The sequence below is a fragment of the Anastrepha ludens genome, chromosome 5 (genome assembly GCF_028408465.1).
Source record: "Anastrepha ludens isolate Willacy chromosome 5, idAnaLude1.1, whole genome shotgun sequence".
Lineage (NCBI taxonomy): Eukaryota > Metazoa > Arthropoda > Insecta > Diptera > Tephritidae > Anastrepha > Anastrepha ludens.
Window position 1 is genome coordinate 60373894 of NC_071501.1, and position 72089 is coordinate 60445982.

Sequence of the window (72089 nt, forward strand, 5' to 3'; positions counted from 1 at the left end):
GCTCCTGGGTCAGTTGGATCTTGTACGGGTGTAGGCCCAAGTCCCGACGCAAAATTCGCCAAGTTGAAATCTGCGAAAGGCCAAGTTCTTGTGTACGGCGAGGAATAGACTGTCACGGGTTCTGCTGTACACTTTCACGGACCGCGGATGATCTTGCGTTCCTTGAACGTACGGGTGTTGGCTGATTGTTTACTGACCCGGTCGTCTCAAATTTGGCCACCAAACGTTGAAGAGTCGACTTTGAAGGGCTACCACGTCTACCGAAAAATGGGCGCAACGCGCGCAACGTTTACGTTAATGAACACTCATTTTGGTAATAAAGTTTTATCATTTGAACGTGCTGTTCAATCGTGTAACTTGCCATGATGATTTGGCATAAACAACTGAATAATAAGCAAAAGATTTGACAGATGTCACCAAAACAAAATGGCTGCCACAGGGCGCCAAAATCGACCCGCGCCAATTGAAAAACCCTTTATGATACTTCTTAGTTCGATCACTGGATTGCTAAATAAAACTCATGAACTAATGGCAACACAACTTGCTTGCTTTATTTAATTTCAATGCTTAATCACTTTATATCACAAATTTTCGAAAAAGTTATCCCCTTAACAACGTCATTAGGTGTCAAAATATCATTCATCACGCCTTTGTTAAATAGGACTCATACCCACGATAATTTGGGACACTATACTTTTAGCATACCGCTGTGAAAATTTTAAACAGGAGAAAGTTTAGTGCAGAAATTGTATTTTATTTTTTATGAAATAAATATAAAATGTTTAAAAAGCTTTTGTTTATGGCAATGCTATCGCGAAATATATGCTCATACTAATGTACTTATCGACTTCCATTGACTGTTTGACCTGTTAGTGTTTATGATTATTTAGATTATTTTTAATGCCGAATTTTTTTTAGCATAATGTTTGTTTTTTTATATAATACATATACTTACAATTAAATGTTAATTCTGCTTAGAATGAGATATTATTACTTTTATATAATCCGATTTACGCATTTCTGATTTTTTTTTTTTAACAGTACTTTTCAAATATAAAAAATATCTACATACATATAATATTATTATTTCATTTTCATTTCGTTTTTCGTGAACGTATATTTAAAAATAAACTTGCAAGTATAATTCGATTGTCTTGTTTCTTGAAATGAAATAATTCTTTTGTTTTGTTTACAGATGCATGTAAGCAACTAAAAATTTGTACAAAATAAAAGTCTTCAAGCCAAGCGTTACATAAATTTCCTTCTCCTTGCGAATTTTTGAGTATACAAACGTAATATCGCTATATTTGTGATAATAAATAAAAACTGTCAGGTTTATGAGCACATCTAATATGTTGTATATATTCATGAACTAAAAAAGAAAACTAAAAAAAAAAATTTATTTACAAAAGTATTTGTCCTCAAAACGTTGGCAATAATCGCAAATAAGTTGGCAACATCGTCCGTTATTAAAGCGGCAGCGACACTTTTCAACCTGCTTAAAAACATGCGTCGTGTATCCCCGTCCACAGCACAGATTTGCACAGTTGTCCGGATGTAAGCACTGACGGTCTCTTGTGACCGAGCAATAAGTTGGCGAGGTTTCCAAATAATATAACGTGGTGTATTGTGATTGCTGAGGAAGAAATTTCTATTACACAAGCTATATCACGTTTAATTCTTGAAGTTAATTCTCACTTTTTTTTTTTTCTGCCTCAACCGTTTTAACCGATTCATGGGTACGTCCCGTCGTATTGTGCGCGAGTTAGGAGCCTTTCTGATGGCTTCATTGTACTTTTGTCGTAGTAGTGTTGATGTTGCATTGAATTCAGATAATTTTTTCCAACAGGTTTTCATCGAGCAAGAACCGGAAACTCCATGGCATTTGCATTTATCTTTCATTAGCATAGATACTGCTTCTATACCGACCTTTATTTAATAGAAACATGTTTATTTAAAAATAAGTGTTTAAAACTCCGACTTACCTCGGAGTCGTGCCGCAAAATTTCAGACACTTCATCTTCATCACTGTCACGCAAATTGAGAAAGCTTCTCGTCACCCTTTTACCGTGTTTCAAATTATCATTACATCCTCCCCATTGAAAGTCTTGATCTATCCTATTCTGCTTTCGTGGGCCACAAATACATTTGGTCATGCGTCCTTCAGCACAAGCTCGTGCGATAGTGTGTGTTAGAGCTGCGGCAGTTAGAGCATGCACGAATGCTGTTTCTTTGTAAAGCTTTTTAAAAATGTTACGCTTGCCTCGGGTTTCAATGGAACAATTCCATCGGTCGTATCGAAATTGACTCTCACAGTGGGAGGTGGCTAGTCGGCGAGCTTCAAATAACGCATTTGGAAGACCAAATTCTTTTCGACATTGGTGGTTTTGACGCCGTGTAGCAGGCATGTAAAGACATGGACCGCCCACTTGACCTTGTGACGTAAATACTGCCATTACAGTGTGTTCCGATATAAAATGTTCCCTGAAAATAGAAATAAAATATCATATTTATAATGTGTTTACAACGTAGCGAATGCTAAATGGCTAACAGTTTGACTAGATGCTCAAAAAAGTGTTAAACTTACTTAAGCAATTTCGGAACAGGTGAGACGTTATGAAAAATAAGCTAAATAAAAGTCAGCAGTTTTTTGTACGAAATTCAACTTATACATTTTGTTTTATTTAAATCGATTTGTGCTTGAAAATTAAATTAAAAAAGAAACTAAAAAAACAAATATTTGTGTCATATAATGTACCATATACAATATTATTGCCAGGACAAAGTCATTACTTAAGTATGTATTAAATACGGGAGAGGTACTAAATTCTGCTTTTCAAAATTCTTTTGGATGGAAATTCTGTAAAAATCAAAAAAAAAAAATTCTGTCCAGTCTAAATTCTTTTGGTTCAATATTCTGTATTTAAAATGATGAAAATGGAGAACTGAATTTCTGTATATTAATGTTCTGGAATCAAAATTATTTTCGATCAAAACGCTATAAAAATATAACCAAATAAGCAGATAACCTTATAAGCACGCTTACCTGAATAGCACATTTATTTTATGAATAATGAAATTCTGATTTTATAGAAACAATGGTATATATACATACGTCAATTAAAGAAAAATTCAAAAATTCATTCAAAACAAAAGATATTACATTATAATGGCGAAACAATTATTATATTATTAAATTTTTAGCAATTCGCTTTAGAAAAGAAACATGCCTTAATATAAGCCTTTTTTTTTTTGTTATTCTTTTAATTCTGTTGTTTGCGTTTACAGCCTTCTTCGTTTGACTAATTTTGTGACCATTTTGAATTTTAGCTAGTTGTGCTTTCGCACAAACCAGCTCGCCTTTTAGATCATTAATTAGTTTGTACAACCCTGAATTTCGTTTCCCAACAATAACTTTTAGCCGACGATGCCAAGCCTCAATACTGTTTTGCGTTCTGGGGAAATCGATATTGGACTCATCGTGCACTGACCAAAATTTTGGTGGGTATTTTGGGTGGGAGTTGTCCCGAGCTATGTAATTTCTTTCAAACCACGAGCAAAACTGTTTTGTATCTTCGTCTTCAAGAGTACTATAAAATTGATTATAGTACTCGGAGACTTCGTCGTGAGGCAAAAAAGCCCGAGCTTTTAACATTCTAATATGTAAGGAAAAATATGAATCATTTCCATATTTCTGAACCAATCTGCAAACAAAAAAAATACCAGTCTAACGGTTAGACCCGATAGAAGTGAAACCTTCCGTAAAACAAACTGAGAGAGAATGAGACGAAAGCAGCATTAGGAGCGGGATAATTATAGGTTCATTATAATATTGCTATAAAGTTCATATTTTATTTTCTTCATTTTATTGTTATTCATCCTCCATGTTTTCAATTTCAACAAATGATACGAGTGGCTTATGATAGCTAAAATATGATACAAATGCTTTGGTTTCGATGTTGTCAACATATCTTTGAAATACCACGTCAATTGTTGTTTTCGATCGTGTTGTCGATTCAGTTCGATTGTTACACATTTTTAAATTGAATGTTGTATTGAGAAAATCAATTAAAGGAACCGCTGTGCTCAATGCAAAATTTACGTTAAAATCGCCACTTAAAATCATTGGAACTTTATCGTAATCTTTTCTAAGTATCCGCGATACTTCTGGTGTATACTTTATTAAATTTTCGTGAATGAATTCCGTGATGCTATTTATTGATTGATTCGGTGAAATATAAATTGCCACAATTAAAACTGTTTTTCCATTGCTCAATCTGGTTTCGCATGCACATATGTATTTCTCCCACTTTAGGGAGCTGAACAGACAGTGATTCTAGTTGCTGTGCATTCAGATCTATCTGTGGAGTTACAATACGAGCACCGTCATTTTGATTGTGGTATATTGCAACACCGCCTGCTCTCGCTTGTAGTCTTTTAAATTGAACTACAATATCAAAATTGGGAATGTCGAAAATATTTTCATTATCCAACCAAGTCTCGGAAAGAATTAGAAAATTAGTTTTATTTTCTTTTTGTTTTTTTTTCTGTCGAAATTCACGACACTTTTCTGCATTATTTTTCGGCATAATTGCGGTAAATATTTAAAAATGAAATTATTTACGAATATAAAAATACGGACGCAATACAGCACATGCGGTTGCTATTATGAGCATCGTGAACCTGTAACAAAAACAATGACTTTTGAAACTGTGAGCACTCCGGCAATTATGCGCGCGAAGTAAATGCAAAAGAAAGCAAATGAAATAGAGACAGCCCTCTGTATTAACTCTACAGGACTACCGCAAAGCGTAGAGAGCGTCAACCTTTATGCTAAGCCGTTTAAGGGCTTGCGTGAGCACAAACAGAATGCCAACAACAACAACCACAACGAAGTCATCATCAACAACGACATCAATTCTGTACACTAGTACTGCAACAACAACCGTATCAAACAAACCTTTGCTTGCCATCTCCCCACCTTCTAGTGTACAACCTGACGCTTTAAATGAGCAAATGAACACATCGCAGCCTCTCATAAAGAGATCACGAAACTCGCCCATAAAGTCCTCAACTTTGTCAACCACCAATAAAAAACAATAAACAACAATGAACTTGAGCCAAAGCAAATAACCCAACTATTGGCTAAGCGGCGATACAAAGTCCGCAAATAAATTTGCATCTCTTGCTATTGATGACGAAAATGAAAACAACGAAACAAATACACAAGCGAACAGTGGACAGAACACCGCTACTAATGCTCAAAATTTAAATAGCGAAAAAAATAAAAATACTATAGGACTATGAATAAGTTCGTGCACCACCAATATATGTGCAAGGTGTGGAATGCATCAAGACACTAAAAAATGCTTTAAGTGCAATAGCAAATAGCAATTCTGTCCTAAAAATCCTAAGAAATAATGAAGTTCGAGTTCAAGCAAATGACTTAGAAACGTACACTCAAATACATCAAATGCTAAAACAAAAGCGAACGAAACTGCATACTTTCAAACCAAAAAATGAGAGGGGGCTTAAAGTAGTATTACGCAACATGCATCCTTCTGTGGACCAAGAAGAAATAAAGAGTGAATTAAGAGAAAAAGGTCATAAAGTCATAAATATATTTAATATAACACAAAGAACAACAAAAAAAACATTACCATTATTTTTTATTGAACTGGAAACCAATACTAATAACAAAGATATTTACAACATAGACAAACTAATGCACTGCATCGTATCGTTTGAGGCGCCACATCATAAAAGGATAATAGCACAATTCACGAAATGTCAGAAGGATGGACATACAAAAAATTATTGCTCAAGAGACTCAGTATGTGTAAAATGTGCAGGAAAACATTTAACAAGCGAATGCAACAATCCGACCATTCAAGTGAAATGCGCACTATGTGGAGGTAATCATACCGCCAATTACATAGTATATAATAAATTGTCTTTTGTCCGATCCTCGAATAATCATTCCTACTTACAAAAAAAAAAAATCCCAAAAATCTCCTGTTTTTTGACCCACCACAGTGGCGTTCCCCCTTGAGGTCGGACTGAGCAACACACGAAATTTTGGATCTTTTGGTAGAGGGAAAGAAAAATTTATGTTAGTGTTCATGACTTGAGGTGCCGAAATATTTACAAGTTTTTCATTTATAGAGTCAAGATCTACGAAACTTTGACAATTTTTCACTTTACTTTTAACAAAGTTTGTTTTTGCAAAGTTTGTTAACTGCTGAAGCTGGTAACTTTTGCAACGGTTTTCAAATATTTGGATTTGGCATTTCTAACAATTTTAATAACTTCTTTCCACATAACTAAAAACTGTTTGTGAAAATCGGATGTTTTGTATGTTTTCGAATGGTAAAATGGTAAAAATGGTAAAAAAAATAAATTTTATTCCACCCTCTAGCTTTTTTAATTTCTGAGTTGAACCAAACTTTTTCATAATCGCTCTTAACCATTGTCTTGATTGGAACGGGAGTGTTAAATAGATTTACTAAATATCATGATTTACAGTAGATATCATGTTCTTTACAGAGTGCCAGTCAATTTTATTTACGTCATTGTTAAGCTTAACATAGTCTATATTTTTAAAATCTCTAAGCTAAAGTGATGTAATTCATCAGTTATAGTAACACAGAAGTCAAACGTCAAGAAAATTAAGCCATGTTTAGAAAAAGAAGGCATAGATAATTGGTCATATAATAAAACTCGTTTAAGTTATTCGCGATATAGACGCTTTAACACTGCAACACAATACATCTTTTGTTTTGTAAATATAAATACAAACAATATAAAAAATTTAAATTTAAAAATAATAAACACAACACAAAAACAACTAGTGAAAAAATTTAATATTTAAAATGCCTAAGGGCGCTCTCCTCCCAAAGAGAAGCTCCGCTCACCAGCACCAAAGCAACTAACAAGTGCTAACTCCAGCTACAATGTTCCGTTCTCGGCAAGTAAAATAAAGAGTAATGATGAAAACAGTGACCGACGTAAACGCAGTCCCCTGTCAGCTGTTCTGATCAAACTAATGAGAACCCCATGTAAATCAATAATTCCTTCCTTCCGTATCGTAGTATCGTAGATTTTATTTGAGGATTTTTAAAAATTCCCGTAAAACCCTGTCAGATGATGGCTCTCTCACCACACAGTGTTGCCAAGCACATTTCGAATCATTTACAAAATAAACTTAGAAAAATTATAATGTTTATTAAAATAACTTAAAAACACTGTTGAATAATGTTAATTATAGATAAATGAACTATTTGCATTTGTTGGTTTTTGGCTTTGGTTTATTAAACAATGAAAAGTTGTAACTGATAACGCGGATGTGTGGAAATGTGTTTGCAAAAATATCAATGGCAACATTGTGTAGATACAACCAAACACATACACATACAAACCGATATATTGTGTAAATATGTAACTAAGAAAACGCAGTTGTTTTCTACGGGATGAGTATTGCTCAGTTTTGTGCTCGTTAGGGGCTGCAGTAAGGGACTGCGTACGTCGGTCACTGTTTTCAGCATAAGTAATCAGCTATACAACCTCACCTCGCAACCGCCGTTAAGTCTATACTCATAACTCCTCTCTCAAGGAATGAGCAATGCCAAACTCCAATTGATCTAATCAGCATTTCTCATCCCACCACTTGCCTGGTAGCTCTCACAAGCGCAACAACAATCACAACAGTTACAACATCATCATCAACAAGCAGAACCGCTACTAGATAAGAATACAGAAACAACAAAAACCACCAAAAAACATAAAACATTAGCAAACCAAAAAACAATCACAACCTACTGGTTAAGTAAACTAACAAATAACAAATCAATCCCGCATACTCTGACATCAAACAGATTTGATATACTCTCTCTTGATGATGAAAAAGAAAAAGTAACTCAAAACAGTGGGACAAACAACACTAATGAGCAGCAAAAATCTAAAACTCCAAACACCAACATGGTTTAATGCTTGGGGTATACAAGTCAATAGTGGCAAAACAATTCATGTGTCATAGTTTATTCTAACAAGAAAGTAGGACACAAGAATCTGACAATAAACAATTCACAAATCCCGATAGACACTAAAGCAAGATACCTTGGAATGACTATTGACTCCAAACTTCTTTAAAGAACATATCACGTTAAAAAGAAATGAGATAAAAAACAGATTCCGACAACTAAATGGCTAATTCACAGGCGCTCGAAACTGTCATTGCTGAATAAAACCCTATATACAAAACTGTGATTGTGCCAATCTGGGCATACGGCATAGAAATCTGGGGAACTGCAAGTAAAAGTAACATTGACATTATTAAACGACTACAATCAAAAATACTCAGAACTGTAACCAATGCACCTTGGTACGTCCCAAGCATAGATATTCATCGCGACAGTAGTAGAAATCATCCGCAAAGGCAGCACAAATCATATTGACCGTTTAATGAACCATACAAATACTGACATGCGACAACTTCCATCAGCAGAAAGGGCAAACTCCAGGCGGCTCAAACGACCAACCCCAACTCAGCTGATAACTATGTAGAATAATTTAAAGCTATGTACATACACTTGTAAACTCACACAAAAACTTAACCAAAATGTAATATTGATAACGATTAATGTTATGAAGTCCAAGCTGTAGAAAGAATTACTTAGTGTAATGCGGCAGATGTAATTAATAAAGAAGGCAAAACAAAAAAAATTACATTGAGTTAGGTTCAAACTTCACAAACGTGGATGCAGACATTGCAGAACACCATAAGTTTCAACTTAATTTCTTCCATTGCAAGAAGCACCTTTTTATAACAGGCCGTATCTTGTAAAGCATGTTCGATTGATGTAATTATATTTGTAACATCAGCTAATATATTCCATGGCATTTTCACTTTTGAAAAGGCCCATCTTCTCGGTGGCTTTGGTTTTACGTGTCCTGGCAGCTTTTCGATTCTTCTTTTTGCCCGGTAAGCCCAACTCAACGCATTCGATGATTTGTCTGCCATCTAGAGGAACAAATTCAACTGGCAACTGAACACCTTACAAAACATCTACCGGCCTTATTTGTTTCTTAAACTGCATAAAGTTCGCAACAGTCTAAAATAAGTTAGCCAGTATTCATGAAATAATTCCTAATACCTCCCATCATATGTCCCATTGCCCTCGTCTTATTTTCGAAAGCTTATTCTAAACTTTAAATTTGAAACCTCGCCACATCTGCAATTTAATTTTCTATTTAAAACAATATGTACCTATATGCGTTAGAGGTGTTATTATACTTAATTTCTCCCAACCATCGCCATCAAAATTTGAGCAATTTTGCTTTATTTTTAACAGAGATACCACATGTTTTCTTTTTTAAAATTTACGTTATATGTATAGAAGGTAGACATAGTTATTGAAGGATTTCTCCCATTTTCAATGACTACTTTGGACAAAGAGAAATTAAGGTACCAAGCTTCGCTGGAATATGTATATACATTTTTACATGAGTTAAAGTGCGCACGGACAGACGTGCAGACATAGATAAATCGACTCCTCACATCAATCTGAGCATTTTGGTATACATACATACATATATACATACATATATAATTGGCGCATACACCCTTTTTGGGTGTATGGCCGAGCTCCTCCTCCTTTTTGTGGTGTGCGTCTTGATCTTGTTCCACAAATGGAGGGACCTACAGTTTAAAGTGATTCCGAACGGCAGATATTTTTTTATGAGGGGTTTTTCTTGGCAGAAATACACTCGGGGTTTGCCATTCCTGCCGAGGGGCGACCGCTATTTTGGTGTTTCAACGAGATTCGAACCTACGTTCTCCCTGAATTCTGAATGGTAGTCACGCACCAGCTCATTCGGCTATGGCGGCTGCCGAACAAGTGTAATACTTCAAATTAAAAAGTTGTATAAGTAAATTACGAAAAAAATGTGTTGATGCTTCACGATTCATACTTTTAGGCAAAATTCTGTGCCTATGAATGTGCGCTGGAAGCCTTTTTAGCGAATCGTAATATTTATGCTGTGACAAGTGCACTCAGCCGAATGCTATATGTACACAAGTTCACATATCTGTATTTACATATGTATGTATGTATGTCATCTTGCTGCGTGCCTGTGCATATATAAAAATGTACTCATCTATGCGCGTTGGCTTTTTGTGCGCTTATATGGATAATTTTCATTTGAAGATATTAAAGTGATTTGGTTGAAGGAATTTAATAATATTGCAACAACAGTTTTAACAAATTACGCTGTTGGTATATTTTTGAATGATTCGCTCTTTCTAATAATGGCACTAATAGCCACTATTGAATATTGAATACTATTACTTTTTAATGATATTGAATTAGTTCCAAAGAAAGACTTGTAAATGAACTGAAAAATAGATAGAAAAAAATTAAATATGTATGTAAATATGTAATGGTCACATTAAGGGGTTATATACAATTAGAATTTTCAAAAAATTGATTTTTTTTAATTTTATTATTTTAATGTAAATATATTTACGTTACACGCATATTTGAAAAGGCGTTTCAGAGTGCTTGAAAGTATGATACAAGGCCGGAGCGGCAGCGCTACCTGGAACGCTGTACCTTTTATGCACCAGCCTATTGTAAATGTTCCCTTCTAATGTATTTAGATGCGTAAAGCAACAGTGTGTTATTTTTTTTACCTGAAAGATAAATTTTTATTTTTTATTTCCAAATCACCAAATTGGGGGACATCAGAATTCGTTTTAGAGGTATGGTTCCTTCGGCAAAGTTTCTTATTTTGATCCCTAGAATACGATTTTCACATAGCAATGAGCGATTTTTATCGACCCGCCCTAATGTAGGTGTATACGAGTGATATAAGGCTATTGGGCAACCGCACACTAAATACTAACCCCAATGTTGGTGTGGAAACTTAAAATTCCCAATTTTGGTTCAAAAATACCCAACTCATGTTTCTACCGGTGTGGCAATAATGGCGAATGTTATAAAAAAATGCACATTTTTCAGCGCTCTCATGAGAAAAAGAGTTTCCCCATCTAGTCATCTATGGTCTGAACAACAACTGATTGAACAAGTGTGTGAATATAGGCGGTGACATGGCAACCGAATTGTGTGTTTCACCACAGCAGTTTGATCAAAGCTGACAATAAGTAATCCTTGAAAAGTGGTAAGTGGAGTTGGTAATCTACATGGTGAAAAAATTCAGAAGGTGCGGCCAAGATCAGACCGTTAACTGGCTCTCAGCTGGAATATATACGGAATATATTCTCGTAGACTTAGAATTGGAAAATCTGTGTGCCTTCCCAATACTGTACTGTCAATAGGGGAATCTTGTCCGCTACTAATTACAGAATTTTCTTTTAATATCCATCGCTATTCTTTCGAGCGGCCGCCGTAGCCGAATGGGTTGGTGCGTGACTACCATTCGCAATTCACAGAGAGAACATTGGTTCAAATCTCGGTGAAACACAAAAATTAAGAAAAAAAAAACATTTTTCTAATAGCGGTCGCCCCTCGGCAGGCAATGGCAAACCTCCGAGTGTATTTCTGCCATGAAAAAGCTCCTCATAAAAATATCTGCCGTTCGGAGTCGGCTTAAAACTGTAGGTCCCTCCATTTGTGGAACAACATCAAGACGCACGCCACAAATAGGAGGAGGAGCTCGGCCAAACACCCAAAAAGGGTGTACGCGCCAATTATATATATATATATATATATATACAGTCGAACTTCCATATAGTGAATTCGCACGGGACCTGAAAATCACTTCACTATATAGAAACTTCATTATAAAGAAACATTGATTTTTTATGTAATTTTATTTAAAATAATCAGTGAGTTTGGTTTGAATTACAGTCTTCCATTTTTCATTTTCAATAAAAGCTTCCAAATCATGTAGAGAGTTGAAAACATTAATCGGCACGTCACTCCTCATTTCCACAAAGGTTCTAATTACGCTAATGGATGAAGTAGCTTGTATCAACGTAGGTAATGCCTTCTCAGTTTCTGCCAATTCTTCAACGGTCAAATCGTGTTCATCGTTATCTGAAATAATATTTACATATTAAATTTTTGTTTGACTATAAAAAGATAAATGCTTACCAGGTTCAGCTGGAACTCCGCGACTTTCAAAAATGCTGTTGAGAATATCTTCTTCGGGTGGGTTGTCCGAAGTCTGCACACCATTATCAACATTTGCGTAGTCATCAAACGATGCTTCGATATTTGCTACTTTTTTAAATGAAGACTGTAAAGCAGCCAAATCCGATATTGAAAGAAGGTCCTCTTCATCCCAATGCTCAAATGGAATCTACATAGCATCTTTTGAAAATCCAGCCTTTTTAAAACAGTTGGCAATTGTTTCTGGTTTAACATAGACATTCCATACATTGCTAAGATTTCGAACTGTTTGCAGCAAGTCTATGGCCATAACAGAATTTCCCTCATCCACTTGAGTCAATATATTCGTTAAAATTTCTTTTTCTGTAATGTTGTTTCATGTTGTAGTTAATGCCTTGGTCCATTGGTTGCAGTAACGAAGACATGTTGGGAGGAAAATAAGCGAGATGAATGTTTCTCAACTTGTCTCTTACATCTTTAGGGTGGGCAGTGCAGTTATCAACAAAAAACAACACTTTTCTGTTTTGATCACAAAATTTTTTGTCGAGTTTTACAATCCATTTCGTAAAAATCTCACTGGTCATCCATGCTTTTTTGTTAAACTCATAATCGACACCTAAAGATTTTATTCCCTTGAAGCACCTCGGATTTTTGGCCTTTCCGATTACCAGCAATTTTAGCTTTTCTGATCCAGTCATATTGCTTCCCACCAGGACAGTTATTCTCTCCTTGCTTTGCTTCCCACCAAAGCATTTTTCATTTTTGAATGCAGTGTTTTAGTTGGCAAGCATTTGAAAAACAAAGCAGTCTCGTCGGCATTGAAAATGTCGTTAATGTTCTAATTTTCAATTAATTTCGGTAAGACGTTCGTTACTCATTCATCACGGTTTTCTATGTTGGCGTCAGCACTTTCCCCACATAATGTCTTTTGAATAACGCCATGCCGACTTTTGAACTTGTCTAACCAACCTGTACTTGCCTCAAATTCGTGGTGTCCTAGTGCTTCCGCAAAATCTTTGGCCTTTTGCTTCAATAATGGTCCAGATAAAGGGAGATTCTTACCACGTGCAACGAGTAACCATTTCAGCATGCTTCGTCAATATCCTCAAAATGACAAGGTCGAAGTCTTTTGCGTTTGGTATTTACTGCCAAATCTTCCGCATTTTTTAAAATCACTTCCTTATTTTTTAAAATATTTGATAAAGTGCTGGGAAGAACTCCGAATTCATTGGCAATATCTTTTTTTTTTCTTTCCTTCATTAACTTTGTTAATCATCAATAACTTTTTTTCAAGCAAAATGCTGCTTCGATGCGTCATTTTAACTTCAATCACTGAATAAAACTGTAATAGCTCAGCTCTTTCTGTTTTAATTTTGGGATTCCCCTCATTACAGTTTGTCCACATCTAACTGTAATTTTTTGCAACAGAAAACTTTTGAAAAAATTCACTATATGGAGACAAAAACTTAGGACGCTTGAATTTCCAGCTGTAAAATTTGTTCATTATATAGAAAACTTCACTATATAGAAATTCATTATAAGGAGACAAAAATACACCGAAAGTAGAACGAAAAAGCAGTGTCTTCGAAACCAGTTCATTATAAGGAGAGCTTCATTATATGGAAGTTCACTGTAGAGAAGTTCGACTGTATATATATTATATATATATTCTTTCGGATAGCCAAACTGCAATTCAAGCACTGGATTCAGTTACCACAATCCCTAAACTGATGGCACAGCAGAAGTATCTTTACCACATTGAGTGTAAAACATAAAGTTACCTTAATCTGGGTACCGGGACATCGGAACATTGAAAGAATGTAAAAGGGGACGAACTGGAAAGAGGGGGATTTGCCATGAATAACATTCTTGCAGAATCGGTATACACACCCCTGGGTGCAATCAATAATGCAATTTCCTTAAAATATCTACAAATCGAAGAATGCAAATTATAGAACGAAATGGCGCCGAAGCGCTCCCCACTTTGCATGCTGTTCGTTGGCTGTAAAAAGGCTTTCGACAGAATCAGACGAGACGCAATATGGGTGGTGTTGAGTAGAAAACACGATAAAACAAGACATACATACATATGATGGTTAACGGTTGCCCGGTGGAATTTGTCGAAAGCTTCTGCTACCTTGGCTGCACTATCACGGCAGACGGCGGAGCAGATGAAGATGTCAACTGCAGATTAAACAAAGCAAGGGTGGCGTTCGGGCGAACGCATACAGCTTGGGTGAGTTTCCAAATCTCCAGACGCTGTAAACTGCGAATATTCAGCTCATGTGTGAAGTTAGTATTGTTGTACGGAATTCAAATATGGCTGGTCTCTAACACCATCACAAAGAGGCTTCATATGTCTCCGCATCATCTATAGAATATTCTAGCCGAACACCATAAGAAACGACTCGCTGTGGAGATTAACGAATGGCTGAAATTGGCGATGGATAGGTCACACGCTTAGAAAGCCGCCAGAGAGTATAACGGAAATGGCACTGGACTAGAACCCGCATGGAGCAGAGATCGCGGCCGGCCAAAGAACACTTGGAGAAGGTCGATGTTTCGCGAGCTAGCAGATGCCGACATCAACAGCCCAGAGAGCCGTGCAATGGAAGAGTCTTATCGAGGCCTTATGCTGCGGAAATAAATGTTAATGAGGATGGAAACACTATTTCGCCTCTTTTACATTTTTAAATAAACGATGTTTTGATTCGAATATTTTCGCTGCAACGAATTGAAAGCGGTTTTACAAAGTCGGCAGCCCTCGTTGACTAGGAGTAAAGAGTTCTTATGTACTCGTATAACTACATATGAACATACGCATAGTACTGCACATACGATAAACATTTCGGGTTCTTCGCAACGAATATTACCGCTATATTGAGTCAGTGAGTAGGTCAATATCGACACGTATGTATGTACATATGTACAAATTTATATATGTATGTATGTACGTACATATTTATCTACATATTTATATGCATACGAATACATTCGTAAAACGATAGTCTAATATAAGTTAAGATGTATTAGTGTGCCATGAGCGAAATAAGCGCATTTTCGTGCCCAACACCCACACTCAAAGCAAACAAAGGGCATTTGAGGCATTCAAGACTTAAGTCATCAACTCCGGTGCTTGAATTTAATTCTATCATTAAACTAAGGGATGATGGTTGCATTAACCTTCGCCCTTGCGAAATTCGCCGCCGCTTTTGTCGATTTGCCCTCCTTTATTATATAACAACATTTTACGAGGGCTCATAAAACTTTCGTTAGGGGATTTGACTGTTTAAACTTGATATTTTGGGGGATGCGTAGGGCTTTTAATGAAATACTTTATGGCATTTTTTATAATGAACTCATTGCTATATACCACATAAAATGCATTCAGCAGTATAAGAGCAGTGACTTTGAAAATGTTGGGAGGTGGATGGCAATAAACACGCGCCGACACTGTTTTCTGTTGCCCACCCATGCTGCTGATACGAGTACTCGCTTCGCTGGCATTGAGTCATGACAATCTCTTGCACAATTCTAAATGTTCGCTGCTGGAGGCTGCTGCTGCATTTTACAAAATGATGTTGCTGTACATTTCTTATTATTACATATATCCAATTAACTAATTCATAGGGTCCTAATATTTTGTTCGTAAAACAGTTTTTGTAATAGTATAAAAGAAGTGTGAGCAATAAAAAAAGATGTATGAGTTCATATACATATTTATAAACACATAAAAGGAGCATACTAAAACTAATAAAGGGATGATTTCGCAGTAAAAAAAATATTCAACTGAAACAATGAGTAGAGCAAATTGTAATTATTTTCGACAAATTTAAAGCGAGTTCTCCATTGATCCTTAAATGGTAACAGGATCATTTTGGATGCCAAACTTAAGGTAAAACAAAGTTGTGGAATGCTCTCAAATGATTTTAAGTATTGAACGATATTCTGTAATCGACCAAAGTGCTTTGTAGAAATTTATATATAAAAAAATGATCCGGACCGAAATTTATATAACCGCGTATACTTAAGAAAAATTTAATTTGGACTGGCTGTTAGTTACAATGAAACAAACACATACCTGAATACAAAATTTAGCTTTTACTATACATATCAGAAGCGGCCGCCCTAGCCGAATAGCTTGGTGCTTGACTACTATGCGAGAGTGCGTAGGACTATGATGAGTGACTGAGCGTGTGTGAAGCATTACAATGGCTCAGGCAATAATACTAGTATTACCCAAGGTATATTGAACAGAGCAATAGTAGCAGTAGAGCAAAAACAAAAAAAAGCAGGATCTATGTATTATGCAAAGTCAAAATCTATAAACAAAGACTGATCGTTTAAAGTAATTTAAAAAAAAAAGACAATTTAGAGACCAAGTAAATTGAAAAATATGGAATCAATTGCTCTACCTGCTCAATGTGGCTTGGTTACTACCACAGTTTTTCCAATTAAAAATAAATCTGATGTCCAATAAACAAAATTATAAACGAAGCTAGCCCTGAAAATCGTTAGCTACTACCTTATAAACCACTTCTCCTCCAATATTTCAAGATGTTTTGGTCAAATAAAAGAGCAATCAATTTGTAGGTAATATAATAATTTGGGCCAACATACGTCTCTCCGACTAGGTTTGCAGGAAGAGCAGCACAAGAGTATACTGAGGTTGCAGTTTTGAAATTAGCGCCGCTAATAAAAGTAAGTGCCATCTACTGTGCAATACGCTGACTTAATCTCGGTTTGCCCATGCAGAACCTACAGTGGTCACACAATTTATTCATACACCCTGCGTGGTACGTAAAAAACTTTAGCTTTGCGCAAAATATTTGCTGTGACAATATATTACTTTTGGGTCACTGTAAGAATGTTATAGTTAATACATTCCTAATGAATTGCTACAAACAAAATTCCCGTTATTTCAACTTACATTGAGGGATTCCAAGGAAAGCAGGCAAACGTAGCAAAATGCTGCAAGGCATTTATTCGTACACTTTCCGTTCATGATATTGTTGCAACAAAAGCAACAGTAAGAGTCGTTTGTTTTTTTACTAATATTGCTGGAAGTTTTTATCGCCGATTCAGTCTCAGTTGTGCGTAAAATTTCGATTGAAAGTGGCAAAATGTGACGAAGTGCGGATTTAGCATTAGAAATGCGTAAAATTGTTATTAAATTGTAATTGGAAAACAAGTCTCTGTGCGAAATCGACAAAAAAATGGCAAATCGCGTTCTGCGGCAGTAGTGTTATTGCTAATTACTTCAATACTGGTAAATTGGAAGCTAATCACCACCAAGCCGGAAGGCGAAAAATATTGACTTCACATGCGGGACGAAACATATGTAGTAGCATCAATCGCGCAAAATTCAAAAATAACCTCCACGATATTAAGCCGAAATATTCAAGAGTCTTTGCATAAAAAAGTTAGCCATGAACAGTCCGTAATTGTCTGTATAACGTTGGTTATCGTAGGGGGGCGTCCATAAATTACGTGAGGTGTTTTTTTCAATTTTCTGACCCTCCCTCCCCCCCTGGTGAGATGTCGTGAGATTTTATTCAACCCCCTCCCCCATACCCCAATCTCACGTGAGATTTTTCAAAATGTGGGTTTCTTATGTAAACGCGTTGGATTGTTATTGTAAAAAGAAAAAAAAATTGCTTCGTGCTTTTATTTACGACTAGTTAAGACTAGTAATCAATATTGCTGAGAGTTATAAGCGTAATAAAAATTTAACAATAGAAGACTTAAATCGTAACTACTGCGATTAAAAAAAGAATATCTACTCTAATTCAGTCCATGGAGAATCATGCGCGGTTTCAAGAGAGACTATTGGGACCAACATGTCCATATGATTTTCAGTAAAATCATGTGCTCCTTCAACTTCGTTCTAATCTAGCCACTCTAAGCCGTTGACGCTTGCGCACAGTAACTCATTAGCTCGTCTTGTGACAATCCGTGAGGGTCGCACTTTGCGGAACATACGCGCTTGCTTAGCTGGTGCAATGTGAGCTGCTCGCCTGTGCTCTGCAGCTCTTGTGATAGATGCGAAGTAAATACCGCATGTACTGCAGCATATTTTCTCTAAATCATCACGTATACTTGGGCAATAGAGATCAATAGGCGTGCTGATGAAGGCATTCAGCGGTTGAATCGGTACGCGTATTAGAAATGGAGCAAATGATTTTCCGTCATGTTCTTTAAAGTCCGGAATTGTCAAACGTCAACCTGAGTGATAGGGCGTTCGGCTCATAGTGGCGCGAAAACAACCGACGGGCTACACTGTACCGCAAATTCAGATTAAATTGAGCTATTTGGTATAAAACAAATATGGTGGTTTTTTTTTTTTTTTTTTTTATTGAAACGTTATAAATATTTAAATACATTTCATTCTATTACACCTAGTTCACAACTATCAAGTAATATTATTTGATTAAATTATTAAATTCAACAGTATTTACAGGAAATACGTATATAACTGGAAGACAGCTGACAGAAATTTACATATATTTGTCAGTCATCAAAATTTCTGGAACAAGATCATTTGGTTTTTTTCGTTTAAGCCTCCTGCACTGGTCATCTAAATTGGCAAGTCGCTGAGCCTCCGGGTTAGTATGTTTTTCGAGACTTTCGGAATGAGCTACAGCGTAATGTTTGACAACTTCTGATACTAATGACATCTTTAGGTCACGATGTAAATCAGTGTTCCTCACATACCATGGCGCGTTTACTGCGTTCTTTAAGAACTTGTTTTGAAATCGTTGTATTTTTTCGATATGAGTTTGTTTGGCACAGCCCCATAGCTGTATACCATAAGTCCACACAGGTTTAAATACTTGTTTATAAATTAATAGTTTATTTTGTATGGAGAGAGGAGACCTCCTTCCAGTAAGCCAGATTAATTTTTGCATTTTGAGGTTTAATTCTAAGTGTTTTATTTTAACGTGCTCTTTCCAGCATAGTTTGGCATCAAGCGTCATCCCTAAGTACTTCGCCGTATTGGAGTAAGGAATTTTCGTGCCAGAAATATATACAGGATTATATTGAATTTTTTTGTTTGTAAAATCCACATGAAGTGACTTGGCTTCATTAAGTTTTATACGCCACTTTGTAGTCCATTCGGTGATTTTGTTAATATCTTCCTGAAGTTTGCGAGAGGACTGTGTCTCATCATCTCCAATTGCTAAAATGCACGTATCGTCAGCAAAGGTAGCTATAGTGCTAGTCTCAGAGACCGGTAGGTCAGATGTGAAAAGCACGTAAAGTATAGGGCCAAGGATACTGCCTTGTGGAACCCCGGCTTTAATTCGCTTTAGGCTTGAATAAGAGCTATCGCACTTGATCCTGAAATATCTGTTACTTAGATATGAAGTAAATAGATCCGAAAACTCCTTTGGAAGCAAGATTTTAATTTTATGGAGTAGTCCGTCATGCCATACTTTGTCGAAGGCCTGAGCAACATCGAGAAATATGGAAGAGCACACTTTTTTCTTTTCAATTGCTTCTTCTATCACATTTGTGATCCTATGCACTTGTTCGATTGTTGAGTGCTTTGCTCGAAATCCGAACTGGTGCGTAGGAATAAGGCGTTTGTTTTCAATCAAAGGCTTTAACCGCTGCAGAATTATTTTTTCGAGTAGTTTGGACATTATAGGTAGCAAGGAGATTGGACGGTATGATGACACTTCGTGAGGACTTTTGAAGTATGAATGAAATTATTTTCCTTCGAACGAATTAGTGAATGATCTTAATCATACTACGATTACGCTTGAGATTAAATCTTAAGCATGTACAATTTTTTTGTTTCAATCAGAAAAAAAATTGCGTGATATTTGCCGAGACCCCCCCTCTCTCCAACGTAAGATTAGATGAGATTTGACTCGACCCCCTCCCCCCCTTAAACATCTCACGTAATTTATGGACGCCCCCTAGTAGAGTGGCACGCCGCAAGCCCTACATTTCAGATATTAAGAGAAAGAAGAGATTCGGGTTCGCCAAACGCTATAAAATTGAAGCAGATTCTTTTTAGGAAACCGTCATATTCAACGACAAGTCGAAATTTAATACTTTCAGATGAGATGACCCTCCAAAGGTTTGGCGAAAAGAAAATCCGGAATTGAATGAAAAAATCGTATTTCTATCGATAAGCATTGAAGAGGAAATGCAGTAGTTTGGGGGTGCATAGTTGCATCTGGAGTAGGAAAGATGGTTTTTATTGATTGTAAAATGGACGAACATCTATATTTAAACGTTTTGAAGAATAATTTGCATGATAGTACCGTTAAACTTGGACTGGATGCTAAAGGGTTCTTGTTTCAACAAGATAATGACCGAAAGCACTCATCTTATCTCGTGCAAGAATGGCTTATTTACCATTGTAAGCAGCTTCAAACTCCACCTCAATCACCGAATTTGAACCCAGTTGAGGATGTCTGAGAGCTCTTACAAATGAGAATCAGAAAACACAAAATAACGTCAAAAGCGTCATTAAAGACAGATTTAAGTCCTGAGAAAATTGCAGCTAATAAAACCAAGGTATTGGTAAAAAGTATGCAAAGACGTTTGGAAGCAGTTACTAAAGCTAAACGCGGCCCAACAAAGTACTAAATACTCTTTTTTTTCATTATTTTCCTAATAAAATATTCCTTATATGGCTATGTACGAATACAGGGTGAACGAAGTGTTTTCAACTTCACACTGCTTGTATCTGTAAAACAGCTCATGACATCAACGTCAAAATTGTTCTAATGACAGTTCAATATATTGTTTATAAGCCATCAAAAGCATTTCCGTCTTAGTTTTATTGAATTTTTTTTCTGTGATGGAATTCAAACGTAATAGTGTGATTGCCTTAAATCACAAGCAGCCATTGTTCGTGACCTCAGTTACCTCAAAGGGAATAAAATGTTTGTGTATCGCACTATAAAACGTTACAATGATACTGGTGGCATTGCAAAAAGCTATAGAGGTGGACCAAAAAAGACCGCAACAACGCCAGAAACGGTTCGGAAAGTGAAGGCTCGACTTGAACGAAGTCCACGTCGAAGTGGAAGAAAAATGGCCAAAGAACTGAAAATATCGCAAGACAGCATTCGACGCATATTGAAAAATGAGCTCAAGGTCAAGGCTTACAAGTTCCAAAACGCACACGATCTATCACCCCAGCAAAAAAAAGTTCGGTGCGAAAGAGCAAAGGAGTTGTTGCGCTTGCACAAACATTTCGGCCGTAGACCATGGACGTTCCAACACGACCCGGCACCTTTATGAGACGGGCTCGTGTGAACCAAGAATGGTTACAAAATCATGTTCCACACTTCATTTCGTCCACACAATGGCTTTCGAATTCGCCAGACGCAAATCCGATGAGCTAATCCATCTGGTCCATTTTGGAGAGCAAGGTGAGGACTAAAAAATATGACAGTATGGATGCGCTGAAAAAAGCGATTATACGAGAATGGGCCAAAATACCTCAAGATCGCATTCGTGCAGCATGCAACTCATTTTTTGACCATTTGAAGGCTATAGTCAAGGCAAAAGGAGGTCATATCGATATAAAGTGAATATATGTTAAAATTGCAATCATTTTTGAACAATTTTGTCTTTGACATCAATAAAAATTATTTCCACACAAAAAAGTTATGGTGTTTTGAATAGGTAACACTTCATATCGTTCACCCTGTACTATTTTTGCATGAAATTGTGCCTTATTTCGTTATTGCCTTAAGTTCTCTACTTCCAGAAATGAATTTGAAAGTTTTTGTTCATTAAATATTGAATCAATATGTTTTTTTTTACGAATATGTCCAAATTTGGTTTTTTTGTATCTATAAATCGTGCTAAGTATCAGGTACATCTGTTTATAAACTGTGAGTGTACGAATACATTGTGTGATCACTGTGTGTATATTACGATCATTTAAAAAGTAGTAAAAATCAATTTTGCCTCTTGCCCTCTAGCCATATTCCGATGCTGTGGTTCAAATTTTATTTGGAACCGATCCCGCGCACTTACGCCTGCAGACCTACCATACAATTGGAAGGAAGAAGACATGCATCAACTGCTACCCTCAATATTCAACAGAACGTTGGTTCGAATCTCGGTGAAAACACCAAAATTAATAAAAACATTTTTCTAATAGCGGTCGCCCCTCCGCAAGCAATGGCAAACCTCCGAGTGTATTTCTGACATGAAAAAGCTCCTCATAAAAATATCTGCCGTTCGGAGTCGGCTTGAAACTGTAGGTCTCTCCATTTGTGGAACAACATCAAGACGCACACCACAAACAGGAGGAGGAGCTCGGCCAAACACCTTAAAAGGGTGTACGCGCCAATTATATATATATATATAAACGGGAACAATAACATCGCGTTAATGGGCTCACTGCAGTTGAACTGGAAGTCGCGGAGCATCATTAAGCCTACACATTCAATCGGAATCATTTGCTTAAGAACGCAACAGTATCGAAATAGGTAAAGCCATATCAAATAACAGCGTATTAAAACGACTTTACAAGATAGCTATTGCGACGTGTAATGGCAGGATGTAAATATTCTCGAATCAGGAAGACAGAACCTCACGCTCTCGTGATGGGTATCCTACCTGAGGAGCGTTTGAATCCCTATATGCAACCCTTTACCTATAAGGGACTGGACTATTTTGGGCCTATTCCGGTTACGATCTTACCCCACCGTGCTCACGTCTTATAAATCGATTTCTGTATAATCGTCATGGTCTGAGGAACGTTTACGACCCGACAATGGTAAAATCTTCATTGAGATCAACGAAGAAGCCAAACGATTTTCTGAAGTTGTTAACATTGGGCGAGTACACAACGAATTGTCCCCAACGGAGTTGAATGGTCAATCCATCTGAAGGAGGAGTTTGGGAAAGAATGGTGCAGAATGTTAAAAGAGTTTTTCAATATTCATGACATGCCTGGAAAGTACCGAAATGAACCTTGCGCACTCATTCTTCTTCGTATTCCTTTTGATCTCTCTTTTACCTTTATACTTGTAAGAGCGCTGCATAAACGGTTATTTATTCTAGAACGTTCATTCAACGAAGAATGATTGCGAAACTGGTGTAAGGTTTCTCAATTAACAAATTACTATAATGTACAATATTGAAATCGTTTCAGAATAAACATTCATACACGGAAAAAAACATTCATATATTCGGAAATTCTTCTGTAAGAAAGTCGTTTACTCTTACCGTAAATCGTTTTTAAGGGGAAATGACTTCAAGATGCTATGGATGTTTGAAGGTAGTAACTTGCTAGTTTTATGTAAAAGCCCTTCATGCCAAACCTTGCCAAAAGCGTGGGCAACATCGAGAAAGATTACCAAACAAAACCGTTTTTGTTCAAACGGCTTTCTCACTTCATTGGTAAAGCTATTAACCTGTTCAATAGTTTGTTTCTCCAAAAATCCAAATCACTGTGTTGGTATTAGGTTATGATTATTAAGGGAAGACGGCTGCAGTAGCTGAATGGGTTGGTGAACCATTCGATAGTGTCCGGGTTCAAATGACGCTATGGGCACGAAAACGGCAGAATTGCATAAAATATTTACTCTAAAAGTGGTCGTCCCCCGGCAGACAACTATATTTGTTGAACAACATCAAGCCACACAAATTGGAGGAGGCGTTCGGTCAAACAACCAACAAAGGATGTAAGGAGAGGGGTTATTTAAATATCAGTACATTTTCAAAAAGTTTCGAAAGCAAGAACACTAAGCTGATGGGCATATATGATTACGTTGCATCTTTTCGTAATTTGGCTTTTATAACGATTTTCGACCATCATTCCATACTTTTCGAATATATCAAAATTTTAATATAGCATTGATTGTGATTTGTGATTAGAAAGTTAATTAGCAAAGTTGGGTAACTCAATTAGCAACTTTGAAGTAATGCCGTCATATCCAGGTGATATTTTTGGGTATTTTGGTTTGGTTTTGTGGTTTTAATTTCAGAGTTGTTTGATAAAGCGCAATGAACATATCTTCATAATATTTGTGTTAGTAAGAAGTGGGAGATTTGTTTAGCCTTTATTAAGTTGAAGACCCGTTTCGAAATGCTTAACGAATCAATTGATTTTTTCCTCTGGGCTTCAAGCCCAAATTCCATTATGTCATCATAGTGGCTTTTTAGCGTAAACTGGTGACTTTTTTACTCGCTTTTCATTGAGAATAGCTTTGAGAAGATAATTTCTTTACAAACTTATTCTTGTTGTTTGGTTTTCTTTCCGAGCTTCACAAAATAAAAACACTTTATGCAATGATATTTATTTATTACACCATATTTGAAGGTGATTGGCAAAGTGTGAGAAAAACCGTGAGAGATAAGCTATGTTAGTCGAATCTTCTCTTCTTCTTAATTGGCGCGATAACCGCTTACGCGATTTTGGCCGAGCTTAACAAAGTGTGCCAGTCGTTTCTTTCTCGTGCTAACCGGCGCCAGTTGAACACACCAAGTGAAGTCAAGTCCTTCCCCACCTGATCTTTCCAACGTAGAGGAGGCCTTCCTCTTCCTCTGCTACCACCAGTGGTAACGCCTCAAATACTTTCAGAGCCGGACTCGGGCCTTATGCTTTCATCCGACCATATTTTGCATAAAAGCTGATGCATGCACCTTAGCAGCTCCTCGCCGCCATGTTTGAATAGCTCAGCTGGCAGTCCGTCGGCACCCGCGGTTTTGTTGTTCTTTAGCCGCGTTATCGCTGATCTCGTCCTCGTCATAATCGGGTAGCGGAACGACAGTTCCGTCGTCGACGATTGTGATATAGGCATCTTCACATTATCTGTGACATGCGCAGCTGTCGCTACTTAACAGGTTCGAGAGGGGTTTCCTCCATAATTTAAGATTGCTCTGGATGTCAGTCACCAGTTCAGCGTCTTTGTTCTTACAGGTCAAGAAACCTTCTGTAAGCCGCCGAACTTTCTAGTAGAATTTGCGGGCGTTGTTCCTATTGGCCAGCATCTCAAGCTCCTGGCACTCACGCATTTCGGCCTCTGGCACGATTTATGTAGGGGCGGGGGGAGCGCTCTTAGAAGGAATCTTTGGTCGCATCGTACTTCTCTTCCGTCGGGGCGTGGGCGCAAATGAGCGAGACGTTAAAAAACGGGCTTTGATGCAGATTATTGCGAGACGCTCGCCCACCGGAGTGAATGACAGTACTTGGCGACGAATTCTCTCTGCCACAACAAATCCGACACCGAATTTGCGCTCCTTTACATGACAGCTGTAGTAGACGTCGCAAGGTCATTTATTTTTCTTGCCTTGACCCGTCAATCGCATTTCATCCTTTACTCTCACGAGGACATCAACCAGCCGGGCAGAGACACCTTCCCCATTAAGGGGCCGGACATTCCAGGTGCATGCCCTCAAATCGTATTCCTTATTTCGTTTGCATGGGTCGTCATCAGTATAGGAAGTTATCATCCGAGGGATTTTTAAGTGGCGGGTCCCAAACCCAGCGCACAACCAGCAATCCTGGGATGATTCGTCTTCTCACGTTAGCTCACTCCCGAACGGGTGTTCGGAAGCTACCCAGAGAATACGTGGGCTGATCCCGGACGTTGTGAGCTGCTTGAACCATATGCAGAAGGATCGTCCCTACCACTCCCAAGTGAGTGGCGATTAGTAACTTTCCCCACTTGCGTGGACTTCTACATATGGAACAATCCTCCGAATCAGTCGAATCGGCTAACATTAATCCATCCAGCTAGGTAAGTCTATCGATCTGCCATTCTCTCCGACATCCTCTTTTATTCAATGTCAAGAGACTCGACCTGCTCGTGATTTTTTCTTTTGTTTTTCTCTAACAGGTTTTCATTTCTTTATAATTACGTCAATGATTTTTATGCTGAATTATAAATTTGCATATAGTTAATGCTTCGAGAAACGCTAGGCTGACTGGTAATTGCGAATTGGCCTACACAACTTTGTTATGATCCATTGCAGAGGATATAAATACCTACTAAAATAAAATATAGGAAAAATTCTAACGAGATTCCGCGTGTATAAGTACATTTATTATGTGGCTGTGATAATCTCGCAGCATAAATATTTGGGAAACAAGAGATCACTTTCTGAATAGGAAGAAGTGTTCTGAAAATAAGATTTTATTTGACAAAGTCTCTATTTGTGGCTAGATACGATTTAAAACGTTTTAAACGTTAAAAAAAACTAATCATAAACTGACTTCAAAAGAAAAATTTTGTCTTTTATGGCTTTGGCCAGGGGTTACCACCCTGATAAAAGAAGAGGAAGAATCTCCCAGGGAACTGTAATTTAGCAATTAATCAGTTTTCAAGCACTCCACAGCATTTTTTAGCCCTTACAACCGAAAAAGCTTCAAATATTCCATGAGTTTATACAGGGTGGGCCATATAGCGTTTGCTTTTTGAACCCCCTATTTTTTTGAGAATGGTAACACAAATGACATGTCAAATGTGTTCATAATTTACTTAAAGGTTTGACATTTACGAAATGGGACGCTATACGCTTGAACAAAATTGGGAAATATTGAAAACCTATTTCCAAAGTGGTGAGTCTTCTTCTTCTTTTCCGATTTTTCCTACTGTGAAGCCAGTCGTGGCAGTCATTTGAACGATATTATTTTTCATTCATAAATGACAATCAATCTTCAAAATAAAAAAAAAAGTTTGAAAAAATATTGATTAGTTTTTTTTTATAGCCGATTCGAAAAGCAAATTTTACATGGCCCACCCTGTATTATTTATTAGTTATTAAATGAAATATCTAATTCGCTACTTATGCTACCTTCAATATTTTTCATTTAGAAAATTAAAATGTAATAGCTACCCACAAAGTACCAAAATTACAAAATTATGAAAATAACCGCATCTGTGCAAAAACTATCGCAACTTTATATAACGGTTCTTTTAAGTTCACAACGAAAGAGAGATGCCATTTATAAAAAAAAGCAAAATTTCAATAATAATGACCATGACCATTTTGAATGACCACATGTGTCACAGCTATGGTCAGAGAAATATCGCAACTACATATAGTGGCCTTTATACGAATTCTTATTTCTTAGAAGATTATCTGATACATATTTTTACATATTTTTACTATATACCAATGTTTAACTGGGCACTTCACTCTAATATCGGACAATAAATTAACTTTTTAAATGTTTCTTTTTGGCTGCTCACTTAAACAGAAAACCATATTTTGGTACCTTTACGAGAGACGTAAAATGGTATACAATGTCATCAAATGTATTAGTACAGACAAAAATATACTTGAAAGAAATAAAGTTCGGTATATCACTGCGCAAAATACTACAATTGAGCAGGAAAATGTAAGCGTGGCCATTTTAAATGCTCTTAAGCAGACTTCTATGGGCGTGTAAGCTGGAAAATCCCGTTACTGTCGAAAAAAATATTTGTTTTTTGTAAATGCCCATAGAAGCAAATGGAAAATCTGGAAAAGAATACTGTTTACGGATAAAACTAAAAGTAATACAATTGGCCCTGATGAGTAGGCTTTTGTTCATCGTAAAAAAAATCAAGACTTCAATCCCCAGTACACAACAAAGACAGTAAAGTTTGAGGATCATTTTCTTGGGATGAGGTTGGACCAATACTGAGAATAAATGACAATACCTATGAATAAGTTTGCTTATGTTGATATTCTCAAAAACGTGGTGGAGCCATATTCCTTCGAGTCCATGTCACTAAAAAATTGGTTTTCCAAAGAAAAAAATGCAAAATTGTGGAGCTCTATTTCTATTTGAAAAAATTTTTTTTGTTGCATCAGTAAAGGTGCGCTATTTTACTGTTCAGTTCGCGATTCATTCGATTATAGATATTGAATTATTATTTATTTTGTGTTTTTTTATAATACTGAAATAAAAGAATAGACTTATGCAAAAAAAACTAGTTTACTGGGTCATCCGGTAAAAATAATCCTCATTATTTATATACACATAAGTCTACATCGTTGGGCTTTTTATCATGAGCATAGAACACGTTTTCGCTACCTGATCTTTGGATCTCTTTCATTGTGTGTTAAAGTAAGAATTAGAAACAATTCTCTTATTTACTATTTTCTAAAATTAACCATGCCTCACAACATTCGTCTCCGGCACTAACTTTTTTCCACTTTGTTGACTACAGGTGCAGTTAATGCTTAGTTCATATTTGTTTTTTCCTGTTTATTACAGGGAATGTGTGTTGTGGCTCTTTGATCTTCACGATTTGTTGCATCAATTATACCAACAAAAACCCAAACAAAAGAAACTACACCACCTTTTCCCTTCAGTTGAGCTAAATGCATTTTACGATAGTTTACATTCACAAAAATACTTCCTAAAAATACTTCAATGCATAAAATTTACGTTTGTTTTGTATACATGTGGAAAAATCAGATTTGGTAAGAAGTGGGAAATATGCATGAATGTATTCTACATGTAGGTATATTGCAGTTGATATGCTACGCCAATACATATATACCCATATATGCATGCACAGAAGTTAAAAAAAATGTTTGTGCGAAGTTAGTTGTATATAGATATGTAGATCTTATACACCTTAGTACTTATACATACTATATACTGTAGTCATAATGAAGTTCTAATGAAAAATTCTTTTAATATTAATATATGTTATGTACATAAAACATACACAATTAGCGTGTTTTCTTGGATTATGTAGCACACTATTCTGATCAATTCTCATGGGAACGATCGGGATAACTTTTATGGATGTTTGCAGCACTGATATAAATTTCTGTTTTAATAGCAATAATAAATACATAGGTAAAGTGGACGTTTTCTTCACAACATTTCCTGCTTGGAAGATGACAGCATTGAAGATGAAACATGAATAGAAGGTGAAGGTGAAAGACCTGTAAGTAATATACATTTTCAAGAAAACAATATTTCAACTGAAAATTGTCGTAATATAAAGGCTGATCGATTTAGATGTATCGGATTTTAAATTGAAATAGAACAACGAAAATTAAAATTTATTGAAGAATATTTATTTTTTTTATGTAGATGTCCCTGCAGTTCCCTCCGCTCGGGGGGGATAGGCCCACGGTAGAGGAAGCTCCCGTGGAAATGACCGTGGAATCCGTCATTTCGGATGGGGGCAGTGCTGATGACGCCCACTCTCAAGCAGGATCTGTCTTCAGTATCGGGCAACTATTCGACAGGGAGAGGAGGAGAGCCTTCTGGCCTCGGATGCTGAGGATGGAGAAGATTATCGAAGATGAAGATTCTTCAGATAAAGAAGCGACGTCTGGCTTGGGCGATTGACTCTTTCAGGCCCTTCAAGTCACTTAGGCCCGATGGCATTATACCTGCTCAACTGCAGAAATTTGCTGAGGTATCATGTTGTTGACATCTCCCTATGTAAGCGAGCTGTATAGATAGGAGCTACATACTCAGATCTTGGAGGGCAGTGAGAGATACTTTCACACCAAAGGCAGGTAAGATCTCACATGTTCCTACTGGAAATCCTTGAGAGGTGGATGGATCTGAACATAAGGTGTAAAATTCCCCAACATGCCTTCTGGAAAGGCAGATCAGTAGAGCCTGCCTTGCATACTATTTCTAAAGGCATCGAGGTATCCCTCTGTCAGAAGAAATTCACATTGGGCTCCTTCCTCGACATTGAGGGGGCTTTTACAATGTCCTCGCGGAGGCAATCACCAGGTATCTGGACACCAGGTAACTAGGAGTCAGAATCGAACTTATTAGGCATATCCACAAGATGCTTAGCGATAGAACGGTCGCGGCAGAGTAGGGCGGCACCTCTCTCCACTGGCAAGTGAACAGAAGCACTCTCGCCACTACTCTGGATTGTTGTACTTAACGACTAACTGGAGGAGCTGGACAGTAGGGGCTACAATGTGATTGCTTAGGCGTATGACGTGGCACCGATTGTCAGAGGAAAGTTTTTAGATACTCTGAAGGAATTGATGCAGCGTTATCTGAATCTAGTTGTGAAATGGACCACAAAATGCGGCCTCTCCATAAATCCTCTGAAGACGGAGCTCGTCTTATTTACGATGGGGCCTCTCGCCTAAAGTCACGTTTTGGCTTTATAACACGATTATAAAACCAATTTTGCCGTACGGAGTTTTTGTCTGGTGAAACTCGTTAGAAAAAAGTTGGAGAGGGTACAAAGGTCTGCCCTTATTGGAATCAGTGGGGTCCCTCCGTACCACTCCTACTTTAGCGCTTATCGTTATGCTGAATGTGGCACCCGTGGACACTGCAGGAGAAACTACCGCTGCATGCGCCGCAATCATATTGATGTGTTCGGGATATAAGCTAGACGTACAGGTAAGCTACGGACTCTCGAGCATTCTTGTGAAACTGTTTTTGGCCTACTCCGAATGGCAGATATTTTTTATGAAGAGAAATACTCGCGGAGGTTTGCCATTGTCTGCCGTGGAGCGACCGAAGTAGTTTCATGCACGGAAACTCGAAACTACGCACTTCCGAATGGATAATTAATGGTTAATTCAATGAAAAATCTTTAACGCTTGCTAAATACCTCTTACTTAAACGCGGAACACTTTCTTTCGCTTACTTTTCGTTTCTTTTCGCTTGTTTATTTTCTTACGTATCCTATTAAGGAATATTGTACATAAGCATATACAGGAGAAGCGATAGTATAGGGAACATTTTTCTATATATATTTTTTTAATGGTATGCCAATGTCCAAGATAACGGTTCGAGATGGCCCCAGCCTAATCCAAAGAAAATTTGGGCAGTTGTTAACAAACTTTGTACATCCAAGATTTGTACGTTTATAACTTGTTTTTAACTACAGTACTAAAGTAAAGTAATAATAACAAGCTCGTTACTAAAAATCGTTTTATGTCACCAAATACATTAAGAGCACTATAAGGCCAAGAACGGTAGATACTCCTTTCCAAGGGCCGTGACGTCAATACAGAAAACAAACGAACAGAGGGAAGAAAAGGTGTAATAGGTATGTATGTGTAAGTTCATGTATGTGTGGACTATTTATTCTGTCATTATTGGCTTTCCACTTACAGTGGTGGCCTTATAATTAGAAACGATGTGCTAAGAAAAATAAAATCACTGTACATATATTTGGAAGACGTGCACTGTGAATTATGAGCACCGTTATTCTTAGAATAGGCGATGAACATTGTAGTTAGAAAAATATGTTGATATTTGATGGTTGATTCCTGAAAAAATTCACATTGTTTCTCTGATTGTGTTTTTTGGCTGGCCACAAAATTAGAAACTCACAGTTTTTTCTTAAATTTTCTATATTTATCTTGGAGTTAGTGTTAAAGTAAGTATACTGAAAAAATCCATAGATTAGCCTTTCTAATTTTAGTTCATCTCAATTGTTAGAATGGGTAAGAAAAAGTCATGCTCCCCGAAATTGAGGGAGCTAATTGTATAGTGTTACAAAAAGGAAAACATTTCAATGTCGGCTATCGCACAAAGGTTTGGCTGCTCCAAAAAAATGGTATTCGGAGCAATTCATTTGTACTAAAAAACGAGGAACTTTGAAACCCCAGCCAGGAAGCCTAGACCTCGAAAAATAACTCCAGCAGATGATAGGTATATTTGTAGGATCAGCAAGAGCAACCCTTTTATGTCTTCGCATATAAAAGCCGAAGTTACAGAGCAATTTAACGTAGAAGTCTCCGCTCGGACGATAAGAAGGCGCTTACAAGAGGCGGGACTACGTGGGTGCATCTCACAAAAAAAACCGCATGTGTCAAAAAAAAAATATTATGAAGCGGTTACGATTTGCTAAGGAAATGCTCAAAAAAGTTTCAAGATTCCGGAATAGAGTTCTCTGGAGTGACGAATCGAAATTCAATTTATTCCAATCTGATGGAAAAACATATGTGAGGCGTCTTCCAGGCAAAGCTTTGGACCCTAGGTATACTGTGAAAACAGTGAAACACGGTGGCGGATCTATTATGGTCTGGGGAGCATTTTCTTGGATCATTTTCATAGACCAACATCAGTATAAAAGCATTCTGGAAAATGTAATGGAACCATATTCCTTTGAGAACATGCCGGTTCACTACATTTTCCAGCATGACAAGGATCCGAAGCACACTTCACGGTTAGTAAAGCGTTGGCTTTTGGATCAAAATATTGATGTTTTGGACTGGCCACCGCAAAGTCCTGATCTCAACCCAATTGAGAACTTATGAGCAATTGTGAAACGAGATCTCAAGGACAAAAGTCCGAGAAATAATAATGAATTGTTTCAATTGGTGCAGCGAAGCTGGGAGAGCATATTTGTTGAAAGATGCCAACATTTAATACAAAGCTTGCCGAGAAGACTGCAAAATTTTAAAAAAATAAGGGTTATCCCACAAAATATTAAAATTATGCTAATTTTGTTGAACTTTTTGAAGATATTTTTAAGTTTTCCTTGACGTTTCTAATTATTTGACCAAGATGAATTTGTGTTTAGTATTATGTTTATTTTTTTTTTTTTAATTTAAGTTGATTAGGGGAATTTTCGATGGCAACATTACCGAAAAATGGCAGTTAATATCCCTTCTGAATGAAAAATTATGAACCTTTTAAAGAGAAGAACAAGATAGACTGAAAGCAACAATTGCTTCATTAAAATTCTGGAGCAATATGATGAGCACAACTGGAGTAAGTACTTTATTTTTACTTTTCCGTTTTATTTTTAAGTTTAAAAATTCGTTTTTCCAATTACAGGCGGCAAGCAGAAATAAGCGTTCAGCCGGGATGGAGAATGAACGCACAAATGGTTTGCGGAGAGCAAAAAGAAATACCCACAAATACAGCGCGTTGCAGATCCACATACAAAAAACGTGACGAAGAAATACCACTTTTTAACTAACTTTTCCATATTACCCATTGACTTCTTAATTTTTGCAGAGAAAGGAAGAGGAAAATTGGTCTATCAGGCGGAAGCTCAACTTAGAGACACTTTTCTGCTGTGCATCGCATTGTGGGCGGTACTGCGAAGAACACTGCCCCCACTATTCAATCAATTGCAATGGTAAGAATTTACATGCCATATTATTCAGTATATTTTCGAAAATTTACAAGTTTTGATTTTAGAATTCAAGCCAGCTGCAAACGCCTTTACCTTCGTCACTGCCGTCACCGACAGTAATCGGACCGCCAGCGCCAGTTATGCCTCTAAATGAGGTTCCAGGGCCATCAATACCGCTGTCACCATTATCACCTACAGAGACCGGACTGACATCACCGCTAGCTGCAGTTACAGGGCCATCCTCGTCGGCAACTAGAAAGAGGAAAAGAAATGGTCCATTGAAGCCGTTATGGAGCAGCAAAAGAATTTGTTAGAGAGTGTCATTGAGGACAAAAAGTCCTAAGAAATCAAATTGTTTCTGCTGTAGAACAAAACAACTCTGCATCAGCGAGTATAATTTCTATCATGGAGAAATTAATTGACAAGACCTACAAACGTTTTCATCTAACAAATTAATTGATAAGATCTAATTTTGAATTTTTACCTTTTTTAACGAATTCTATGAATTGTTATTTTTGTTTTCAGTCTGTATGTATTTTAAATTCTTGATGATCTCATATAATGAAGTAGTATAAAGCTGTGATATTTGTATATGAATAATGTCTTAATTAAGTAAGACTGCTGTTTATAAGTAGTATTAAGCTTTGTGATACATAGGTATGTATGTACAGTGCCGCTCTACTGAATAGGTTTGACTTCTTTTTTATACTTAGAACATAATATCTTCATAACGAGCACTCGGATTTAAACCAAACAAATTTTGTTATGTAAAACGATCAATTATTTATATAATACAAAAGTTGGTTTTTTGTTTTGGTTTGGTTTTTATATTTTTTTTTATTATATTTTCAAAAACATAGCTGAAAATTTACACTATTTTTGGCTCAAGTAAATAGATTTGACCAACAAAACTATAAAAAAAAAATTATTCACAGCAATATTTCATGGCACTTGGCAACTTAAATAATAAAAGACACTATTCTGCATTATTTAATATTTGGTATGACCATCCTTATTCTTAATTATTTCAAACATTCGAGTTGATAAGGAATTGTAATATTTTTCAATTTCACTCCGTGAAATAGTTGATTTTCAATCGCTTCAACCAGGGTCGCCGAGTCTTGAAATTGTCTTCCCCCATCATACACTCTCCTGCATAAAAGTCCACAAATGTTCTCGATAATATTTATGTCTGGGGAGTATGACAGCCACTCGAGCAAGTTGACATTCTGGTCCTTAATCCACTGTTTTGTAACCCGGGCTGTATGGATTTGGGCGTTGTCTTGTTGGTACGTCCATTGAATAGGTCCAAAAATTTCGGAAAACTGGGGAAAAGCTTTTTGGAGCACAGTCTTGTAGGCATTTGCATTCATCTTTGATGAAACTAACTGAAGCTCGCAAGTTCCATAAAATGATATGACTCCCCAAACCATTACGCCTCCTGTACAGGAGTGATGACGACTCAAAAAACATTCCTCTTATATTCCTTTTACATTCCTCGTGAAAATAACAGTTGTAGCCATCCGATCTGTCGAGATTGAACTTTTATTCGTCGGAGAAGACCACAGCCTTCCACTCCTTGTTCCATGTCATGAGATCCCGCGCAAATCGAAGTCGCGCTTCCTTCCGTGCATCATTGAGGGGAGGTTTTTTTTTATTTTTAATCTCTGTAAGTGTTTAGCACTAGCATTTACTCCGCATTCATCGCTAATTTTACTGACAGAGAGGTAGGAATTCGAAGCAGTTCGAAGGATTAGTCGCCTCTCTGATGCCGTTGTAGTATACTTTTTTCCTGCTTTCACTTTTTCCCGTAATCGGCTTCATTACGAAGAAAATTGCTTACCACGTTTTTCTTCGACCAATCTTCTTTGCTATTTCATTATGTTTTAGGACAGATTCAATCGGTTAAAGATTTTCCCCGACCCATATTAAAAAAAATGGTAGCAATTATTTTAATTTTAAGTAGACCAAAGAAATTATATGTTTTCAATCACGCAGTCAATCAAAAAGTGAAGTCAAAGTTGTCAAACCTAATCAGATGAGCAAAAAATATACCACACATTTAGCGAATTTCATTTACATTTTTTTGTCATATTATGAGTAAAAAATGAATGAATCAAAACAAAAAAGAAAGAAGGAAAAAATGCCATAGGAACAAAGAGAGAAGAAAAAATAGAAGAAATAATTTTCAAACCTATTCAGTTGAGCGGCACTGTACGAATAATATTTGAATTAAAAAAGACTGCTATTATGAGGAACGAAAATGTTTGTATTACTTGTACTAAAATTAAAGTACTTTGCAGAATTTGTACTTACGAAAACTCTGAGCCATTGCTTTCCTAATAGCCGAGCCGATACAGCATACATGTATTATTGTGTTAACATTTTTTGGGGCTACTTGGATGCCTCTGTCGATTTTTCTAAATCGAGCTTTAAGTTCGCCGAATGACTTCTCTACTCCACGGTGCCACCTGGGCAGCCGGTAGTTAAAATACTTTTCCACATCTGCCTGGTTCGGTGAATATGGAATGTCACTTTCATGACATTTTTTTAAATAGCTCATTTCAAAAATGTACCAGTCGTTCTTCCTTCCACTGGGCCCAATGTGAATGCACGTAAATTTCGATCGGCGGAAGAGCGGGAGAATAAGTGTAAATATTTTTAGAAGAATATGTCGAATAAACTTACCTATATTCACAACTCGGAAATAAAACAACCGCATATCAGCCTTTGTCTATACCAGCCTGCATCCTCTTTTCTTGACTCAATCTCTAACAATTCTTCAGAATGTGGAGGATATGAATTAATGCAGCCCGCAGAATTATCGCATACTACGCTGCAAAAATCCACAACTATTTCTCCCACAGTATTTCGCCCTACACCAAACAAACTTGCAGCATTGCGGTATTCAGCCGATGACCCTAGCGCGAACAATGGAGTGGAATACAAGGTCTTATGTTGATATCTGCCTTCTCTATTCACTGATTCTTTTCAGATACTTTTCGGAAAGCATCCTTACTAAGGCGAAAGTTCTCCTTGAATCTGGCATCGTCCATTCTATGTACGACATCCTGCCAAAATATCCCATTGAGGCCCTTCATGAGTATACGAGTATGATATGAATTACAACTCTATAAATTATATAATATAATATTAAACTTACACCATAATTTTAATCAGAATTAAATGCGCCGGTAATCCCGATTAACGTCGACGTCTGTCTAGGCTATTAGAATTCATAGTAGATAGCGCATAGTGGCATAGTTACATTTGTAAACAATAATGTATTGGTATTTCATTTCATTACTGGCTGATGCCATGATGAAACATTGTCTTGCACCATAATAGAGCCTAGGGCCGGAGTAAATATTTACCTTCTTAACAGTTATTACGCAAGTAAGTAGCCACCTCTGCTTGGAACACACTGCAGTGATCCGATAGCCAGAATTTGAGTTGATGGAGAGCTCTTTGCAGAATACTCCTCCTCCAACCCTATCATCCAACTTCGAGCCATACGTAAACAGGTTAACCTGGCCCTGTCCCCAAGTGTAGCCCCCGGTCCACTCCTCCCTTGATGGAATGTGGGTGGAGAAAGTTCCGCTTGGACTAAGCGAGGGCACACACTGATCCGTCGGCGGGGGGATGAACTCAAAGTTTCTGAGAATGCCTATAACCCCTCAGTCTGATTGCGGTACGTGCCTGCGATGTATATACGTACCACATTTTGCATTACATTAAGCGATAGAGCATGAGTAGTGCGAAGCGTCCCACGGATTCCAATGAGTGCAGACCTTTGAACTCTCTCTAGATTTTTAACTGATGACATCCTCTCCAGTGAGTTCCACCAGACAACGACTCCATATAACAAAATTGGCTTTATATGATGGTATTATAGATCCAAAATACTACTCTAGGCGAGAGGCCCCATCTTTTGCCAATTGCGCCGGTCTGCCGGTCTGCCAAGAGATTTAAGAAAAAATTCCATTCCACCTTATTGTCCATATGATTTATATGTACAAATGTAATGTATAAGCCAAGTCACATTAAACAGGTAGTAGTAGCAGGGTTGCAATATAGATATTTTCTATTTATTTGGACTCTAATTGTCAAATTTTTTGTCTACAGTTTCAAACTGTGTTTACAGGATTTTAACTTCTAGGGACCGAAAGCAAAAACAAAATACATTGCTCTTGTTCCAGCAGGATTTTAATTTACATATTTTAGTTCTATCTAAACCAATTATATGAAATTGCCTAAACATATAAAAAATGTACATACATATGCCGCGGTTGAATGTTTTAGTGAAGCCGTGTTCCAGAAAAAAGTTAATAAACTTTGATAATTTAGTAAAAAACAGGAATTTTTGACGTTTTTTACTTTCAACAGCTGTTTTGCGAAAACTACGACTTCCATTGACACGAATTATGTATTGCCATGTAGGTTATATGTGTGCCTTTCGAAATTTATGCACTTCAAAGAAATGGCGCACACTGATTTCGAGATTGCAGGTAATAACTGCACTATTGCCCAAAAAACAGGTTTTTTGGGAATATCTCGGAAACCGTTCTTTGAAAAAAAAAATTAAATTCATTTTTGGTTTCAGCGACCTCATATAAGTTTAAAAAACGCTCTTTGGTTGAGGACCATTTTTGGTGTAAACTAGTGTAATGCGCTACCTAAAGGCAGAATACAAATTTCACTTCATTTGCCGAACACCTTGATTGTTCAGTCTACGAATATAATTACACTATTCACTCAATTACAAAAAAGAAACCAATAGAGATATTTTTCGAAAGAAGAGTCTCCACAGACCCAAGTCAGTTCGAAAAGGCAAGGGAAGAAAATATCTGCGCACTAAAAAATAAACAGGGAAGAGACCCTTCCTATAACAAAAAAAAAGCATTAAACCATAAAAATTTATCATCCTGGAGAAACCATCTATGTAAAAATAAATAAAAGGCTAGGCACGATAATTTCCCCGAAATTCAAAAAGGAAATAGTAAAGGAAAACAGAAACTCAACCATATTAACAGAATCAGGGAAAATAATCCACAAGAGTAATATTAAAAGTTATTTAATTTCTCCACTCACAGGTTCCATTTACTCCTAGTCGTACCTATCAACGCGGACGTAGAAATTGTGTACTATACAAAAACCGAAGCCTTTAAGAAAATTATATTAAGACCAGTAAAGAAAGAAAATAATATTGTAATAAATCTTGAATTTAATGAACTTTTAAAATATAAAAATGTTACATATGGCATTCATAAACCCTGCCAAAAATATAACGATGTATCAATATGTAATAGAAATAACTTGATTGATTTAAGCAAAGATCAATGTATAACTAGAATTTTAAGTAGTTTGAATTCGAGCTGTTCAACGATGTCAAGTCACCAAATACCTGCTATAGAAGAAATACAGCCAGGTGTAATACTGCTAAACAACTTTAATGGGCAATTAGAGGTTAATGATGCTATCGAAGATATGAATGGAACTCATGTTATACAATTTTACAATATAATGTGATACTAAAGATTAACAACCAATCATACCCTCAGTCCTGCAATTGACCCCATCCGCAAATGAGTGGCTCAGTGCCATCTTGGCCTAAGCCACAATTTAGTCATTTCCTAATAATTAGTGACAAAGTTAATAGGTAATTAAAAATTAAACAGCCTTTTTAGGAAGGTTTGAAACATTTATTGTAATTAAACTGAAAATACATTCCTTGAATTCTACAAATTAACTTAAGAAAATAAATATTTTATTGTCTCATCATGACTTTGGTACAAACGTATAGGCACTTTTGGCTCTTACTAAGCAAATAGGACGTGATGGTAAGGCATCCTTGAAGTGATGAGAAAAATTTCTATTCGTCATTTTCTTCAATTTCTGATTCTTCATTTTGCTCAACAACTCCTACATTAAGTGATTGGTAAAAGTCGTAATGCACTGGAGGCACAAATTTCAAAAGATGTATCAAATCCTGTTTCTTCTCTTTAGTTATAGCGCGTCCATTTGGAAACAGGGCCGGTAATTGAGATGGAAAACAAAGCGAAGGGCGACCCCTACCAGATTTTTTTGTCAGGTCTAGTGTACTGAAAAGTAGATCATTTTCAACGTAATTGTACTTATAAAACATTTTCTTTGGCTCTCCTTTTCGCAACTGAATCCATTTAATTTTAAGCCATTCGACCTTCCCTTTTTTAGTTCAAACCTTCCTATGTGTAATAGATTCTTCCAAAGTTTTTGTACTAAAAAACCAATCTTTCGTCATCTGATGAACATTGAATTTAAGACTTTTTTTCTTACCGGAATTAATTACATTTAACCAATCATCGGGATGGAAAATATGGGGATGGTGCTTTTTCTCCCTTTCTATTATTCCAAAATCTTGGTCGCATGTTGAAAAACTGTGCCCCGGTACAAAAAAATGCATGTCATTTTTTTCAAATTTCGAATGTTGTAGAACATAAGAAAGAGCCAAACCACTTTAATATTTCGGTTTTGGCCTCCGCAACTGTCACTATAAAGAGTGATTTCTTCTGTAGTTGACGGCAAGCAGTTTTTTATGTGGTACAAAAGACAAGATGCGATTTCTTGTGCGCCTCTTGATGCAATATGTTCATCCCAAACGTGCATGTGTCCAACATTATTTACTTCATCATGTATGCAGGGGTTATACACCCAGAGTTGACGTTTGTAGTATACAACTCCGGTAGTCAAAACTGGAGTAGGTAATGTCTTTTGTAGGTCGAAAACGATTACTTGCCTTGTATTATTGCTAGATCTGGCTGCAACGGCATCTCGTTTTTTCATATCCCGGATGGCATCTACTTGTCGTAAATGAATGTCATGTTGCACTTTGGAAGTCTGCTTTTCAGCTTCTGTCTGCAAAGTATTTATTTTTAGCTTGAATTCGTCGCATGTTTGACAAGTGTCTTTCTGCGGTTGGTGAAAATGCAGGTTAAATTTTGTATTAAAAATGTGTCGGAAAATAAGTAAGGAAACTGTATGGTGCTTATTGTCAATGGACCAATTTTTATACATATTATACATCATTTTCATGTTTAGGTCTGGATTTCAATATTTTCTGTTACTATCTCGCCTGCAATAATGACTATCGTACGATGGAAATTGTTGTATAAAATCGCAAACCCTTTGTTCATCTGCTAGTTTTATTATGTGGAGTATGTTTTCCTCTTAAGTCACCTCTCGGCGTACCAGATTGCTGCTTTCTCTTTAATGCATTTGCAATGGTTCCGTCGCATACAGCCAATGTCCCTTTAAAGAATTTTTTGCAAACAATTTTGTTTTCCCCTTGTTCATCTCGAAGCCTGTAGATTCTTGTTTTAACCCTACGACTGTTTTCATTTTTGGTATATTTTCTTTAAATATCTGTAACCTCAATTTGACCTGCAAGGAAAGAGTGTTTCATGAGCCCATCCATACTGTAAAATCCCTTAAAAATATCTCTTCTTCGGTCTTCAGAAATTGATGAGAACAGTGAAGTACACATCCACATTCTGATAAGTCTCACCGTTTTTGTGAAATGAGTCGTCCTTTTGTAGATAGATATTCTTCACCACATGCACGCTTTAGTTTTCTAATGTATTGTTTATGTTTGTGAGGCTGCCTGGCTCTCTTTCGCCCTTTATTATTCTCCACGAGCTGCTCGTCATTCTCTCCCATGGAACATAACCTAACTTAAACACATAAAATATTTTGTAAGCCATGAACTTGGTTAAGAATACATGAAACTATAATACCTGAGACCTCATCTGAAGGTAAGTAGTCTTTGTCTTTATCACTATCGTCACCTGAAAAGTCGGATAACGAAAACAGCATGTCGCTCGCGGCCGCCATGTTTTGATGGCTAGGCAGAAATGGCCCAAATAACTTTTGACATATTGAGATTGCCAAAACTGCCCATAGATGTCAGCCTTGTCTCGTTCAAAAATTAGAGTTATGCAACTTTAGCACGGATAGTTTGGAGTATTTCTAAGTAGTGTCGCATAATAACTCCAAATATGAAATTAGGCAAGGTTAGGCAAGGATGGCACTGAGCCACTCAAATAAGCATACAGATTTATTATCAATAGAAGTTCTAAAAGAATTACACCTTAACAACACGGAGCGAATTGATTTTTTAAAAAAGACGACATTTTCTAATAGAACACTTACAATTGTAATAATCCTAGCATTGGTGGGCATATCAGGTATTCTCCACAGACGTGAATCCATCACGATTGAATACGTTGAAAAGAAGCAAGAAGTTCCATCTGAGATAAATACGACAACTCTATTCAGTAACGGCAACAAACCCCCGGCCTGTGTTAAATTCAGCGACCTACCTTACTTTTATTGACCGAGGGCGATCATTTTGAGAGGGGGATAGTTAACACATCTAATGTTGCAACAGCGGAAACACCGCAAAATAAGGCATCAAATATCATATTGCGATTGTATCCCACGGGTTAACGACATCACACGCACAACAATAACGGATAACTCTGTGTTTGCCAAATTCAAGCTACGAGTATTTCCAGCACATACAAGTACAACGTGACTTGACCAAAATTTAGGTGTTAAGTAGGATTAAGAATAATTGTGAAGTTAGCCTTAAATTGACATAATTAAAATAAAGATGTGGACTTTGAGTTCACGATTTTTTTTTTAAATAATATACAACCAATAAAATAAAATATTAATTTATACTATCCGTAGATAAAAACTGTTTTTGCATTTGTTAGGCAAGAATTCGATCATTTGGGTATTTACTGTTGAATTCTAGTATGTAGGCATGATAAGGCGATGCATTTTGAGGTGGATTGGGGTTGCTTAAGTACCCATATACATACATATGTATGTATATAAGAATGCACATAAATTAAAGTTGAACTTGCCACATATTTACATACATATATAATATGCATAATGTATGTACTTATACTATGCTGATGGCAAATGAGTTTAAAAGTTGTAGTAACCCCTAATAAAGTCTTAATATAAATCATTCTTTTATGCACAAACAAAACATTTAATTCTTTCACTTTTCTGCAGTTGCATTTCTTAAATTCATTTAACAAAATTCCAGGAATGTTTGGCTTCAAAAATTTTAATTTTATTTAGATCAATAAACTATTAAAACCGGGAACAGTTTGTACAATTCTTGGAAATTAATTTTAATTTTATTTTTATTTGACATTTTTTGTAATAACCTAGTAAACATTTATTTTGTATTTAAATTGAGTTAAAGTTAAACCAGTCATATTCTCTGATTCAAAAGTGAGAAATAAATCAATTAGTTTTTTTAAACTCCTAATTTATTGTAATTTATCTTTTAAAATGTACAAACATTTTACTAAGTGTACTTTATAGTTGTAAATGGTTTTCCAATAACAGGTGTTATGAATGAATAGATTGTGCTATCGAGAGATGATTAACGATTTTTTATACCCGCAATTGGATGGTATTGATCTGGACAACGTTTATTTTTAACAAGACGGCGCTACGTACCACACAAGCAAGAAACCATTGATCTTTTACGGGAAAAGTTTCCGGACGGTGTTATCTCTCGAAGAGGTGATCACAACTGGCCACCGAGATCTTGTAATTTAACACCTTGTGACTTTTTTCTTTGGGGCCACGTAAATGAGAAGGTCTACGCCAACAGCCCAGGGTCAATTCAAGACCCCAAAGATGGAATTCGTGAGGCTATCGAGGCATAGGGCAGCCGCTTTGCAATTCGGTTATGGAAAATTTCATAAAAAGGATATTGTCCTGTAAGCGTGGGCGTGGTTGTCATTTACCTGATGTTATTTTCCACTATTAACGGCATACCTTCCTCTTTATAATGAAATAAACATCCGATCATTTATACTAAAAAATTGCATTTTTCTTTGAGTATCAAAATAATACCCCTGTTTGGAAAACCCTATATGTGCCTTTTTATGTTCCTGACTATGCATACATACATACATGTTAGTTACATACATATACATAAAGGGTGATTTTTTAAGAGCTATAGGAAAGTCTTTCAAAAAAACACACGTAAAATTCAGAAAAATTCATGGAATTTTTATTTAAATCGATAGTACAGTCCATATAATTTAATGTTTGAAGATTATTTCATGCAAATGTTGACCGCGACTGCGTTTCAAATGGTCCATCCGCTTAGTCCAATTTTGGCATACTCTTTCCAATGTTTCGGCCCGTATTTCACATATAAATGATTTAATGTTGTCTTCCAATGCGTTAATTGAAGCAGGCTTGTCTGAATAGACATGAGCTTTAACATAGCCCCACAAAAAATAATCTAAAGGCGTTATATTGCACGACCTGGGTGGCCAATTGACAGGTCCCGAACGTGAAATAAAATGTTCACCGACCTCGTCTCTCAACAAGCCCATTGTTACGCGTACTGTGTGGCATGTGGCACCGTCTTGCTGAAACCACATGGCATGCATGTCAAGCTCTTGGAATTTGGGCAAAAAAGGTTGGATATCATTTCACGGTAGCGATCACCATTCACAGTTACGTTACGATTCGCAGCATCTTTGAAGAAGTACGATCCAATGATACCTACAGCCCATAAACCGCAACAAACTGTGATCTTCCTGGATACATTGGTAGCTCTTGCAATTCTTCTGGCTGATCTTCACTCCAAAATCGACAATTCTGCTTATTTACGTACCCATTGATCCAAAAACGAGGTTCGTCGCTGAACACAATTTTTCGACTTTAAACTTTCTTAACAGAACACGCATTTTTATAATAAAAATCAATGATTTGCAAGCGTTGTTCGTTTGTAAGACGATTCATGGTTAAATTATAGACCAAACTGAAGATGTTTAACAGTGAAACAAAACACGAAACGTGCGTCAGCTGTTTAAACCAACTGTTTAAAAAGATAATAGCTAAAAAATCACCCGTTATATGTAGCCATATGCCATAAATTCTGTAACAAATTTTACAACGCATACGGCGAGAACGAATTCTCAGAAAAAAGTTCCCTTACTTTTGTTTTTGTTCGTATGCATTGTCTAGTCATAAATTATACTCAGTTTCGTAACAAATCTGAATTGTTAACAATGGAGTGGAGAATTGCTGAAAAAATTCAATATTTTAATACCGCACGATTAATCGGTTTACCCAGAAAAAAAAAGAATTGGTTCGAACCAGTGCATCCATAAAAGTCGTTCGAAAAAAATTTTAAAAAATCCTCTTAGAATGCAGAAAATTTTGTCAAGGGAAATCAATGTATCGAACAGATTCCCGTCAAGACTAATTAGAGATGATCACCACATGAAAACCTTCCGTCGCTCAACTGCTCATCTTTTGGCAACACACTTGATAAAAAATTAGAGTCGACAGATGCAAGTAACTTCTTCGGTGGCAGTCCATAAGGCAAAAACCACCCAGCCAGCAGTGGTTTAAAAACAATAATCTTATGTTAATAGCCGCATAAGATTGGACATCTGGAAGTCCAGATCTGAATCCGTTGGACTACAGCTTGTGGTCAGAATTGCAAAAAACATGGCCTGTCGAAGATCTCACGGAAATCCGGAGAGTCTCAAACAATCATTGGTTCGAGCAACGATGACAAGATCCATGAAAACCGTGGTTCCTGAATGGCCTAATCATTTGAAGGATTGGCCATTCAGCTATTGCAGCACCCACGGTTTCCATGAATATTGACAAGGCTCCAGGCTCACTCTAACTCTTTAAGAACTTTAATAACCCAACTCAGACCCAACAGATCTCATTTTCTAGTGGAAAAAACTGAAATGGGTTGTATCACTTGGTGCATCCCATAAACGATGGAAATTCTCGAGCTGTTAGTTCAAGTTTTTCCATAAATAATGCTTAATGTATGTATGTATACAGCTTGCAATAAAAGTTTTCTTAAAACAAAAACAAAAAACAAAAATTTTGAATGAAAATTAAAAGTGTTTTTGTTTTTAATATTTACATGAATAAATAAAACTAATTTAATTTAAAAATGCATCATAATTTAATATCTATAATAGAAAGTACTGTCTTCTGCACAACTACGCTCAGCTTTCGAAAATAACACTCACAAAGGAGAGTTAATGTACCACTACTTTCCAGCAGCGATACATCTTCAGAAAACCTTCTTTAACTATCATATAAATAGGTAATATTTGTACGCTAAAAAAAAAAACGGCTGAAAGTTTATGAATATACGTTTAGTCTATATAAATCACCAGAACCTGGTGGGGTTTACCACTGTACACTCCAGCAGGAGTTCAAATATCTGATCTACGAGTATTTAGAGAATTTCTTCTACTGGGTTTTATATTAACAGGCAAATTGCTACATCCTACTGACCAGATAACCTGAGCTCAAGGAGAAAATACTGGGGCAGCTCATTAGAGAGGTAAATATATAAAACCGACCTCTGTGCATGAAGCTGCTTGCCTATCAGTTGGGCAAATCCACGGAAACTACAACACATCTAGCAGTGCCATGTAAACTGGGGATCACGGTAAACAACAACTAAAAGTCGGGAATTATGGAAAGCAGCACAAAAATGTGGATGCGAAGTATTTTCCACAGGTAATATTCATGACACTTGATGGTGAAATCAGAATCATTGGAAACAATTGATATCTCTCAAATAAACTCACAGGTCGGGAATTTTGTAAAACCAAGCTGGACTGGACACCTTCACAAATTCAGGAACGTCGACGAGTTTGAATTTGAAAGCAAAACAGCTAACCTGACAACATAGACTGAACAAGCTGCATGGTTGAGTACTCCCCTGACTGAGCGAGCCATTGATCAACACAGATATCCATTAGATATAATTGAACTAATAAAAGGAAAAAGAAAAATGAGAAAAAGATAGTAGGCAATCAAGTGATGACGTCGCCAAGGAAATTTCAAACTTAAAAGTAAAGAAAAGCCCGGGATATGACTTAGTAACAGCCGATTTTTTAAAAAGTATTGTATATCTAAAGCATTAATAAAACTCACTTCAATGATGAATGCATGCTTGAAATTCAAATATTATACATATGTATATACCAATACACTGGAAGATTTCTGAAATTAAAGTGATTGCAAAGCCGAGAAAAAATCTAATGAGGTCATATCCCAATAGCATTACTTCCAGTTATAGGAAAACTATTTTAAAAAAATATTTTCCAAACGCCTAAAGCAAATAAGATAATACAGTCAACTAATATCGTCTCACCAATTTGGATTTCGAGAAAAACATTCCACGATTGATCAAATACATCACTTAGTATACACCATTGAGTAATAATACGTTCACATACATGTAAGTAGATGATCTACCTTTTCGTGCTTAACTCCCAATTCGCAATTAAAAAGCGAGATTTCCCATACAAAATTCTCTCCCAAAATCTAAGATTATAAAAAAATCCTAGATAATAACCATAACATACAACCCTGTGTTTTCTATGTAATATATAAGTTTTGTTTTTTGTTTGCGCGTGAAAAGAAAAACGTCAAAATGAAAACTAAATAAAATGGATGCCGGCAAAGAAAAAAGGTTTTTAGATATAGGTAAATCTAATAAAATTTTTGTTAGGTATTATTAATTATGCATTCATAAAACAGAAAAAAGCGTGTGTCCACAAACGCTTTGTCCTCTTGTTATTTATTGTATTATAATATGTAATATGGAATTTCGCATGCGTATTGCTGCCATCATTTTTTGCAACCTCAGTAGACTTCGTTTAAGGATTTCCTCCATCTGTACATTATTAGCAGCCAATTGCGCAATTAAATTCCCTTCTAGCTATGCCTTCTCCTTGTATTTTCTTCTTATCGTTAATGATAGTTAAATAAACCAAAAACACCGAAATATTCCAAAAAAATTATTTCTATGAAGAAAAACTTTTACAACAGTCTGACAGCTGATTGCCAATTTTGCGGGTAATCTGCCATATGTGAAAGGGTAGATTCATTTTGTGGATTTATTGGTAATTAATGCATATGTGAACGTAATTTAAGCTATAGAAAACAACCAAGTTTGTTCAACAATACTATATTTCTTGATGTAGTCCAGGCATTCGATAAAATGTGGCTTGAATGTCTGATCTGCAAACTAAAAACGGTGCTGTTATATCAATACACCGAGTTATTCGAATCATATATTGCTCATAAGAATGTTAGTGTACAACAAAATCATTCTTACTTAAACATTAAAAAAATCGATGCGTGCTTACCTTAAGGCAATATTAATGGATCGGTACTATATTAACTCTACACAGCAGACTTACCAGTTTCTACTACAAGCAGAGTAGCCACATTTGCTGATGGTACATGTATACTAGCTGTTGGCGACAACGAGCACGATTCAAACAGAAAGCTACAATCATCGGTAGATGACATTATTATGTGGAGTGAAACTTGGAACATTAAAATAAATAAAATTGGTACACGTACACTTCACAAGTAAGAAGATTACTTATGCATATCCTGGTGAAAATATCCCCCCTTACAGTGCACCTTATTCTGTTTTTACACTGTAATTGGTTCCAGGAAAACCCGTGTAAAAAAATACACTGATCGTATGCAAAATAGGTGATTGGTTCCTTATCTCTAAAACCTATTGAAATTATTGAAAAACAAGGATTTTTTAAAAACAACTTTTCAGGTTTATTCTATTAAATCACATATATGTATGTAGAATGTGTTTTTCACCAGCATAGTTTTCAAAGAAAGATACATATGTAAAAAAAAATGTATAATATGTCAAGTTCAGGAATTAAAAACAATTATGTTGTTAACAAAAATAATAGATTATTCAATTTTTAAGGTAAAAAAATTAAAATGATAATCATAAATACGGGAACATAAATTCGCTTGCATCGAATGCGTATAAAATTATTATCATAGCGGAAATAATTTTGAACTGCACTTTCTCTTGCTCGTTGGGAATCTCCATTTTTAACAGTGAACTTTGTTATGAGCCGTTGTTCGCCAATTGTTGCTGCCTCTTTGTATAATTCTTTGTAACGAGCCATACAAGAATTCAGCTCACGTTGGAGTTGTGCAGCTCTTTCGACATTGGGATCGTTTATGACGAAGTTGTATCCTAATTTGTTTGCAAGTTGAAGTCCTTCTTGGATTAAATTTGGAATAAGTTTAACAGGTTCTTCACTATCGCTGCTTTCTATAGCATCAGCATTCTGTGTAATAGCAAAATGTAATATTTCGTCTTTGCCAAGAACTTTATCAACCAGCAGTTTATCAATGTCATCGAATACCAAGTTATCAAAACCCTCCTAATTTGTTTGCAAGTTGAAGTCCTTCTTGGATTAAATTTGGAATAAGTTTAACAGGTTCTTCACTATCGCTGCTTTCTATAGCATCAGCATTCTGTGTAATAGCAAAATGTAATATTTCGTCTTTGCCAAGAACTTTATCAACCAGCAGTTTATCAATGTCATCGAATACCAAGTTATCAAAACCCTCCTCACCAACGGTATGTGCCAAAGAAATGATATTCGTTTGTATTTGGATCCACATGATTTTTAGTTTTAACACATTCTGGCCAAATTAATCTCCAACATGCGTTTAAGGTTAATGGTCGTAAATCTGATAATGCTAAAGCAGCATGTTTAACGCAATCTTTAATATTAAACTTTTTCCAGGCATCAATCACTGTAAGAGTTTTATCCTTATCAGAAGAGTTCAAAATGTACTGGAATGTTGGTTTGATGTAGTAAGTTTTAAATCTTGCGATAATTCCTTGGTCCAGAGGTTGGATTAGGAATGTGGTATTCGGTGGCAGGAACAATACTTGTGCATTTTCGTTTTCCAATTGAGGAGTGCATTGTCTACCAACAGAAGAACTTTAAATTCTAAGCCTTTTTCATTCATATATTGTATTTCCCAGTTTCCGGCACAAAATATTTAATGAACCCTTCTGTGAAAACTGTAGTTGTCACCCATGCTTTTTTATTGACCATCCAATTGACCTGATGTTGGAGAGCATCGTACGAGCCGCAGAACTTAATCGCTCAGGCACAATTTTTTATAAGAGCGTACAATTGCTGGCGTATGTTGATGGTATTGACATCATCGGCCTTAACAACCGCGCTGTTAGTTCTGCATTCTCCAAACTGGATAAATAGGCAAAGCGAATGGGTCTGGTGGGGAACGAGGACAAAGCGAAGTACCTCCTGTCTTCAAACAAACAGTCGGCGCACTCGCGTATCGGCACCCACGTCACTGTTGACAGTTATAATTTCGAGGTTGTAAAAGGCTTCGTTTATTTAGGAACCAGCATTAACACCGATAACAATGTCAGCCTTGAAATCCAACGTAGAATCTCTCTTGCCAACAAGTGCTACTTTGGACTAAGTAGGCAACTGAGCAGTAAAGTCCTCTCTCGACGAACAAAACAACACTCTACAAGACTCTTATCATGCCCGTCCTAACGTATGGCGCAGAAGCGTGGACGATGACAACATCCGATGAAGCGACGCTTGGAGTGTTCGAAAGAAAGATTCTATGCAAGATTTTTGGACCCTTGCACGTTGGCAACGGCGAATATCGCAGACGATGGAACGAGGAGTTGTATGAGCTTTACGACGACATAGACATAGCGCAGCGAATAAAGATCCAGCGGCTTCGTTGGCTGGGTCATGTCGTCCGAATGGATACAAACGCTCCGGCTTTGAAAGTATTCGATGCGGTACCAGCTGGTGGTAGCAGAGGAAGAGGAAGGCCTCCTCTGCGTTGGAAAGATCAGATGGAGAAGGACTTGACTTCACTTAGTGTGCCCAATTGGTGCCGATTAGCACGAGAAAGAAAAAAGGCGCGCTTTGTTAAACTCAGCCAAAATCCAATAAAGAAGAATGTATACTGCGGTCGCCGTAGCCGAAAGAGTTGTTGCGTGACTACCATTCGATAGCGCTTAGTTTCGAAAACCCCGCACCTGAAACACCAAATCATATTTAGAAAAAGTGTTTTCTAATAGCGGTCGCCCTCGGCAGGCAATGGCAAATCTCCGAATGTATTTCTGCCATGAAAAACCCATCTGCCGTTCGGAGGTGGCATAAATCTGTAGGTCCTTTCATTGGTTGAAAACCATCAAGTTGCGCAGCACAAATAAGAGGAGGAGCGCGGCAAATACCCAATTAAGAGTGTGTGCGCCAATTATAAACTTATATACGTACATATATATTGTATACAGTTGTGCAAAACCTCTATAGTTCACTTTATATTTTGCCAAAGGGCCAGTATTCGCTTTTTTTCTTTCGTCCGAATTTTAAATAAAATGTTCCATTTTGTATTTTGCTTTTGCACAAACTTTTTACATACGCAGCAATAATTATTTAATTTTTCCAAACACTTCGGAAAATTTTTAAATTAAATTTTAACATAAATATTGTTTGTTTACTTTAGCACTACACTTGGTATCGTAACTTCTGAGCATTCTATGATAACAAAAATTTTTAGCAAGTTTGAAACATTTCTTATGTAGATACTTACATGCATACATAGATATATTCCAGTTTGTTAGAAAAAAATGAATGGTACTTTACTGGTAGTAGTTTACCGTGTCTTTTGTCGAACAGTTGGAATTACCATCGACCCCACATTCAGTTTTTCATATTTCTTTTAAATAATGGTTATAATTACCCTCACATTACCTAGTTCAAATCCGTAACGTTAGATGGCGGGCCCTTTATATATATGGTGACTGTCGAGAATTGATGTGAAGGTATGAGAAAAGGTGTATGTAAATTAACAATAGTTATAAAAATGTATTTGATTTTCAACACAAAGCAAGATAATACTTAAAAAAATTATTGGATGAAAAAAATTAATACATTTACCTACATTTAGTATATACTTGTATATGTCAGTAAATTTTCCAAATAATATATCTCAAGCCTAGAGAGACACTAACCTTTGAATACCTCAAAGCATTGAGTAATTGGTAAAAGTAGGGAAAGCGATAGCTGTAGGGAATTTTACGACAGCCTGTCCGCTGGAAGGTTAAGCCATTATCGGCACATGTACCGAAAAGTGGACATTGACGATATATAGAGTGGGCCATGTAAAATTTGATTTTTGAGTCGGCTATAAAAAAAAACTAATCAACATTTTTTTATTTTGAAGATTGAACATTGTCATTTATGAATAAAAAATAATATCGTTCAAATGACTGCCACGACTGGCTTTACCGTAGGCCATTCGATCAACCAAATTTTTAAGCACATTTTCGATTGTTTGGGCTCCAATTTCATGAATGGCATCTTCGATTTCGTGTTTTAAAGCATTAATCGTCTCTGGATAGTTCGCATAGCATTTGTTCTTAACGGCTCCCCACAAAAAATAGTCCAACGGGCTTAATCACAGCTCCGAGGCGGCCAATTGATATCGGAATTCAAAAACGGTAGCCAAAAGTTCGAGTGTAACTTTGGCAGTGTGATAAGTTGCACCGTCCTGTTGAAACCAAATGTCGTCCATGTCATCCTCTTCAATTTGGAAACAAAAACTCGTTGAGAATGTCACGGTAACGCTCGCCATTTACTGTAACCGCGGCTCCTCGTTCATTTGCGAAAAAAATGGCCCGATGATGCCGCCAGACCAAAAACCGCACCAAACAGTGGCTCGTTGTGGATGCATTTGCTTCTCTACAGTAACGTGTGGATTTTCCGAGCCCCCAAATCCGACAATTTTGCGTAGCCACCGATGTGAAAATCAGAGAAGAAGAAGAATACTCACCACTTTGGCAATAGGTTTTCAATATTTCCCAATTTTGTTCAAGCGTATAGCGTCCCATTTCGTAACTGTCAAACCTTTAAGTAAATATGAACACATTTGACATGTCATTTGTGTTACCATTCTCAAAAAAATAGGTTCAAAAAGCAAACGCTATATGGCCCACCCTGTACAAAGCAGAATCGCAAAACCTCGTAACGCGTTTGCACAGCTGAACAAGATATGGAATTTTACATTAATTTTCATACATACAAAGCTGGGTATTTTTTAGCTCAAATGTAAAATCGGCTCTTTTTCGCCGTTCATTGCGGATTTGGTGGCCCAGAACAATCAACAACAAAGATCTTTGGGCGAATTGTCCACACTGAAATGAAGAACAGGAATTGGATGTGGATTGCCATTCTCTTCAAAAGGATACCACAAAAATATGCAAGAAAGCACTCGATTGGAACCCGCTAGGTAGTAGAAAAAAAGTACGCTCTAGGTGGACTTGGAAGAGAACTCTCGAAAAAGAGCTTAAGGCTACAAGTAAGTCTTTCAAAGAAATCAAAGTCTTCGCAAAGGTTCGTGACCGTTGGAAGCATTTTGTTGAGGCCCTACAGAAAGAAATTAAGAGAATAGGATAGTATCATCTGCGAAAGTTGCTATCGTGTTGAATTTGCAGGCATGGGACCCCGGCCTCCATGAGTTGAATATTAGAGTGTTTGTCTCCATATTTTGCATAAAAGTATCTCTCTGTTAAACAACTTTTCATAAATATATAGTAATCCAGTGGAAGATACAGTTTAAGTCTATTAATAATTAGTTTTAGTAATTAGAAAGATTTCGCTAAATCAAGATACATAGCAACACTGGTATTCTTTTTAAAAATTTGTGGCAATATTTTATTTGTTGCTCTACTATAAGTATCCGTTCCATGGTTGAATGTTTTCGACGCAATCCGAATTCGTGGGTAGGAGTTAAGTTTCGTGCCTGTAGTGCGGTCAAGGCGATCAAGTATAAGTTTCTCAAAAAGTTTGGATAATGATGGTAATAAACTAATTGGTCTGTATCAAAAAGCTTCAGATGCGTCTTTATTAAGTTTAGGTATTGCAATGATTTCGGCAACTTTCCAAGGCAGTGGAAAAAATTTCATTCGTAATGCTGAGTTAAATATATTCCTTAAGTAGAAAGTAGATTTGTCAGGTAACGCTTTTAGAATTCTTCCTGTTTGTTATTTACGTGAATTTTCGTCTCAAATGCTATGCATATTTCTTTCGAAGTTTTTTTGTTTTAATTGGTGCATTTATGTGATTTGTGAGGTGAGCATGAAATTCAGAGTTATTAATGGCTGAAATTCAGAGTTTAAATGGTCGCGAGAATTTTTACTTTTCTGTTGGAGTTTTCACCCAAGAATACACCTTTGCCTTTAGAAGAGATAGGTGCACGACTACCTTTTCGATTTCTTTTACATGTGTTTTTTATACATAGTGTATAGCTCGTAGCTCTAGTAGTTCCCAGTTATGCGACACATTTTTCAAAATTGATGTGTCTTGTAATTTAGGATAGGAATGATTTCATAGTTCAATAATATTGAAGAATGGTCAGATAAAAGGTGAAAACTTGGGGTTATTTCCAGGTGCTCCCGTTTAATATCCTTCGTGACATAAAAGTCAATCAAATCAGATCGGTTCAACATATCAGTGGCCCAATAAATTGATTCTCCAGAGTTTAAAAAGTTACTTCTGCTTTCTATTATTGGATCATAAAGATTTTGTTCCTTTCGTGTTCGTTATTCTGGATCCCCATAAATCATTTTTTACATTGAAATCTCCGCCTACAATAAAATGGTTTTCAAGAAATTTGAGAAAGTCAGAATATAGCGTCATCGAGTTTTTATGTTTAGGAAGACAGTACATGGCTGAAAGGAAGACAGTATATTGGAAGTAGTCCATCCTGCAGTGGTTCACATCAATGCATTTGGTGTCTTTCTTTATGGTTATTGCCGTTCTAACATGTGCCTTTTCATCTGGGTAGTTGGTGTGATATAGAGTACGAGGGGTGCCTTTTATATTTCGGGATTAGAGTACAAAAACAAATTTTAATCATCGAAAATCACTTTATTGTTTTTGAAAATATTCTCCATGAAGATCTATACACTTTTGCATGCGTTTGAACCAATTGTCGAAGCACTTTTGCCACTCTGAATGAGGTACCTCCAAAACATGCATTCTGAATGCCGCAACCACTTCTTCAGGTGTCGAAAAACGTTGACCTCTCAGTTTGTTTTTTACGTACGGGAATAAAAAGAAGTCATTCGGTGCCAAGTCAGGACTATACGGCGGATGACCCATTAATTCAATGTTTTGAGTGACAACTGGCAAACAAATGGTTGTGTACCACTCAGAATTTACTGTTCTGCGTTGTTCTAGTGGTACGGTTGCGACATGTCCAATTTTTCCGAAAAAACAGGCGACCATTTGCTTGGAAGTGCTTCGTGCGCGAACAACTTTTGTTGGATTTGGCTCATCTCGAAACACCCATACAGTCGACTGCTGTTTACTTTCGGGCTCATACGCGTAAATCCATGATTCATCACCTGTCACGATGTCATAGACGTGTTTCGAATGGTTTTCGGAACAACAACTGATTTTGGACGACCTTCACGAAATTCCTCTTGGAGTGAACTACGACCACGATCCTTGATAGAGCTTCATCACCAAAAAATGAATTAAGTTCATCCATGCAATGTTGCTGAGTTAATCCACGTCGAAAGTTGTAAAAAATAATCGCTCGAAAATGTTCACGATTTAATTCCATTTTTGGACCGAGATGAATCTTTTAAGTTACTGTAAACAACACAAATAGCGCTGGTATTTCAAAACGTTCTGAGTACGTAAAAGCCAAAAATGTCAAACTTTGCGATTCAGCTGTCAACACCAGGGTTGCCAAATCCCGACATATAAAAGGCACCCCTCGTATTACAGTTGCGTTTTTTTTTTTTTTTTTTTTTCAGGAATGTTTTTAGTTCCATATTGGCTTGTTCATGGGACAATTTTTGATTTATAGTACCTTAATTGTACATTAAATTTAGAGAAGAGTAACATGACCGTGTTTATCATTGCAAACATTTGTTAGATTAGTTGTTTCATCATGTTTTTCAACTCTGAAATTTCGTTTTCTGCTGTTGTAGTTGTTCCAATAAGTTAAACATCGTTTTTAGAGTTTATAGTTGTTACTTGGGCATATGACAAATGTGTTGCTGTAGTACTGTAGGCCTCTTCTATTCGCCACTTCTTTGCTCACTATCCCTCTACTCGACTAACTTGAGGAAAAATTTGTATTTCAAAGCAACAACAAAGTTATCGACCAAGATTCGCCGCTAGCGATTGTGGTTATACCTCATAAAACTGGTATAACTCATTATTTTACAAACACTTATATTTTTAGATTGCTCTATACCAGCATTGCCAAGATATGCTCGTTTATCTTCAGTTGATTCATCTATTCGCCACTTGCATAACGTTTGGCGAAAAGAAGAGCCCCATGTTTTGTTGTCACACAGTCTAGTGCATTTCGGGATGCAACTTTTCCTTCTGTGTTTGTTATTGTGGTGGGATTCTTTTATCTAAGACTTCATTTCTAAATATAAGCAATTTGCTTTGCTAAATTCAATTCCTAAAATCGTTTAATCACTACCATAAAGGTAACCCATAACTTAAGACACTTGAGTAAACAGTCTTTGATGGAGTGGAGGTCCGGATGCAATTCTCATACTACATAACAAAAATACCTCCTTGATTTTGTCGGATTACTGTAGGGCGGGTCGATTTAAAAATCGCTCATTGCTCTGTGAAAATCGTATTCTAGGGATCAAAATAAGAAACTTTGCCGAGGGAACCGTACTCGTACCTCTAAAACGAATTCTAATGACCCCCAATTTGGGTCGAACGAAAAATCCCACTTTGACCCATTTAGAGTGCTCCAATCGAGTCCAAATGTATGATCGACCCCCACAAACTTTGGACGGCCGATCCACCCATGCCAGTGGCACACCCCCTGGAACTCCCCTGGGGGGTTCCCCATACAATCATTTCAAAATATCACCATTTTTGGCCTTTACATGAGAAAATAACCTAAAAAGTTCGACCCAAATTGGGGGGCATCAGAATTCGTTTTAGAGGTATGGTTCCTTCGGCAAAGTTTCTTATTTTGATCCCTAGAATATGATTTTCACAGAGCAATGGACGATTTTTTTGCCTCCTAACTAAAGACACTGATTTTCAAAGAGCAATGGGCGATTTTTTTGCTTCCACACAAATCGACCCGGCCTAATATATATATATAATTGGCGTTTACACTCTTTTTGGGTGTTTCGCCCAGCTCCTCCTATTTCTAATGTGCGTCTCCGCAAATGGAGGTACCCACAGTTTCAAGCCGGCTCCGAACGGCAGATATATTTTTATGAGGAGCTTTTGCATGGCAGAAATACACTCGGAGGTTTGCCATTACTGCCTTAATATTTATTGCAGTATTTGTAAGAGTAAAACTGTGTTCCGAAGTTTTTGTAATTTACCTTTATAACACAGTAAAAAAGGACTTAAGAGTTGCACCATCCATAAATAAATCCTGATTAATTCATTAAATACAAACTTGCAGGTGCGATCGTAGTGGAACCAGAGGGATTGAGCTACGACTGTCCCAAACATAGAGTGGAATAAAATAAAATGTTTGTTACAATAGCAAATGCAACCCTTTTACGTAGTTGTAATTTTTTGCAGTGATATTGGCAAAGACTTCGCATTAGTGATTTATTAATCCTTTCCATCGGGATGAGACATATGTATGTATGTATATGACTTAAAGTTCAAGCACACTTAAAACTTACAAATTTTATTTATACTCGTATATTACTTAAATAACTTTTACCAATCAAAAAATTCAGTTCAGCATTACTATTCGAAAGTTGGGTCGGATTATATATGTTAAGGCTCTTATAAATAAAAAATCATTCCAAAATAAAATATAGTCCGTGGTTTTTACAAATTATAAACTTTGGTGCATATAATGAAATATAATATATAAGGTTTTTTTTGTTTTTGTAGATACTATTCAGATTTTACTGCGTCTGCTGTACCGATGCAACAGTGCTGTACTCTAAATACAGGGTGTCCGGTGGCAAAATGAGGAATTAAAAAAGAATTTTTAATAATAAAAGTTTATTTCAATAACGATTAGAAAGAAGGCAACAGTCGATTTTATTTGTTTTTTATTATTTCGTGTAAACGTTGACCGAAACGTGCTTGCCCTCGACGAATTTCAAAAATATATGGTCCAAATATTTTTCTGCTTGACAATGCACACGAAACCGTCTGTTTAGAACTGTCAAGTTACTGTTGATGTTTTAATAGAGAGCTATGTATGTCCTTTAGATTCCCAATAATAGCAATTTGGCTTATCCACTCTTCCATTCAAATGAAAATGGGCTTTACCACTCCAGAAGATACCCGTAAGAAATTGTTTAAAGATGGTCTTGTATGCATTTTAACGCAAATTGTAATCGCTAGGCTTAGCCGGTTGCACGATTTGCTATCATCGCGCTCTTGCGCACACACTGACGAGGATTATCGTGCTAACTGGTACCGACGAGTTCAATATTTTCACCTGTTCTCGATCTACGACGAGCAGTTCACACGGATCATTGGCCTTGAAATATGCTTCAATTGCGAACGCACGTTGTTCACCTGTCCACTGTGACATCGTGACTAAATAATCTGCACGAATAACGAAACAGAAATCTTAAATATAAAACCTAATTATGCCAACGGATACCCTGTATTACTACATATTTTGTATTCTTTTAATGCATGTGTTTTATACATATGTAGATGAGGGTGCAGCCCTCCTCCATATTGGTACTGTTTTTGCATTGGAATTATAAAATTTATTATATTTTAAGACTTCCCCTAAAATATTTCGGAAATATAATATATAAATGTTTAAATAAAATTAGGTTTTTAAAATATTCTTTTCAAAAAATCACCGCAGAGTTAAATCTTAAACGATTAAACATTTTATCAACAGAACTAAAATAATGATGTTTGCGAAGAGAATATTTGGGTCGTGGATGGGTTAATTCTCGAAGAAATTAAAAGGGTGACTGATCAAAATTTATTAAGATATTCAAGTTTTTATTAAACCTATTTTCTAAAGAATGGAAAAATTACATAAAAAATCTGATTATTTTGATTGCGTTCACATAATTTTTTAACATTTTTATGCAGACTTTTTAAGCTTAAAGTCTTCTATTATCTGAGGATATTTTTTGGACAAATTTCTTAAACACTAATTTCACGTAAATCTTAATTACTTTTCGAAATGTTTAGCGCAAGTCTTGAAATTTAATAAATTTTATAAGTGCAATGCAAAAACCCCAATTTTTGTTGGCGAGACACCCTAGAGTACATTTATATTTATGTATATATTTGATTATTTGTATTTAATATAAAATTGTAAAAATTGTACTCACAGGTATGTACTCTGTCCCCCGTTACTACCGCTAATATTCGTAGTGCCCATTGGGGTGTTATCATAGTCCCCTTTTGTATAGATTTTACGTCCTAAGCTTTCTACTGTGCGTGCATAATCTCCACCGTTTGCTTCTTTTTTACTAGGTATAATAATTCCCAAATTGGCCAATCCAGCTAATGCATGACCATACTGTTGGCCATGTGCTTTTGTATGCTTAAGCCCTCTATATGGACCAGTGGGAATTCCATCTTGGCCATTGATTAGTTCAGGAACTGTTGCTGATGGCAAGCCACTATCACCTATTTTGACACCTCCTCGATCCGCTTCAAAATTTGCAGCGCTTCCTATAATGGTTTCACCAAAACTAGTACGAGTGGTTATGGCTTTGCTCGTGGTTCCGCCGCCACTCAAAATTGTGCTCAGCATGCTATTGTTCATATTCATTCCAGTAAGATCATGCCCATTTGTAGCCAGATTGCTATTAAATATACCACTATTTCCAACCATGTTTCCGTTTTTACTCCCACTCACGCTGATACCCAATAATTCAAGATCATTGCAATGGCTGAGCTGTAGATGTAACAGAGATAATCCTATAATACTGATGAGCCACAGCAGGTGCATTTTTATCGGATTTAAATTGGCAATCTGGTTTAGATGATTATATTTTATGTAAAGTTTCCCATGTATAAGAACACATCCAAAATTAAGATGGGTAGGAATATTTTTTTGGTAAGTCCTTCATGTGAGTATGTATGCAGTTTTAATTAAGTACGGACGATAGTTTTTAATAGATTTGTATCGCATCCTTGCTGTTGAGATTGCATACTGAAATGTATGTAGTATTTACGTAGGTATTGTACGTACGTATTGTGTAAATATTTATTCGTTCAAAAAAGTATACAATGCGTGACCGCATTTGTAGATATCCACACCCTGCACATAGGTAAAAGCATATTTCCACTTTTGAAATGTACATATGTATGTATGTACATATGTACTTACATATACTATATTAGCTTACCAATAAATTAAAGTCAATGAATTGATATCAGGAAATATTGCTAAAATTCTCATTCTCTATTTTCTGTTTTTAAATAGACATGTACATTAATATTTACTTATTCAAAGTATGTTTATATTAGTAGGTATTTTTTTCTTTAAATTACTCGAGCATAGTAGATCTCTTGTGCGAGTATTTAGAAAAAATTGTTGGTCGCTGTTATTCTACAACACATACATATGTACATGTACGCCTGTACTATGTCAGCGTCTATTTTATAAAGGGGTGCATCTGGATTATGCTTTGTGCAATCTACATATCCAAGCATCCATACATACATACATACGTGTATGTGAGTGTTAGATATGCACATATACATATGCACTATAAAAGCGCAAGCAGGTGCATATGCAGCAGATTACAGAACAAAACGAACCGACTCTTAACTTGGGGCGCTTAAAGGTCAATGTAAGCCGACGCAATTTGAAATCTCGTTCGCACGTGTGTATTATCGAGTAATAGTAAACTGATAAGCAGTACGCCATAACAACAACAAAGCTATTTTAACGTAAATAACTTTTTTAAACAAATTATTACATTCATTGAGTCAAATTACGGTACATACTACTAAAGTAAGTGGTCTGGCCTTTACGAGTACCATTGAAATCGGCGTTCATTTATCAAATAGTTCAGTAACAAAGTGTTCACAGTGTTTATTGCGTTTGTTTCTATGGCGACCAGTCTATTACAATCAATTCAGCGAATGGATCGCATTCACTGAATCTTGAGCCCGAACAGATATGCAGTATATATGTATTTTTAAGTTATTTGTTACGAACTAATTTAAAACACTTTTTCGTGTAATACTTCTGTACTATATACCGCAATTCCTATGACTATTTGAATATTACTATACACGAGCGTTAATTTCACGTGTCGTCCGATTTCCGGTGCAATCTGATTAAATAGAAATTATTCTAATCAAGCGTCAAAATACATGTTCTTTATCCGCACACACATTCGTCACCGAACTCGTTCGCATCTCAACTGCTGATGTTGCGTCTTACCTAACAAGCATACATCCAATCATAGCGCTGTTGGCTTTCTCGATTTAGTTTGGTTGTATCTTGTTGCTCAGCTGTTGCGTGTTGTTCCTTTATTCCAACCCTCACATTATAGATATTTGCATTTGCTGGCATGAGTACTAATTTGATATTCGTCTTCTGCGCAGTCGAGAGGTACGCACATTAACGTTTGCGCGCCATAAAAATTTTGTGTGTTGCTCATTTCTGCGTTCGCTCGGTCGTATATTTATTATGCTGCTACATATATACATATATATATATATATGTATGTATGTATGTATGTCGTGTTCGGTTTGACAGTCGTCGATATCCATTTGGTGAGATGTTTGTCGGCATAAAACAGTATTCTTTTTTCACCACACTGCTACATCAAACATTCTTGAACTTACACGTACATAACGTGGCAGAATGATAGAATACAAGATTGCGTCTTCACCAGGACAGTGAAGTCAGTACAGATAATAAACAACCAAAAGAAGCGGAAGAGTAAGCTAAAGCAAGTGGAAACTGTCAAACACAAGAAAGTATATACAGTGGTCACACAACTATTCGTGCACCCTGCGTGGTACGTAAAAAGCTTTAGCTTTGCGCAAAATATTTGCTGTGATAATATATTACTTTTGGGTCACTGTAAGAATGTTATAGTTAATACATTCCTAATGAATTGCCGCAAACAAAACTCCCGTTATTTCAACTTACACTGAGAGATTCCAAGGAAAGTAGGCAAACGTGGCAAAATGCTGCAAAACATTTAATCGCACACTTCCAGTACATGATATTGTTGCTACAAACAGTAAAAATCGTTGGTGTTTTTAATAATATTGCTGAAAACGAAATAAGATTGGTTTTTCTTAGTTTTTATCGCCGATTCCGTTTCAGTTGCGCGTAATATCTCGATTGAAAGTGACAAAATGTGACGAAGTGCGGATTTAGCATTAGAAATGCGTAAAATTGATATTAAACTGTACATGGAAAACAAGTATCTGCGCAAAATCGGCGAAGAAATTGGCAAATCGCGCTCTGCGGCAGTAGTGTTATTGCTAATTATGTCAATTGAAAGCTAATCACCACCAAGCCGGAAGGCGAAAAATATTGACTTCACGTGAGGTACGCAACATAGCAGCATCAGTCGCGCAAAATCCAAAAATAACCTCCACGTTACTATGCCGAAATATTCAAGAGTCTTTGCATAAAAAATTGAGCCCATGAACAGTCCGTAATTGTCTGTATAACGCTGGTTATCATAGTAGAGTGGCACGCCGCAAGCCCTACATTTCAGATATTAACAGAAAGAAGAGATTGGAGTTCGCCAAACGCTATAAAATTGAACCAGATTAGGAAAACGTCATATTCAACGATAAGTCGATAATATTTTCAGATGAGATGACCCTCCAAAGGTTTGGCGAAAAGAAAATACAGAACTGAATGAAAAAATCGTATTCCTATCGTTAAGCATGGAGGAGGAAATGCAATGGTTTGGGGGTGCAAAGTTGCATCTAGAGTAGGGAAGATGGGTTTTATTGATAATAAAATGGACTAACATCTGTATTTAAACATTTTAAAGAATAATTTGCATGATAGTGCCGTTAAACTTGGATGGATGCTAAAGGTTCTTGTTTCAACCAGATAATGACCCGAAACACTCATCTTGTGTAAGAATGGCTTATTTACCATTGTAAGCAGCTTCAAACTCCACCTCAATCACCGGATCTAAACCCAATTAAGCATGTCTGAGAGCTTTTAGAAATGAGAATCAGAAAGCACAAAATAACAACAAAAGCGTCATTAAAGACAGCTTTAAGTGTTGAGTGGGACAAAATTGCAGCTAGTGAAACCAAGGTATTGGTAAAAAGTATGCACCGACGTTTGGAAGCAGTTGTTAAAGCGAAAGGCGGCCCAACAAAGTAGTGAATACTCGTTTTCCTATTATCTTTTTAAGAAAATATTCCTTATATGGCTATGTACGAATAATATTTTTGTACACAATTGTGCCTTATTTCGTTATTGCCTTAAGTTCTCTAATTCCAGAAATTAATTTGAAAGGTTTTGTTCATTAAATATTGAATAAATATGTTATTTTTTACGAATATGCACCGCGTTTAAATAAGCGGTATTTGACAAGAGCTGAAGTTTGTAATCAAAACTTTATTGATTTAAGTATTATAAATGGTACCTACTTTGTTGTATGGGACACGATTCTGATAATCTTTGTCCCTAAAGGGCTTCATGTAAATTGCACTCGAGTTTATCTTGCCGGCAGAACTCACACCCCCTTTCTTGCTACGGCGTCATAGGCAGAAGAAGCGAAGAACCTACATTTGGAGGTTTGTTTATCAATCGTGCTTTTAATTTTTAGTATTTTATTTAATTTAAAATCAGAAAATCACAATATTAACCAAGACATCCACTGAATATTCACAGCCAAGTACCTTGTAAACAAAGTCTTGTTTATTTTTTGTACTGACGACACAATTGTCAAATTTGCCCAAAATTAAGTATCGGCTTGTGGTAAGTTCCACCTTATGTATTCTCTACATACATACATTACATACATTAAACAAAATTTGAGGTGGAGGCCTAGTACATTGAAGAAAAAAACATATGAATCGTCATAAAGTGATTCTGCATCTCGGTTCCCAGTAGACGAGTTTAGCAATAATGAATATTAGAAGATTCCATCTTCCACGTTCCACTATTTTTTTTGGTTTGAGTTAATTAAACAAAAAATAATCCGTCTATACCAAGCCCAATACGAAAAATTAACGGGGAGTGGGCTGAAAGCTGTGAGGACGCTCTAGAAGACCTGGTCAGCACACATTTTCCAGGGTGTGCGGACACTACAGATTTCGAAACAAGAGGAGATATTGTGGACGACATCCCGACGAACGTAATTCCGACCAATAAGATAGAATGAGCTATACAAAGTTTCGACCCATATAAATCGCCAGGACTGGATGAAGTCTTCCCGGCCATGCTCCAAAAGGTAAGCCATCTTGTGGTACCATGGTTAAGATCGATATTCAGGTGTCTTCCTGTACTGTGGGGAGAAGCGAGAGTTGTGTTTATTCCAAAAGCTGGAAAAAGCAACTCCCTCTACTCGAAGGGATACAGGCCCATTAGTCTGACCTCATTTCTCCTGAAAACGTTAGAGAAGATTCTAGACACATACATTAGAGATACAATTGCGCCGGACGTATTATCCAAGGCGCAGCACTCTTATACTACTAAAGGCAGATCTACTGAAACTGCACTTCACTCACTTGTACTAAACATAGAAAAGGCGCTAGAATATAAGGAGTACGCTCTTGGAGTATTTCTAGATATATCAGGGGCCTTTAACAACGTGATGAAAGATGCTATTTTAAATAGCATGGAGTATTTTATTGTGCAACCCGTTGTTTATCTATGAATAAGGCAGTTATTAGCTAGCAGAAAGATAAGAGCTGAATGGAACGATACGAGCGTTACCAAATATGCATGCAGAGGCACTCCGCAAGGTGGGGTACTATCGCCGATATGATGGTTACTTGTAGCAAATGAACTGCTCAAGAAAATTGACGGAGGGGCACCAAAACTAGTGGCATATGCAGATGACATAGCTATAGTAGTTACGGGGAAGTATCTGGACACCATCAGTAATGTGATGAATAACACACTTAAAATGGTACACCAATTGACATCTTGCGCAGGGCTAGGGATAAACGCCAGAAAAACGATCATGGTACTTTTTATCAGGAAGTACAAGGTCCTGACGTGGAACCTCCCGAAGCTAGGCAACAACGAACTACTTCTCAAAGATCATGCACGGTACCTCGGAGTAATACTAGACAGTAAATTGCAGTGGAAGCGCAATGTTTAGGAAAGGGTGAAAATGGCCAGTAACGCGTTGTACTCATGTAAAAGAATGCTGGGCGTTACTTGTGGTCTATCACATCTCTGATGCATTGGTGCTACACGGCAGTAGTTAGACCGATATTGCTGTATGGGGCCTTAGTATGGTGGACTGGGACAAGAAAACTGACATATTTAATGCCACTAGAAAGGATTCAACGACTCCTCGCTGCTCTGTGCATAACAGGAGCGATGAAAACCACACCAACGGCGGCGCTGGAAATGGTTCTCAGCTTGCCACCTATTGACCTTATGGCGGTAAACCTGGCAGCGACATCCGCGAGGAGGTTGGTGGCTGCTGGAGTATTCACCAGCAAAACCTTCGGTCACAGCTCAATAGGAAAGTGGAGCTCAGGTTGCATAGACTACATGACTCCGTACTTTAGTTGGGAGAGAAGGTTTCGCACTACAATTGAAGAGGAGGGATGGCACAAAGGCATGAAGCCTGGCCATAGAACTTTTCACATCTATACAGGCGGCTCTAAAACTTCAGAGGGAGTGGGAGCGGATATTTACTCCTCGAAACTAGGGATAAGGCAGCCTATCAAGCTCCCAGACCACAGCAGTATTTTCCAAGCTGAAGTTTTTTTAAATGAGATAGCAAAAAGTGCTGTTAGACTACCTTTTGAACAAGAGAACGACATACCAAAACCGCCAAATACAATATACAATGAAATGGACGACAACATGAAAGGGCGAGTGGCAGCTAGATGGACTAATCTAACCACATGCAAAACAGCAAAAGTCATGTGTAGAACTAACGACAAAAAACTGACTCAATTCGTACTTACGCTCTCGCGAAAGGACTGCAGAACTATCATAGGTATGCTAACAGGTCATAATCTATTGGCTGCATATGCGTAGGTACAAGATAGAGATTGCTAACACAGACAAATGTAGCAAATGCAGAGAGGAAGTTGAAGAAACTTTAGAACACCTTCTGTGCGTTTGTCCAGCATTATCAAAAACACGTTTAAAATGCCTGGGAGTCCCATTGTTTGAGGGTCTGGAGCCGTCTCAAAAGCGGATCTCCCAACGCTGCTTAGATTCGCCAAAAGCGCTGACATCCTACATAATGTCTACATTAGGTATTCATAGCGGTCGGTATTCAAAAGGTCTATGCGTGGCTTGTTGCCAATCAGGCTAACCTAACGTAGCCTAATTAAATATTTTGTTTTTTCTGTGTATGCACATTGAGGCCAAAAACTTTATAAAAATTGCCAGTAATTAACAAGTGATATTTTCCGGCGTTAAATTCTATCAGCTAATTCAGATGTTTCAAAAGAAGGCTGGCTGCCTGGATAAATTTATTGTGAAGGGCAGAGAAAGTACAGACGCAGTATCAACATCAGAAGCTGAACTCATATCGGTATTTCACAACGTTATTCATGGTTTAAGTTATAATAGCATGGATTGTCACATTAAGCTTTGCCGAAGTATTTTTTTTTTTTTATAGTAAAATAGCAGCGAATATTTCATGTGGTCGCACAAAAGCTGCGGCAATTGCACGAAACGTTTTAGCCCCATACGCTCAAGAAAAAATAGTGGCCGTTATTACAGCCTGCATTGGAAACTCAAAGGTTTATGCATACACAGTTCAGTTCTTTAATCCTAACGTTGGGATTCGTAAAAGACTACTAGATTTCTATGAAGATTTTAAGGGTTCATCTAAAGATATTTTTGAGAATATTAAACGGATCACAGAATCCAATAATCTGCATCTGAGATAGGTTTCGTCGTTTAGCGCAGATAACGCGGCAGTCAATTACGGTGTGCACAATTCCGTTCTTCAAAAGCTGTTAGAGCTCAATAATAATGTTTTAAAAACAAACTGCAACTGTCATGTAATTAATAATTGTTTAAAGCACGCTCTTAATTCTTTATCTGTCGATATTGAAAACATAGTAATAAAGATTTATAATGAATTTAGTTCCTCAGCTATTACTTCCAATAAACTAAAAGCTTGTTTCGAGTTTGCGAACCTTTCACTGTCACCGGCTTTAGAACGGTTAATTTATAACTGGCCGGCTGTAAAAAGGTATTTTTTATTAAAAGGAGAACAAAACACTCGAAAGGAATTATGGGATTTTGTTACCAGCGGACAAGTGGTGGATGACATAAGCCAAGAAAATGAAGAATGTTTTGAAGAAAGCTTTTCAGAGGCTTATTTAATTATTGTTCAGAATGTAATCCAAGCGTTTCAGATAGAAGGAAATATCAACATGGATGATATCTATTCAGAATATTGTTGCTTGCGTTCAGTGTATGATCAATTACCAAAAACCCTATCAAATGACAAAATATGGTCAATTTTTTTCAAAAAATCGAACGACGAGATGAAAAATTAAAAAAAAGTAGTTTCTTTTGTCTTTTCGATACCAATAAGTAATGCTTATTGCGAGAATGTATTTAGCTTATTCAATAGCATTTATACGAAGGAAAGAAATCGTATGTCTTTAGATCTCATGGTGCAAGCTGTCAGTAACAATAACAAATATATGCGGAATTAAAGTAAGCCTGGTACTCTCTTGGTATAATTAATATTTAATTCTTCAAATGTCTTATCCTTTAAGAAGGTCGAAAAAACTTTATCCGTTCCTTAGACGGGCTTATTTGAAATTATTTAAACTTTTATTAATTATGTTATTAATAATTTGTGAGAGAAGCTGAAAGCAGAAACACAAGGAACTTTTGAAAATCCTTTATATTTAAAATAAATATAAAAATAACTAATTTTAAAAAATCGAGAACTGGAAAAATATTTTTAAAAATGGTTTACTAAAGCTTTGAAATGTTTGTATGTTTTTATTTATTTTTTATTTGTCGCACCTTACCGAATGTATGTACATATGTATCTCTGCACATAGCAGTTATAAAATACATGTATATTATTTTTTGCTTTCTTTGTTACAGAAAAAAAGTTTATCAAAAAAGAAACTAACTGTTGTACGCAATATATTTTATTTTAAGCAGAATAAATTTAAATTTTTGTACAGATAAATCAAGCGATTTCAATACACTTTGTCCAGATATATTGTTCATATGTCCAGGCACAGGCCATTATATATCTGGCAACCCTAGATGCAATTATTAAACGTACTGTTCGTCGACAACTTCTCACTCTAAATCTCACTCTTGAAAGCCCTCCGAAATAAGACTAATTTTTACTTCACAGCATTTTAAAAGAGTATTAAAAATCTACACACACGGAAGATGCAAAGTGGGCATTACCGAACCAACTTTTGGATTTTCTTTTGATCATTTGTTTTTTGATTCCGACACCATTTTTTTTTTCATTGCGTACTCAGTACTTGAGACATTAGAAAATGTTTACTTCAATGCTTGCAACTTCTTTTGTTTTTTTCTCTTCATCTTTTGCTCTTTTTACGTTGTATTTTTGAGAATAAAGCTCGGGGAAGTACCGTCGATGCCATTCTGGTAATGGCATTTTTTGAAATGAATCAGCTAAATGAATTTAGGGGAAGTCCCTTCTAATTTACTTACTGACGAAATGGCAATTTTGCGTTAGCTTTCGCATCATTGATCATAGATAATAAGATGTGAAACTCTTTCATTTTGAGAGAGAGCGCGCCCATGAGCTCGTTTCAAAACTTGGCAGCATTCACACATTATAGGCGAAATAGCGGGCTGCTGGAAGAAACGCGCCAGAAATAACTAACGAAAACAGATCGTTTTTGCTAAATGGAGAAATTACGCGATTGAAATGTTTATAAATATTTGTCTTAAAATTAATTTAATTGAAACGTAATAATTGAAGTTGAAGGGATTTGTAGAATTTTTTAAAGCTTTTTTATCTTTTTCGGCTTCTACTTTTAATTCGTCTTGTGTACATATACATACATATGAATACATTTTACATACATGTAATTTTATTGAAAACTGTATGTTGGTTTACATATGTCTGTAAATGTGTACATATGGGTAAAGCTTTCTCAAGTGGGCCACAAAATTACCAAAGTGAATATTTTGCGATGAAACTCAGCCAGCACTGAGTTCTATCATCCAGAAGCATACTCAGAAAATTTTGTTGAAAAATTCTAAATAGTTTTTTTTTATTAACTATCGAAGTTTTTTGCAGCGATTGAATAATTATCAAATTTCTCGTAAAGTAAGTATCCGATTACAACGATTTTTCAACTGCAGATTGATAAAGTATGATATTTTCCAAATACGTTATTTTTGTTCCGAAACTTGATGTTTTGTTGTTGTAAATAATTTTTTTTAATAAACAATTTAAAATTTAACTAACTTCTGCGCCTCTAGGATGAAAAATTTGTAAGGATATTTACGTAATAAACATCTGTGCATTTATGCATGGAAGAAAATGCGTGCAATTCGAAAAGGATTGATTACAATTAATTTTTTTGTGCCAGAATGCGCGCTCCGACTTGCGCGGAGATTTGGCCTCGGGCACTCCCGCGACGTGCACGAACACGCAAACGGCGGCTCGCGGGTGGCTTGCGAAAACCGTGTTTTGAACACGTTTTAACGCTATATGCTTCCGGAAGATCAGTTTAGCCGACTTTGCCATTACTGGTGTTTAGTTGTTTTTAAAGATTGACCATATAGATAATTTAGCATTTGCGCTTTGATTGACGCGGGTATGCGTAATGATAATTAAATCAAATGTATTCAAAGGAATGTATAAGCGTCATGCAAGGTTTCATATATCCTTCTTTATTACTCACGTTTATGTTTACATATCAGATCTATACATTGTAAGTTCAGACAGCAAATGCCCTTAAAATTTCTCGCTGGAAAACAACAACAATCCACGGACGGACACAAAAAGTGAAAGAGATATAGAAAGCTATACAGATATCGCATATTAATTTGTTATATCGAGAAAAAAGGAAAATCATTCACACCTTTTACACTTTTCATGTAGTTTGTTTTTACATGATGGGTATAATTATAAATTGATCGTGAAAATATTTTGCACTCGTTGGAATTTTTATCTTTTGGAATAAAAGAATAGAACTGTCTCGTATTTTTCAAAGTTTGCACTTTGGAATGGCGCTTTTTCAACTTACTAGAGTGATTTTCATGTTCTTGTTTATTACAGTAATCAAAATTAATTTTCTTAGAATTGACTTTTGCCCAATCTTACAACTGTTTCGGTCCCGTAATTTTCATCGGGATTTTATATCGCAAACTTGCATGGTACGCATCTCTCTTTATAGCACCACCGATACCATCGCAAGCACCGTTCCCATGTGCAGAGGCAGAAAAGTGCGACTCGGCATCGATGCCAAAATCCTTTTTGTGAAATAGTAAATTTTTAAAATTGTACTTGTTTTTGTACTGTGAGGCCGCCCCATCGGAAAAGTAATAAATTTTCTTCACATTTCGTTTACCAAACTGTTTAATCAAATATTGAATCAATTTAAAATTGAACAAATTGACTGTGGAACTTTCATGTTCCAATGCTTCAGAAATTATCACAAAATTCGTATGCTGTTCTATGCCGTTTTCTTTGTAATGCACAACGTAAGGATGTATTGCTGCCTGCGTTGTGTTCCTGTATTCTGATTGCACACATTAATTTTCGGAGAAATCAAGGCAATCACATTTTTTTTAATATCGACGAGATACTGTGCTTGTGATTTCGCGAGAAAATCATGTTTTAAAACAGCAATCAAATCTGTAGTCAGGTTTTGAACGAATTCTGTATCGGGTTCATTTTTTACTTGCAAAGGAAATCTGTAAACAAAATGTGTGATTAATTAATTAATTTATTTATCATTAATGTTATTTCATATTTATACTGTATACAGGTAAACAAAAAATTTGGAAGTCAATTAATATTTAAGTGCATGTAGGTACAATTCAAACTAAAACTAAAATTCAAACTAACTGTTTTCATAGGTACTTTTAATTTGAATAATACCTTTTGAAATATGCACAATACCTGTCAGTACTTATCCATTGATCGTAATTCACGAGCCGCCGTTTGCGTGTTCGTGCACGTCGCGGGAGCGCCCGAGGCCCAAAAAAATTATTTGTAATCAATCCTTTTCGAATTGCACGCATTTTCTTCCATACATAAATGCACAGATGTTTATTACGTAAATATCCTTACAAATTTTTCATCCTAGAGGCGCAGAAGTTAGTTAAATTTTAAATTGTTTATTAAAAAAAATTATTTACAACAACAAAACATCAAGTTTCGGAACAAAAATAACGTATTTGGAAAATATCATACTTTATCAATCTGCAGTTGAAAAATCGTTGTAATCGGATACTTACTTTACGAGAAATCTGATAATTATTCAATCGCTGCAAAAAACTTCGATAGTTAATAAAAAAAAACTATTTAGAATTTTTCAACAAAATTTTCTGAGTTTGCTTCTGGATGATAGAACTCAGTGCTGGCTGAGTTTCATCGCAAAATATTCGCTTTGGTAATTTTGTGGCCCACTTGAGAAATCCTTACCCTGAAATAACTTTTAACAAGGATTCTGGAGCTGGGGGCTCCAGTGTCGTAACAGGAACTAACCCATTTTTGTTTCTGTTCCATCCCCATTGTTCTGCATTTTGTTCATGCCTTTACCACTGCTGAACCTGGTGATAGGTTCGGACTGAATGTTGTCGTGCTGCTGCCTTTGTTGGTGGTGGGGACGCAATATTAAATTTATTTTTATATGCTGATTTTGTAAAGCATGCATATCTGTACTCATTTAAAGACATGATTTTCTTACTTTTCAGATCACTGCAATAATCTCTGGATCGACGTTTGGATTTTTAAATACCTGAATAACCTGGTTTAAATTAGGATTTTTTCGGAGTACATTAATGAATTTCATTTTTCCTTGATAAAAGAGTGCACATGTTGTATCACAGCCACTGAATGCACGCAGAAATAGAATATGATCTGCAGCTGTTTGATCTATAATACCTGTACTTTCAGTGGAATATATTGTATTTGTTGGGTAATTTTACCTTTTCCTGGTTTGAGAAAGTACACGTTTGATCGCGTGCATAGAGCTGTCAAAAGAATAAGAAGATATATATCTTTGCCGACCACTATTACGGTGTCGAACGCTGGTGAGCGCTGCCGAGCTCGAAGTTTTTAACATGTATACCATATACTGCCCGGAATGATATCACCCTGATATAGGTGTGCTCATCAGAGGTAAAAACCAATTATTTGTAGGTGACTTAAATGCGCATAATGATATTTGGCATACAAGCCTGACAAATGATCGTAAGTGACATCAATTGGCAAGACAGATAGACGATTTGACATTCAGCACAGTGAATGACGTCGCTCCACCCGGGTTAAATTTCAAGGGCCGATATTGAATATGAACCACACCTAAACGTCAAGTTTTTTCTGCATTTCATTTGTCATTTTTTAATTTCAGGCTAACTCAATTTGAACCATGGAAAGATACATAATTGAGCAACGCGTTAAAGTTATTCAGGCTTATTATGAAAACGGGCGTTCAAATCAAAATGCATATCGCGGACTTCGTGATTTCTTCGGTCAATTTAATCGTCCAAATGTGCGTACAATTGGAAAAATTGTGCAAAAGTTTGAGCAAACCGGGTCTTTAGGAGATGTGGAAACACCAGTGCATACTCGTACAGCTCGTACTGCAGAAAATATTGCTGCTGTTCGCGATAGTGTAGTTGAAGAGCCGTCCATCTCAACTCGTCGTCGTGCCCAACAATTGCACTTCTCACG

The 72089-nt window shown here is 36.5% G+C and overlaps 1 protein-coding gene across 1 annotated transcript; it reads right to left on the reverse strand.

Annotated features, from left to right (window-relative positions):
- Nucleotides 1-588: 588 nt before the first annotated feature.
- Nucleotides 589-60434, reverse strand: LOC128864234 (protein Wnt-4). Its single transcript, XM_054103798.1, has 4 exons — nucleotides 58398-60434; nucleotides 1986-2484; nucleotides 1699-1929; nucleotides 589-1636 (listed from the first exon to the last, which is right to left on the reverse strand). Exons 1-4 carry the CDS (start codon nucleotides 59021-59023, stop codon nucleotides 1400-1402), a joined length of 1593 nt encoding a protein of 530 aa, XP_053959773.1. The 5' UTR covers nucleotides 59024-60434; the 3' UTR covers nucleotides 589-1399.
- Between the last annotated feature and the right edge of the window lie 11655 nt (nucleotides 60435-72089).

Coding starts and splice junctions, on each gene's coding strand:
- LOC128864234 (XM_054103798.1), bottom strand. CDS start 59,023: ATGCACCTGCTGTGGCTCATCAGTATTATAGGATTATCTCTGTTACAT. Junction 2,485..58,397: donor GGGGGACAGAGTACATACCT/GTGAGTACAATT, acceptor TTCTATTTTCAG/GGAACATTTTATATCGGAAC. Junction 1,637..1,698: donor TGAGGCAGAAAAAAAAAAAA/GTGAGAATTAAC, acceptor TTTCTTCCTCAG/CAATCACAATACACCACGTT.